This window comes from Medicago sativa, chromosome 5, assembly GCF_051527215.1.
Source record: "Medicago sativa cultivar Bolivia chromosome 5, Bolivia_mono, whole genome shotgun sequence".
Lineage (NCBI taxonomy): Eukaryota > Viridiplantae > Streptophyta > Magnoliopsida > Fabales > Fabaceae > Medicago > Medicago sativa.
Window position 1 is genome coordinate 16361073 of NC_140753.1, and position 71062 is coordinate 16432134.

General features: G+C 30.9%; 3 protein-coding genes, 1 long non-coding RNA gene and 1 pseudogene across 13 annotated transcripts; 3 read left to right on the top strand and 2 right to left on the bottom strand.

The window, feature by feature from the left end:
* The first annotated feature begins 25311 nt into the window (after window positions 1-25311).
* LOC146920543 (putative methyltransferase PMT21) lies at window positions 25312-30454 on the top strand. 4 transcript variants are annotated; one of them, XM_085713967.1, is made up of 8 exons: window positions 25312-26602; window positions 26906-27200; window positions 27311-27459; window positions 27636-27831; window positions 27982-28192; window positions 28413-29085; window positions 29203-29280; window positions 29829-30454. In XM_085713967.1, exons 2-8 carry the CDS (start codon window positions 26934-26936, stop codon window positions 30049-30051), a joined length of 1797 nt encoding a protein of 598 aa, XP_085570093.1. In that variant the 5' UTR covers window positions 25312-26602; window positions 26906-26933; the 3' UTR covers window positions 30052-30454. The 4 variants fall into 4 exon arrangements, with proteins under 4 accessions (XP_085570093.1, XP_085570092.1, XP_085570095.1 ...); XM_085713966.1 differs by having other exon boundaries at window positions 25312-25438; XM_085713969.1 differs by having other exon boundaries at window positions 26159-26193.
* Window positions 30455-34714: 4260 nt separating this feature from the next.
* Window positions 34715-36799, top strand: LOC146920544 (uncharacterized). 2 transcript variants are annotated; one of them, XR_015011821.1, is made up of 4 exons: window positions 34715-35349; window positions 35748-35932; window positions 36347-36446; window positions 36581-36799. It is a non-coding gene; the product is annotated as an uncharacterized LOC146920544 (long non-coding RNA). The 2 variants fall into 2 exon arrangements; XR_015011822.1 differs by having other exon boundaries at window positions 36347-36440.
* A 2071-nt stretch (window positions 36800-38870) lies between these two features.
* On the bottom strand, window positions 38871-39562 carry LOC146920545 (small ribosomal subunit protein eS25y pseudogene; annotated as a pseudogene).
* A 10590-nt stretch (window positions 39563-50152) lies between these two features.
* LOC146920546 (Protein kinase superfamily protein) lies at window positions 50153-58834 on the top strand. 6 transcript variants are annotated; one of them, XM_085713973.1, is made up of 20 exons: window positions 50153-50295; window positions 51096-51141; window positions 51367-51623; window positions 51701-51752; window positions 51844-52511; window positions 52591-52669; window positions 52750-52818; window positions 52919-53008; window positions 53098-53236; window positions 53367-53469; window positions 54236-54288; window positions 54426-54492; window positions 54884-54992; window positions 55132-55197; window positions 55294-55362; window positions 55467-55527; window positions 55623-55733; window positions 57435-57466; window positions 57679-57754; window positions 58236-58834. In XM_085713973.1, the coding sequence occupies exons 5-20, from the start codon at window positions 52504-52506 to the stop codon at window positions 58451-58453; spliced, it is 1350 nt and encodes a 449-aa protein (XP_085570099.1). In that variant the 5' UTR covers window positions 50153-50295; window positions 51096-51141; window positions 51367-51623; window positions 51701-51752; window positions 51844-52503; the 3' UTR covers window positions 58454-58834. The 6 variants fall into 6 exon arrangements, with proteins under 6 accessions (XP_085570099.1, XP_085570101.1, XP_085570098.1 ...); XM_085713975.1 differs by having other exon boundaries at window positions 51367-51599; XM_085713972.1 differs by having other exon boundaries at window positions 51367-51570.
* A 3786-nt stretch (window positions 58835-62620) lies between these two features.
* On the bottom strand, window positions 62621-69287 carry LOC146920547 (protein Brevis radix-like 1). Its single transcript, XM_085713976.1, has 6 exons — window positions 68889-69287; window positions 67349-67474; window positions 63843-64219; window positions 63439-63568; window positions 63017-63336; window positions 62621-62863 (listed from the first exon to the last, which is right to left on the bottom strand). The coding sequence occupies exons 2-6, from the start codon at window positions 67457-67459 to the stop codon at window positions 62782-62784; spliced, it is 1020 nt and encodes a 339-aa protein (XP_085570102.1). The 5' UTR covers window positions 67460-67474; window positions 68889-69287; the 3' UTR covers window positions 62621-62781.
* Between the last annotated feature and the right edge of the window lie 1775 nt (window positions 69288-71062).

Consider the following 71062-nt stretch of genomic DNA (forward strand, 5'->3'; position numbering starts at 1 on the left):
TTATAAATATTTTCTTGTGTTTTTTAATATTTGTCTAGTGTTTTCTTAATATTTATCAATTAATTCATATAGAAAGTAACTCATGCGCATAGAGGTTAGCTAACATTTGTTTAGTCCTTTATTTTTTTGTTTGTTCACTTCTCTTCCTAATATCATTAACCTAGATTACATAAGAAAGTAAGTTAGGCTTGCATAACTTTGGATTATGTCTTTTTGAAAATGTGTTGATCTAGTTTCCCTTTTCTTTCTTCGTATTTCTATTTTTTTCCTTAATGAATTTGGGTAATGCTTCTAGCATCACTTTTTTTTTGGGAACATCTAGCATCACCTTTGTTTCATAAAAATAATAATATTTACCAATAACAAATATTTTTCCCATGTTATTTTTTTTAGGATTCAGTGATTAATAGTTGTGCCGTATTTTTTTAGGATTCCCATGTTATTTTGTTTATATTTGTAATAAAAAAATATGTTATTTTTTTTTAGGATTCAGTGATTAATAGTTGTGCCGTATTTTTTTAGGATTCCCATGTTATTTTATTTATATTTGTAATAAAATAATTATTTGTATGGTTTGTACAACATAATGACATGTGTCATTGATTTAAATAGATGAAAGAGGAATGTCATGTTGATTATTTATTTAAACTATGCTTGAATGTATATGTAGGAGATAGGAGATTTGAATTCATGAAATAGCGTCATATATGCCTAAATACACTAATCAACACTCTTTCTCTCCACAATTATAAGAGTAGCATAATTTTTAATATTTTTTTAATAACTCATATATCGACTCAAGATTATATTATTAAATAACATATGCATATCTCCGTGAACTTAGCTCAGTTGGTAAGGACAATGCATAATATATGCAAGGTCTGGGGTTCAAACCTCGGACACAACCAAAAAATAACATATGTATTAGTGTACATCCTACTAAAAACAGATGTAGTGTACTATTGAATTGTCTTGTAATAAATTATTTACGTTTGAAATTTGTTTTTTTTAACGGTAAGATGAAGAAAAAAAAAATCTACACTCATTTATAATATCGCGATGAAGGTAAATAAAGTCTGATAGCTTGTTCTTTTGTTCCAACCAGTAAATAATTTTACACTCGAGTCAAATACATTTTTTTTAAAGATTTGTCAACTAATTTGTTATATAAATAAAAGATATGTTCCGTGATTTTATAATATTTATTAGTAATAAGTTATTAACTTGTCCAACGTTTTTTATTGACAAAACTTGTCCAAAGTTTTTTGGCGAGGGATAATTATTTTTTCTGTATTTTTAATATATTAAGAACTATGCTGTTTTTTTAAATATTTATCAACGAAAAATATTCATCTCTTGTTTTGTTACATTTCTTTTCAATTCAAATGGATACATGTGTAAAATAATTTTATACCGTCAATGTAAAGTGATTAAACTCGTTTTCATATTTATTTTTTTATGTAATTGCTAAATCAAAGAAAGGTAATTAGTTTATCTTTATATTTAACTGTTAGTAAAATATTAACATATTTTGTTTTTGACTTTTTGGATGCCATAAATGATAATTAATATTGAGCAAATGCTATAAATAAAATTGTTTATGTTTATATTCCTTGTAGTGCCACTTGGACATTTTCTATATGTATTTGAGCTTAGCATGCCATGTGTAATTCTCATTTCAACCATCCTCAAATGTATGTTAGAGAGATTTAACACGCTCTCTTACAAATAAGTAGTTAATGTCGACATGCTTTGATTTCCACTTTTATTATTCTTAGCTATAAAAACTACATTGAATTGTCACAATACATCTTCAATGATCTAGAAATTGAACCCACAATTTTCATCCACATTCAATGTGATATAGCATCAAAACAAGATATTAACTTAGCTTTCATAGTGGAAGTGACGATCAAGACTTGCTTTGCGCTTTTTCAAGAAACAACCCGGTCGGCTAACATGAAAATAACCTGATATCGATTTCCTTGAATCAATATAACCAACAAAGTCTGAATTAGAGTACTTTTCGACCTCTAATTTTTCGGTTCGCCTATACATAAACATATAATCTTTTGTTCCTTGAAGGTACATCATCATTTTTATTTTAGCTTGTCAATGTTTCATACTTGGATTATTGTGATATCTTCCCAAATCTCAGTTGCAAATGTAATGTCAAGCCGTGTGCAAACATAAGCATACAACAAGCTTCCAACGGCTGAAGCATATGAAAATTATGCATTTGTTCTCTTTCAAAATCGTTCTTCAGGCATTGGTCCAAATGAAATCTATCATCCTTCAGAATAGGTACTACATTTGGTGAATAATATTTCATCTGAAACCTCTTATAGGGTGCCAACATAATTAGCCTTCAATAAAAAAATTGTAGTATCATAGTATGTAGATTATGTATTAATGAACAATTTAACTCCCAACATATGTGCTCTATTCCTATCACTAAGATTCAAATCACAAGGACCCGTTTGGCGATCATGATAAGAGAAACAGAATATGGTAAAAATCATAAACCGACTATAATCATTATCTTTGGCAAAACCAACAAGATATGATAAGTCAATCTATCATATCTTATTTGTATAGTATAAATCTTATTCTAGTGTGAAAGCTGAAATTTTTAGTTACCGATTATTTTTAAATCTCAATTTTTTTATTTTGCACTGTAGTCAACGTCTTTTTACTTAATTTATAAAATTTAAAAAATATTAAAACTGTACACTTGGTTAAATCTGAAATTTTTTATTTTGCAGTGTAGTACTAGTGAGTAGTCAACGTCTTTTTACTTATTTAATAATTTAGTCTTTTCTTAATTTATAAAATTTAATATAATAAATTAAAACTATAAAATTTAAAATATTAAAAATTTAATATAATAAATTAAAACACACAAAAAATACAAAAATATAAATTAAAAACTATACACTTGGTTAATGGTATTTTTTTTCCTTGACCCGGAAATGGTATGTTAACTAACTCAAGCACACAATCCCAGCAGAGTTCCACTCCTTTTAGTCACTTTTTAATTATTGCTCTTGTGATGTTCCAAGACTAGACACAATTCGTTGCTTTTGGTAGATTTGGACCATTCTTTTCCATAGACAAATCAAGCTTTTAAGACCATAGTCTCTATAAATATACTTCCTCCAATTAAAAATTTGTTTGGCATATCACACATTAATTTGGTAATTTTCCGGTAAAGGAATCAACTTCTAAATTTTTTTTTACAAATATATTATTATGTCTAAGAAAGAATTATATAGCAAGTGTGGCAAATTAGGTGTAATAGTCAAAACATAGAATCAAAAAAGAACAAACCTTAGTTGGATTTGAGTAGAAAAAGCTATACCCTAAATAATGTTATACCAAGGAAAAATTTGATCCACTCATCTAAATATCTATAATCGATTGGCCTATAAGAAGAAGGAAAAAAAGGTAAAAGCTAAAAGGAAAAAAAAATAGAACTAGTAATAGTATATCATATTAATTATTAGCGTTACACTTTGATGATAGTTTGATGTTAGATTCTCGTTCTTTAATTAATTAAATCGGTCCATATGCATACTTTTTTTTAGGGATGGTCCATATGCATACTATATTGTTTATATTATTACATAAATGCATGTCAAACAACTCAGAATTTATTTCCCTAGATCTGGCACAAGCCATTTGATTCTTAAATGTACAAGAAAAGGACATGAAGCAAATATGTATATAACTGAAAGCAAGGAATAAAGTAATCAAGAACCAGAATATTGATAAGAGGCGGTGATGGATTCTTTTGCTATGTAGCTTTTAACGTTTTCTTGTCCTGATTGGAAAAAACTTTCCTAGTTGCAACACAAAATGGTTTAACACAAAACCCGAAAGGGTCTTTTCTAATAACCCGAAAGGGTCTGGTTACTAACGTATTGGATTCATCCCACGATCTGAGTTCTTACGCGTCTTTTTTATACCGCTTGTGTTTGGTGGCTTGACTTCTTCGACTCTCTGATGTTTTCAGATCTGTTGAGATCTGCAGGTTTCAAGTCGGTCTTGTCTGCTCACACGCAGGTGGTTTGTGCTCGAAAGAGCTATATGCTTGCTGCATTGTTCAGGGAGCTTTTGGCACTTGGATTTTGATACCATGTTGACGGTTGATCCATTCGCCGAAATTGAACCTTGTTCGTTCCTCACATAGGTTCACTTCTCATATTTTTTGTAACTTGGTTTCGTTCCCGTACGCGGCTTCGCTGGGTTGCGCCCGTGATTAGTGAACTTTTTGTTAGGATAGATTATGGCTGATCACTAGAAATGGAACTGATTTTTAATGATGTATCCCCTTTGGGTTGTTCTTGGGTCAGGTTTAATGTCCCCCAGTCTCTGTATCTTTTTTTAATTTTTATTTATTGTTCCTTTTGATTAAAAAAAAAAAAAAGTTTAACAAACAAAGGAAAATTGTTTCTTATGGTAAAAATGTCCTATTTATTTTTGTTTAATTAACTAAACTATATAGTACTTTGAGTTGATAATTGAGCTAGCTTTTCAAGTGTAGGTTTCTCTCCATTTGGCATAGGAAGAATTTGCCACTAGCTAGCATAGATGTATCTTTCACGCGGTATTATTGTTAGGTTTTCTACATTTTTTAGTGTGTGAGAAAGAGACCTCTAATTTCAAAGTTTGGTATTAGATCTAAAATTTGATCAAGGAGACCGTGGTTATATATTATATGTAAAAAGTCCACATACATTAATAAAATGGACCCAATTTGTTTTAACTCTATAGACTTAGGTCGTCCCATAAAAGGAATCCTAAAGAATAGGAGTTTTTTTTTTTTTTTAATAAGTTAAATAAGTCTATTGAAATTGATATTGAAGAGGATCAAAGATGAAACTTTAAGAGGAGCATGTTTTAAAGATTTAAATCAAGATCACCAGATTAGCTCAAGTGGGTTAATATTTTGAAAAATAAGAGAATTGAAATGTGAAAGTCAATTTTTTTTAAAAAAAAAGCATATAAAATTTAAGATTTTAAAAATTGGTTTTCTATTTGATTAGATTGACTTTTTAACTTTTTTTTGGTTAAAGATTTGGTAAAATTCATTCAAAATTAAGTGGGAAATACATAGTTTCTTATGATAAAAATCAATGCTAAAACGTATTCTCCACCATTTGATAACTGCCTAACAAAATTAACAACATAGATTGTAAAAAGAATTTAGAAGGAACTTGCAAGAATTAAAAGTAACACCTAATTCACATATATGACCAAGAGGCTCATGAAGACAATTAACTATCCCTTGCTAATTTAACTCGAAAAAGACATTGTGGAAGATCAATTTTATCACCCATTTGAGAGCCTTAAGAAGACCCGTTGCTTCATCTTCAAGGGAGGATAAACAATAAAGGGTCTAAATTATTCTTGTTTGAACATAACTTTTATAATGAGCACATACTAAAATTAGTTTTTTCCAACTACTGAAATAATCATTTGGAACTCTAACTTCCACCATATTTACATAGAAAGAGTTAGAGCAAATTTATTTAAAAGAATCACATGTATAAATTAAATAAGAGGATGAATATTGTCTCAGAAACCTTAGATCCTCCAACACTCTTCACCAAGTAAACATGTAATACAGATGTGCCACATTTTTCCTTTCACTATCACAATGGACAGAAGTAATGAAACAAACAATACCTTTGTATTGTAACTATTGTAACTAGAGCCTTAAAGGCAAGCAGTCTCTGCAATCTCTCTAGAAAAGGAAAAAAAAAACCTTTTTTTCGTGATGGAATCTTCAATTTCTAAATGATATTTTGTACTTCGGTCTTGTTTATAAGAAACAATTGACTTTTTAGATTTATTGAATAATTGATGTATTTAGTTTAGAAATAGAGTGGATACATCAATTATTCAATGAATCAAAAAAGTGAATTGCTTCTTATAAATATGACTGGAGTGAGTATTAACTAAATAATTTTCTAAAGTTTTTATTTTCCAAACTCTATGATCACGAATAACTTCTTCGAAAAAAGGGGAAAATATAAATTTTGAGGTTGTTGATAAGTGTTAAATTACTATTATTTTTCATAGCATTTATCGACTTGTTTTGCAAGCAATTCATTATAAAATCCCTCAATTTGATAATATCGTTTATATTAGTAAAATGTACCAGAAAGCTATTACGTCTATTTTCTATAGGTTTTTGAGAATGACTACATCAATGTGAAGCAAAGAAAGGCAATCACATGCACCAAAAGCCAAGCCAAGCATCATAAAGACAATTTGGGAAATGCCTGATTCGCCAAGTGAACTTAGCATAATGAAAGCGAGTTAAAACTGAGAGATCTAAAAGGAAAATCAAAAGTGGTTCGCTAGGCGAAATGCGGTTTGCTAAACGAGTTAAGGCGGTTTAAGAAAAATATCCAGAGACAATTGATTTTTCCCTTCTTTGAAGAAATCTCGACTCGCAAGGCAAGCTTGACTACGTCTTGCGAATTTAAGATTCCAGAGCCTCTATAAATTGAGGTGTAGGTCGTTTGTAGAAAGTAATCCATTGTAAATTCTGAAACACTATAGCGAGAGAACGAGGGCAGAGAGAAGAGGAAGCTATTAGAGAGCTAAGAAGCTTAGAGACAAGCTTGTTGATGCTTCTCCAACACTCATCAACTCTCTTGTGTTAGTTACGCATCAAATGGATAACTAAACTCTCTTTTGTGTTAGGGTTGAACGTAAAATTAGGAACCTATATAGCAATATTAATCTAGATGGTTGTATATGATTTGTGTATTCAATATAATTTTAGTTTAAATTTGTTCTTAATGTTTTGTCGACGATGTAGTGTTCTGCAATTGATCTTTTGATTTAGTCATAGCCTAGTAATCCCAACTATCCAAGGGTCGTGGTTTAAATTATGTATAGGTGTTATCTCCTGAGAGATCACATATACATCTATATTCATGTATAACTTTTTGAGCTTATGTCATAGAAATAGTTGCCTATATTTTGCCACTGATGCGTCATAAGTTAGTTGTTTCTATGGATCTCGCGTCGTTAACCTTAGCAGGAGACGTACACTGAGTGAAGGGTGGAGTTACTCTAAAATATAAAAGGTATACAATCGATTAAGAGGAAACATACGAAGAATAGTTATTGAAATTCAATCCCATCACAACTTTATCTATATTTGTTCAGTTTTACTTTGATTCACGTCAGGAAAACACTTGTATAAGACTTTGTTCAGAAAATTTGTCGTTACGAATTTAAAACAACTAAACACGGTCTCTGTAGATTCGATATTTTATTTTTTGACAAAAACTAGCATACTGTTTGAAATCTAGTGTGAGTGATTATGTCCCACATCGACTAGAAATGGAGGAAACGTTAGATATATAAGAGAGGGGACACATATAGCTTATGCCTTAAGGTTTTGGGTGGAGATGTGGTGTCTAAGTCTCTTAGTGGTTCTGGACATTTAACTCATTGCCGCTCACGAACGACGCTCCCCGAACTCCCCAACAAGTGGTATCAGAGCCCTGGTTAGGCTCGGGGGGGGGGGGGGGGGGAGCGGGTGTGGGATCCTAGTGAGGATCATGCTACTGATGTGGATGACTCACACTTTTGAGGAGGAGATTGTTGGAAATCAAGTGTGAGTGATTATGTCTCACATCGACTAGAAATGGAGGAAATGTTGGATATAAAAGAAAGAGGATACATATACCTAATGTCTTATGGAGGAAATGTTGGATATAAAGGAAAGAGGATACATATACCTAATGTCTTAAGATTTTGAGTGGAATTATACATATACCTAATGTCTTAAGATTTTGAGTGGAATTATGGTGTCTAAGTTTCTTAATGGTCCTGAACGTTTATCAAGTTTTCAATAAAATACAGAACTAAAAATGCATTTCAACAACATTTTATAACACCAAACAATTTTGTATTACAAGAATAATATATAAAAATGTGATGACAATGTCGGTATTAACCGTAAACAAAGGGGAAGAACATGAAAAAAGAAACATGCAATAATAATTCAGCAAAGTCAATATCAACAATCTTTGAAAAATAAATGTAATAAGCTACTATTGCTCTTTGAAAAATCATGTACAAAGTGACCGACTGACTGAGGGCGATATAATATGTATCAAAACAATTCCATAAAATAATGTACAAAGCTAAAATACAAACTGCAATGTCTGGAAACCTGAAATACATTAGAAAACATCATGTCCTTAGGAACATAACAAAAAGTACAAGGTGTAAAGATTTTTTTTTGAGGGAAATAAGGTGTAAAGATGAAAATGCTAATTTATCCACATTTATGCGTGCCTCGAGAAGACAGGTGAATTGTTTTATCCTTAAAAGTACATTATTCACTTAAAATGGAATTGAATTTTACTGTAACCACAATGATTAAAGAATGCATAAATATAAATTATTGTGTAGCATTAACATGAGCATCACAATTCTTAACAACTTCTTTCTTCGAAAAAATTCTTAACAACTTCAACAAGTACTAGTAGCACACCACTAAACAAGTAGCACCGTCGGGGGCAGGGATAAATAAAAGTATACTATATTATATACACCATACAGTAAGTACATTATACCTTACATAATATTTTTTAAGGGGCATTATACGTTAACATGGCAAATTCTTTTTCGATCACATTAAATTAACAAATGCAGCATAACTTGGTAGGTACAATGCATTGTTATGTATAGGAGATTAAAGTTTAAACTCCAAACACCCCATTTATTCACTTGAAAAGAGAATTATAGACACTATATTACTTGATAAAAAATGTAGCTTATTAAAAAAAAAAGTAAGAATGCGACGGTGTTCTGAAGGTCGACACCTGCTCTATTTTGTCCTCGTTCATGCCATTATTCGCAAATATTGGTATTGTTAGCAAGGTGTTTAAGATGCCGTCTGAATTGATTTTGAAGTACAAAAGCTATCATATTCAAATTAAAAATAACTTGCAATTTGATTTAGTTTGGATGACTTTTTTAAAAAAAAAAAAAATCGATCAGATCCAATTAAATACGGTTTTATTAGGATCAATTTTTTAATATTTAAAAAACAATTGTAATTTTTTATATAAATATTACATAAATACGGTAAAATAATAAGTTCAATAAAAAATATAATATAAAATATATTAGAAATTAATATTACTGAACGAAAAATGATTTATTATGCTTTTTTGGTAAAAAAAAGGAAATAAAAAAATAAAGAAAAGAAAATGAAGAAGAGACCCTAACTAGAGTCGAACAAACTCAACGTCCATGACACCGCTAAGAGAATAGATGACATGTCAGAGGGGCTTCACGGAAGACAACAAAATCACTGCCAATCAGAGCACACTTCTTAGCTAGAAAGTCAACTGCAACATTACTCTTACGCAAAGCGTGTTGCAAATTTACCACTCAATCTCTAAACATAAGCTATTAATTGATAATCCATATCAAATTTCCATATACTTTTGTGAATATGGTCAACCAATATTTTACACTCAAAAATAACATTTTACACTCCCATCTCCACACTCCATTTCAAAGCTAAGAGAAGACTCCAAACTTCAATTTCCCTTGCAAGCAGAGTGAAATTTACAACTTGTGTCATTGCATTTACCAAATGGCCCTGAGAATCTCTAATAACCCAATTATCAACACCAATCTTTGCATTTGAGAATTGAGACAAATAACGAAGCGTCTAAATCACATTTGAAAAATCTAGCTCGAGCCACTAGAACATTAGAATTAGTCACTATAATATTGATTCAAAACTCTCTTCCACTCTCAAAGGCTCATTGACTTGAAGATCAAACTATTTAAGATACTCCCTGCCATCTTGAATATAAGAAAAAAAATGTTCATATTTTTTTCTCTCAAATATAAGCCGAATATGGCTTACTTTCAGTCAATTTATTGATGTCTGTCCTAAAGTATCCATCAATCAATATAAGCTTTGTATTTCAATAATTTTATTATGTCAAATAATTTGAAGAAAAAAAATAACTGAAATTTTTAAATTTATAAAAATTACTCATAAAAGTAATTATCTAAAAATACATTTCTATATTAAATATATGAATAATAATATTGATGATATAAATTACTCATGCAAGCTTAGAGCTATAAATTATAAGCCCTAAAATGTGTCTTGTATCAAGTGTTCACCAACTTTTAATTATGCAACTAGTTACAAACCCGTGCTTCGCACGGGTTTAATAACGTATTTTATAAATAAAAAAAATGTTTCAAAGGAAAAATGAGCAAATTAATGAATATTGCACAAATATTATAAATCTTTATCAAAATATCTATGTAACCTTTACCAAGTCTTGAATAGAGATTAATATTTGTGAAATTGTGATGATTGATAAAAGAATTAAAAAGGGTAAAGGGTGTAGAAATAAATTTATTAAAGAATTAAAAACTTGTTTAAACTTATTTTTGTTACAATTTTGGCCTAAAAAAAATATTGGACTTCATTGAGTTTCTCTCTAATTTTTTTATCAGGCTTGAAGCTATGAGTCTGAGTTTGAAAACTGCAAAATTCACGAAAATTATTGAAAAAACACTATAAACAAATAAATGACATCGTGAAAAATGAAATCATATTTGACTATAGTGATCAAGCAAACAAAAAAAGGAAGCATATTAAATACCTATAATCAATGGATTCTAATTGCATAGAAGCGACACTTATACTTTCTCTGTGTTGGTCATCAATGAGAGTGATTGTTTTGCGCTTTCCTTTCAGAATTGTTCTTGACACCTCGTTTGGGAAATGCAAAACAGGGAAATAACTGCAATATTAGTCTAATGCATATTAACATGTATAAAATGTATGCGAATATAGTTACATATAATTTATAAAATGAAGGTAGTTAGCATAACTGATTTTAAGCTAAAGAAAATGTACCATGACTTCTAATTTATCTTCCTATTATCTTCCTATAAAGTCTAGATAAATGCATGCATGTGCATTATATGTACCCCGTTGACCAATTAACATTGTTGAAACAAATGGAAATTAAGCATCACTCCCGCATGTGCATCTATAGCTAGCACCATTTGACATTGATGTCTTCGAACATTTTGTGCAACTGTCATAATACCATCCAAACTGGTTAGGATTGAATTTAGTTGTTTTCCAAATAGTGATGCAGTATGTATCCTAACACAAATTATGCACATGAAATAAAGAATAATGCAATATGTATTTTTAATTTGTGCGTAGAAACACTCAAAGCATGTTTGTGCATAAGAAAAGCAGACCTTGACTAAGTTTATAAATTCAGCAATTAGCCTAACTTGAAACAGATTGGAAAAAATCGTTGTACGAAGTACGTTGAGAAGAAGCTGAACTCTAACTTAAGTTCTGACTAAATCTTTGACTCTGAGCTTGAGAAGTGTTAAGGTCACGACAACAATTCAAGAAACATGGTCAAAAAACAATCAAATCAGTTTGTGAAATAATAAGTTACGTTAACACTGTATTGTGAAATCATAATGCAAACTTATTAAGTCTTAAACTTCTCAACAACCGGATGATGTAGGTTGATGAGCAGTCTCAAACCTGACCAATTGTTACATCTAATTGGGTTGCCATTGACTACAAAATGGAAGCAAAGAACTAAAGGCAAATAGATGCTAAATGATAAAGCTACAGAGTATTTTTCCCATAGTGTTACATCAACTATATTCCCACTGCATAAGGAAAGTCATCTTTCAGGATATTATCAAACTATCATCTGATGCTGACAAATTAGAAAATAATACATTTTATCTTTCAAAACAATGTTCGTACATGGTTTCTTTCCAGTCCCAATTGGCGTTGCCTTGACAATATCATGAAGAACCCCGATGATTTCTTAAAAAAAATTACATCTATAAGAATATTATAATCGGAGAAAACACAGAAATAAATTAAAGCACATAACTATACCATATAAAACGTCAGTTTTGAATTTTTCATCTTGAATTTCCTTAAATGACTTAAAGCGAAATTCACGAGTAAGAACATTAGTTAACTTGTCATACTTTTGCACCTTTGTACCAGAACCAAAAACAACATTAAAGGGATTAAATGCAATGTCATTATCAAACACATGACAATTATACAAAGTATAAGTCGTCTTTTCCTCAATCAAAGCCTTCCAATGCTCCAGTTCTCTATATCGAGTTATTACATGAACTCGATCACCCTAAATCCGAGAAAGAAACCAAAAAATATAAATAAATCAAAATGTACACTAATAAGTAACATTGATAAATCATAAAGGAAATTACAACAAATCTTTACTAACTCGTCTAACCTTTGCATCACAAATAATGACCTTCATATGTTGATTCGCATTACTATCAGTCACAATCCAAGAATCCAGCACTCCAAATCCTACTTTCCAAATGTCCAAATCATTTTTGAGATCCTTATTGTAGTCATAATCCCTTGACATTAAATGTCCTATATAGAAATACAATAATTAAATCATTTAATTTTATTCCTTTGTTCATTCTGATATCGAAAGAAGCTAACATATTTCTATGTGATCAATTTTTATATCATCAAATCAACCTGATCTTAAATGCACAAATTTCCGTATCATCAACTTTCTGGACCTCAATGATATGACCAAAACAAATTTACACCAATCAACTTTCTTACGGCTCAGTGATATAGGAAAGAATAAACCAAATATGAAAACTGTTACAGCTTTAGGATTACTCACAAAAACTAAAATAACCCACATGCATCAAAAAAAATTTCAACTACAGTACCAGAAGCTAAAATAACAATTGTGTCAAAATCTGACCATGAGCTAAAATTCAATCACCATGACCTCTACTATACTCCACATAACAAAGGAAGATTTTTCTGAAGGCTAAAAATGTTCAAAAATAAAAGATAATTTTTTTTTACAAAAACTATATTTACTCAATAACGTTTATTTTGTGTAACATGAACACAAATTTGTATCATCATATAAATGAACTGTTAAATATTTGAATAGAATAAACAATTTAAGGAGCCTGAAATAATAACATAAATAATATCAAAATAGTTGGTTTTTTCAATTTCAATTATACTCTATAACAGATTTCGTTATAAGAATACCATATTTTTGGTATCTTTCAAAAAGATAAGAATTTATAATATATGATATTATGTTTGTTACATTGTTGGTGTCATGGAAACAAATATGTTTAGTTTTTTTTGAATAAGAAAAAGGTATGCATAGTTTTTTAGGCATCTATACCATTTTTGAAGAAAAGACATCTACAATTTTACTTTTAATTAAAATAAAAATTTTATAAAAAAAATCATACGCATTATGCAGCGCAAAAAAAATTATACACATTAGCATAACAAAAAAACATACACACATAAAGTATTACTCTAAACGCTAATGTGTGTGTATATATATTTGCGAGGTTAAAATAAAAATATTTGGTATCATTAAATGACAGCGTGAATAAAAATATCTGTGAGGTTGTGATGATTAAACGATATTTAAATTAAATATATAAGTGATAAAAAGATAATAAAATTCCTTTGAAAAAAAGGTAATAAAATTAAATGGAACCTCCTTAAAAAAAATAAATGGAACGGTTAAAAAAATTAAATGGAAGAAAAAAAATATTGAAATGAAATATTAAAAAATAAAAGAAAAGGTTCCCAACGTGAATTGAAGAGAGATGCTTGTGAAATAAATTGTCGAAAAGTAGTTTTTTGAAGTAGCATTCAACAACTTTTGGTCAAAGCTCATTCCATTCAATTTTATGCATTAAAAAAAGTACCTTATTTAGTAAGTACTTAATTGATATTGTATTTGGCCTAACTTCTCCTTAAAAATGTAAAGAAGTTGAAAAAAAAAAACTGGGTCAAACGATATCTTAATCTCCCACAACGGCAGTGTAGAAGCAACTGAATTTGGGAGAAAAAATTGGAAAATAGTTAAAAATAAAAAATTGGAAAATATTTAAAAAATTTAAAAATATAAAAATTGGAAAATAGTTAAAAAAAATCGGTGAGGTAGCACTCAACCAAGCATCACTAAAAAAAATTACATGCATTAGCGTAACAAAATAACAGACAGACGGGCATAAAATATTACTCTAAATGTTAATGTGTGTGTGTATATTCGCGAGGTTGAAGAAATGTAATAAAAATATTTGGTATCATTAAATGATAGCGTGAATAAAAATATTTGTGAGGTTGTGATGACTAAACAATATTAAAATTAAATATATAAGTGATAAAAAGATAATAAAATTCCTTTGAAAAAAAAGATAATAAAATTAAATGGAACCTCCTTAAAAAATTAAATGGAACGGTTCAAAAAAATAAAATAAAGTTAAATGGAAGAAAAAAACATATTGAAATATAATATTAAAAAATAAAAGAAAAGGTTCCCGACGTGAGTTGAAAAGAGGTACTTGTGAAATAAATTGTCGAGAAGTAGTTTTTAAAGTAACGTTAAAAAACTTTTGGCCCAAGCTCATTCCATTCAATTTTATGCATTCAAAAAAAATTACTTTTTTTAGTAAGTACTTAATTGATATTTTGTTTGGCCTAACTTCTCCTTAAAAATGTAGATAAGTTGGAAAAAAGCCGGATCAAACGATACATTAATCTCCCACAATGGCAATGTAGAAGCAACTGAATTTGAGAGAAAAAAAATTGAAAAATAGTTAAAAACATAAAAATTGGAAAATAATTAAAATTTATTAAAAATATAAAAATTAGAAAATAATTAAAAAAATAGTGAGGGGCAAAATGGGGAATATGGCATAAAATTGGTGAGGTGGCAACAACCAAATTTCACCAATTAGAAAATTACCTAAATGCCCCTCCTAGGGGCAAAATGGGAAATTCATAGGGCATCAACTTTAATGGTAGTAACTAGTTACAAACCCGTGCTTCGCACGGGTTGAATAACGTATCTTGTAAAAAAAAAAAATCAAAGGAAAAATGAGCAAATTAATGAATATTGCACAAACTCGGATATTCTAAATAAATCACTTTTACTATATTTTTAAAAAACTTTGTTAATTATATAGGAGAAATGAGAAAATTAAGGGAAATAGTTGTATCTTCTAAGAAACTGTTGTCGTTCATAAATGTAAAAATCAAGCAAGCATATTGCACAAATCTCATTTTGTTCAAGAGATTAGGAAAACAACATTATACTCCCTCCAGTCCTTGATTTTAGAAAATTTTCAAAAAAAGTTTTGGTCCTAATTATAAAAAAAAGTCACAACATTTAAGGTGTAGTTATTGTTTAAAAGACTTTTTTATCCCTCATTTAATGATTGTTTTTTTAATATTAGTGCATGCATTTAATGCTTCACAACATTCTATAAGGGTATATTTGTAAAAATGTTTAAAATGTTACAACAATTAATGATAACATTGGTATTGATGTTTTTTGGTTTTTCTTCTTATAATAAGGACAGGATGGAGTAATTAACATGATACTAATTGGAACCAATGAAGAAACCAACAATATGCATATTAACGTTACATAATAGTTAGGTTTACAAAAGAGACTGCAAGTGTCATAGACTAACCAAAAAGGGATTTTTGCCAATATTTACATTAGACAAAATGAAATGAACAAATGGCATCCCAAATTCAAGATAGTTTATGATTACAGTCCAAAGGGATACGCCAAAATAGTAGAAGTTCAAATAGTTCAGCAGCAAAGATCTACTTTGGAACAACTCGAACATGCAAGTTCTTCGGTGACTTTTCGAGGTCAAAGATGAGCTTACCACCTTCTTCCATCACACGTTCTCTGCAGAAATTGACCACTGCCCACTCAAGTATTTTTCATAGCTTGCTCTTTCGACGGTAATGAGGCGACACTTATACTTTCTCTATGTCTGGTTATCAATGAGAGTGATTGTTTTGCGCTTTTATTTCAGAATTATGCTTGACACCTCGTTTGGGAAATGCTAAACAGGGAAATAACTGCAATATTAGTCTAATGCATATTAACATGGATAAGATGTATGCGAATATAGTTACATATAATTTATAAAATGAAGGTAGCATAACTGATTTTAAGCTAAAGAAAATGTATCATGACTTCAAATTTATCTTCCTATTATCTTCCTATAAAGTCTAGATAAATGCATGCATGTGGTATATATGTACCCCGTTGGCCAATTAACATTGTTGAAACAAATGGAAATTAAGCATCACTCCTGCATGTGCATTTATAGCTAGCACCATTTGACATTGATGTCTTCCAACATTTGGTGCAACTCTCATAATACCATCCAAACTGGTTATGATTGAATTTAGTTGTTTTCCAAATAGTGATGCAATATGTTTCCTAACACAAATTATGCACATGAAATAAAGAATAATGCAATATGTATTTTTAATTTGTGCGTAAAAAATTCAAAGCATGTTTGTGCATAAAAAAAAAGCAGGCCTTGACTAAGTTTATAAATTCAACAATTGAGAAGAAGCCGAACTCTGACTTAAGTTCTGACTGAAGAGTTTGAGAAGTGTTAAGGTCACGACAACAATTCAAGAAACATGGTAAAAAAACAATCAAATTAGATTGTGAAATAATAAGTTACTCTAACACTGTATTGTGAAATCATAATGCAAACTTACTAAGTCTTAAACTTCTCAACAACCGGATGACGTAGGTTGATGAGCAGCATCGAACCTGATCAATTGTTACATATATTTGGGTTGCCATTGACTACAAAATGGAAGCAAATAACTCAAGGTAAATAGATGACAAATGATAAAGCTACAAAATATTTTTCCCATAGTGTTACATCAACCATATTCCCACTGCATAAGGAAATACATCTTTCAGGTCATTATCAAACTTATACAAAATCCTATCATCTGATGCTGACAAATTAGAAAATAATACCTTTTATCTTTCAACACAATGTTTGTACGCGGTTTCTTTCCAGTCCTAATTCGTGTTTTCTTGACAATCTTATGAAGAAGCCCGATGATTTCTTAAAAGAAAAAATTACATCTATAAGAACATTATAATCAGAGAAAACACATAAATAAATTAAAGCACATAACTATACCATATAAAACGTCAGTTTTGAATTTTTCATCTTCAATTTTCTTAAATGACTTAAAGCGAAATTCACGAGTAAGAACAATAGTTAACTTGTCATACTTCTGCACCTTTGTACCAGAACCAAAAACAACCTTAAAGGGATTAAATGCAATGTCATTATCAAACACATGACAATCATACAAAGTATAAGTCTTGTTTTCCTCGATCAAAGCCTTCCAATGCTCCAATTCTCTATATCGAGTTATTACATGAACTCGATCACCCTAGATCCGAGAAAGAAACCAAAAAATATAAACAAATCAAAATGTACACTAATAAGTAACATTGATAAATTATAAAGAAAATTACAACAAATCTTAACTAACTCATCTAACATTTGCATCATAAATAATGAACTTCAGATGTTGATTCTCATTACTACCAGTCACAATCCAAGAATCCAGCACTCCAAATCCTATTTTCCAAATGTCCAAATCATTTTTGAGACCCTTAATGTAGTCATAATTCCTTTACATTGAAAGTCCTACATAGAAATACAATAATACATCATTTACTTTTATTCCCTTTGTTGATTCTGATATCGAAAGAAGCTAACATAGATAAAGGCCTAAAAGTTTGACAAAGGTTTTTTACGGTCTAAAAGTTACTTCACAACAAAGTTAAAATAAAGGCCTTTAACAAAGAAGCTAAAGTTGTTTGGTTTCTTTAGTTTTAAAGTTATTTTTAAGTTAAATGTTGTTTGGCAAAATATTGTACAAACTTTTAATTTATTATTTTTTTTTATGGTGTCCGGGGTTCGAACCCCGGACTTGGCATATATTTATGTATTGTTTCTATCAACTAAGCTAAGCTCACGAGGACAAAACTTTGAATTTATTATGAATTAATATAATAAATAAAAAAATGTTTAAAATATTTTCTGAAGGCCAAAAATGTTAAAAAATAAAAGATATTTTTTTTTACAAATACTATATTTACTCAATAACGTTTATTTTGTGTAACATGAATACAAAGTTATTTACTCATAAATATTTAAATAGGAGAAACAATTTAAGGAGTCTGACTTAATAACATAAATAATATCAAAATAGTTGGTTTTTTCTATTTCAATTATACTCAATAAAAAATAAGGAGTCTGACTTATTTTGTGTAACATGAATAAAAGTTATTTACTCATAAATATTTGAATAGGAGAAACAATTTAAGGAGTCTGACTTAATAACATAAATAATATCAAAATAGTTGGTTTTTTCTATTTCAATTATACTCAATAAAAAATTTCGTTATAAGAATACTATATTTTTGGTGTCTTTCAAAAATATAAGAATTTATATTATATGATATTATATTTGTTACATTGTTGGTGTCATGGAAACAAATATGTTTAGTTTTTTTGCATAAGAAAAATATATGCATAGTTTTGTTAATGCGTATAATTTTTTTTGGCGTTAAATAATGCGTATGATTATTTTTACAAAATTTTTATTTTAATTAAAATTAAAATTGTAGATGTCTTTTCTTCAAAAAAGGTATAAATGCCTAAAAAAATTATACTTATATATATAAACACCTAAGATGAAAGGGTTGAATTACACGTACTTTTTAAAAAATTTGCTCTAAAGGAGAGATGTTCAAATTACAGAATATTGTCATTCTTCGTAAATTTGAGAACGAAGGTCGCATAATCCAAATATCTATGATGCATGGTCTAAGGCATGGCATAAAAGAAAACATAACAATCATTGTTATTACATACATAATGTACTGTAGCTTAAATATAGATGTTGTCATGCAGTGTAAAACCAATTTAAGGTTGAAATATTTTGTCATACACGATAAATGAGTAAATCCGAGATTAATTTTTCAGTTTCGCCGATGTTTTGCGTATTTCAGCAGGTGTTCCGGCTATTGTACCACAACCTGTAAGAAATTTGACTTGCAAAATGAGTGACTTAGAAGTACTTAGAAAACAATATTGTGTTGCATAGACACAACCTCAGGCAATGCAAACAAAACAACATATATAAGTTGAGGATAGCTTTTCCTAATAAAACATGACACAATAGTAATGACTTGTAACATTTCGAAATTGGAGAAAAGAAAGCTAAGTGAGGGTCCTAGATCGGTCATTATTTGATTGTTTTCATTTGAATCTTGTAAGGTATATAAAATAACTTTGAATTGCTCTCAGAAATGCAACTCTAAGAAATGATATACTCCTGTCCATGAACAACTCAAAAATGCAGACTATAATATATTAACTCAGAGATTAATATATTAGAAAGCTAATTTTTTTTTTTTTATATTTCTGTAATTAAAAGAATTTTATTTTTATTATTTTAAAAAATATATTAAAAAAATTTAATTAATTTTTTTATTATTTAAAAAATATATTTTTTATTTTTTGTAATATTTTTTTATTAAAAAATATTTTATTTTTTTTAATTAAAAAAAATTAAAAAATAAATAAATACACACGTGGCGTCCACGTGTGCGTTGACCAAGTCAAAATTGGCCTAGGGGGTCAAAACTGCTACATGATTGAAACTTAAGGGGCTAAAACTGCTATTAAGCCTAAAATTTACATATCAGTTTGCCTATTCATTTACTAATGTTGATACCAGGGTTTTAAATACTTTGTTGATATCAGTTTGCATATTTGTTTTGATCGAGGAAAGCAAGACTTATACTTTGTATAACAGACACACATAAAGCTTTGCTCTAAACGCTAAGGTGTGTGTGTGCATATATTAGCGAGGTTGAAGAAAGAAAATAAAAATATTTGTTATCATTAAATGACAGCGTGAATAAAAATATTTGTGAGGTTGTGATGATTAAACGATATTGAAATTAAATATATAAGTGATAAAAGGATAATAGAATTCCTTTGAAAAAAATGTAATAAAATTAAATGGAACATCCTTAAAAAAAATTAAATGGAACGGTTCAAAAAAAATTAAATGGAAGAAAAAAACATATTGAAATATAATATTAAAAAATAAAAGAAAAGGTTCCCAACGTGAATTGAAGAGAGATGCTTGTGAAATAAATTATCGAGAAGTAATTTTTTGAAGTAGCATTCAACAACTTTTGGCCAAAGCTCATTCCATTCAATTTTATGCATTAAAAAAAAAAGTGTCTTCTTTAGTAAGTACTTAATTGATATTTTATTTGGCCTAACTTCTCCTTAAAAAAGTAGAGAAGTTGAAAAAACCCGGGTCAATCGATATCTTAATCTCCCACAACGGCAGTGTAGAAGCAACTAAAAAAATTGGAAAATAGTTAAAAGTTTTTAAAAATATAAAAATTGGAAAGTAGTTAAAAAAATCGGTGAGGTAGCACTCAACCAAGCAACACTTAAAAAAATTATATGCATTAGCGTAACAAAAAAACAGACAGACGAACATAAAATATTACTTTAAACGTTAATGTGATAAAATATTACTCTAAACAAAGAGGAAATAAAAATATTTGGTATCATTAAATGACAGCGTGAATAAAAATATTTGTGAGGTTGTGATGATTAAACGATATTGAAATTAAATATATAAGTGATAAAAAGATAATAAAATTCCTTTGCAAAAAAGATAATAAAATTAAATGGAACCTCCTTGAAAAATTAAATGGAACGGTTCAAAAAATAAAATAAAATAAAGTTAAATGGAAGGAAAAAATATATTGAAATATAATATTAAAAAATAAAAGATAAGGTTCCCAGCCTGAGTTGAAAAGAAGTGTTTGTGAAATAAATTGTCGAGAAGTAGTTTTATAAAGTAACATTCAACAACTTTTGGCCAAAGCTCATTCCATTCAATTATATTCATTCAAAAGAAGTATTTTTTTTAGTAAGTACTTAATTGATATTGTGTTTGACCTAACTTCTCCTTAAAAATGTAGAGAAGCTGAAAAAAAAGCCGAGTCAAACGATACCTTTATCTCCCACAACGGCAATGTAGAAGCAACTGAATTTAAGATTATTTTTATTCTTATAAAATAAATATAAAATAAAAAATAAAATTATATAAAATAAAATAAAAAATATAACATTTGGATAATGAGGTGGCACTCTCCAAGGATATGTGATTATGGAATTACCAAATTGCCCCTCATAGGGACAAAATTGGAATTTCATATGGCATCAACTTTAATAAATAGTATATAGATACAACCGAATCAAATAATAATGGAAATAGTTTTAGATGGTTGTTATCATGACAAGCATGAAGGCATCACTTAGCTTTCTTGAATATGATTAATATATTGACACATCTATGAAATTTTATGTAAAGTCTATACATGTTTCTTGTTGTCGCCGTTACTTATTAATTATTCAGATATTAATCATGATTTAGATCTCAATAGCATAATAACTCTTCTATATATCATCAATCTTTCAGAAAAAAACTCTTTTATCAACAACTTATTTTTGGTGAACATGCCATCATTAACATATTCAATCAAAAAGAACATATTTAATTCATAGCTTACAAAATGAGCAATACTTTGCTTTGACAAAGAAGAAAATAAAAATGATTCCCATAGTGATTCCAAATATTGATGTAAATGATAATTTTATTACAAATGTAAAACATATCACAAATATAAATAATGTGTATCAATAAAAATAGTCCGTTAAAATTTTAAAAAATAGATTATATTTTTCAAATAATCATTTCATTCAAAGTTTTCCAAGTCTTTTTTTTAAGCCAGTTTTATAAGTTTTTATAATTTAATAAAACGCAGACGTCAATATTTTTTGATGAAATGCTCGTAAAATTTAAGAGAAAACAATGTACAACAAAAGTGATAAATGAACTTCACTAAGAATGAATTGATTGAAACCCCAAGTTTAATTTATGAGTGATAAATGTGTACAACAAATTATTCAGAGAAGGTAATTTTCAACATTTATGTTACACTTTAAGAAGTAGAAACAAGCATCACTTGAAATAATTTTTCTTTTCAACAAGTTTCAAACCCAACAAAGTAGTAATATTTTCTTCCATCTCCATTTTGAGTCTCATACATTTACTTCTAGCAATCACAATCTCTTTTGTCCTTGGGACTCTTGGATATCCACATCAACAATTAGAGTTAATTTTTTAGTTTAAGAAAAAAAAGTCATACTAACTTGTGTCTTTAGATCACATGTTAAGGATTCCATAAATGATAAATATTTATTACAAAACGTTAATTTTCTGTCTATTGAAGAATAAATTGGCACAATTTCCTAGATAATATTTACACTTTAGGTTTCTTAACATGTGCTCTAAAGACACATGTTAACATTTTCCTAAAACAAAATTAGGAGTTGCTTCTTTCAAATAATGAATTTTCATATAGAAGACCGAAATAAAATAAGGCTTAAACCTCAATTGTGAACTTTTTTTTAACAAGCCAAAATTAAATATATATTAAAACACCAAAGGTAACCCACCCCATACAAGGTGTGCTAATAAAGTAGGGCACAAAGAGTTAATACACAGAACCGACTAGTAACAACCAACAACATGAAAGACGCACCAACAATAAGAATTACAAAATGAATCTCATGCAAGCTAAGGGATTTTACCACTAATCTTGATAATTGAAAGCGAAATTAATCATCTTTGTCTTTAACCACAAAAAATGATTGCAACTTAACTTTGTCGAGCATGTGATGCAAGTCAACATCTTTGTTGTTGAAAATGTTGTTATTCCTTGCTTTTCATATTGTTCAAACACACGAGAACCAAATCACCTTCAGGAATGAATGAGTGAACCTCTGATGTGAACTTATTTTTTAGCTTGAACTAAATATTTTTTAAAATCCGATATAATTATTAGTTTACTTGAAAGTCTATTTCATATTAGGCTCTTTAAATAAGTAAGTTGAAATATTTATAAATTGACTAACAAGCTAATAAAAGTGAGAAAAACACAAGAAGGTGAGGTTAAATTGTGTTGACTTTTTCTGGTTTTCTTTTTCTAAGTGTTATAAGTTGTTCAGAATCTGATGAGTACATATTTTGATACAGAGTCTGAGTGTAGTGGAATACAAAACACAAAGATAAAAGATATATATATATATATATATATATATATATATATATATATATATATATGGGGGGAGAGAGAGAGAGAGAGAGAGAGAGAGAGAGAGAGAGCAGACACAAACAATTTTATACTGGTTCCTCCCACAACACAGGAGTAGTCAGTCCCCTTGCACTTCCAAGTGATTTCACCCTAACCACTTTGATTAGAATTTCTCAAGGACTCTTCCAAGAGACTTCACAATGCTTAAGCACCCATGCAAGAGACTTCTTTGCTCAAGGTCACTGCCAAGAGACTTCCACTACTCAAGGACAACTCCAAGAGACTTCTAATGCTCAAGCACGCAGGCAAGAGACTTCAAATGCTCAAAAGGCTTCCCTAAGAGACTTTATTGCTCAATCATAACTGACTGAGACTTTGATGCTCAAGGTTTCACCAAGAGACTTATGTTGCTTAAGCTTTGCAAACAAGAGACTTCTTGTTTGTTTACAACAAATATAAACAAATTTGTTTTTACACCGAATATAACAATTGTTGGGGTAAACTGAACCTCTTTTAAAACTTCTAGGATTTCTAAGATTACAAAAGTTGAAACAAGAATCCTAAGTGTTTATGTGCTATTTGATTTGAGAGAGTAATGACATAGTTAAAATAACAAAGTCTTGTTAATCTTCTTCATGGTCTTCAGCTCCTTATATAGGCAGGGATTTAGGAGACGTTGAAGAGGAGTGTCAGTGCATAAAGAGTCGTAGAGAAGCTTCAAATCAAGGACGTTGAGCCATTGCCGAATATGGATAATTTTGTTGGACAGTCATTCGAAAATCCTTTGCTGAAACTGGAAGTATCTGTTCATTCTTATTTCCTTTGAAGTTATTTGTCTGTTTCTACACTTGGTTAGAAGATGGCAAAACTGCGCTCAGATCCTTTGATGTGGACAACTACAGAAGACGACAAAACTGACGTTGATTCTGGGTCCCTCAGGTGCTTATAAAGTCGGAAGGTCTTCCATGTTTAATTTGATGGGGTCTTCTGAGTCTAATGATCTCCACAGAATCTGGTTATCTCTTCAGATTCTAAGAAGCGTACTTTTCTTCTGATCCAAAGTGTTGACGTCTGATTGACCTCTCTTCACATCTTCTACCAAAATCTTTAAGCTTCTCTTGTGCTTCTGATGCTTTAATACTTCTTCAATACTTTTTTTTTTTTTGAGAAAATACATGTTCAATACTTGATGGATATATTTTATGATCTGCACACTTGAACAAATATTAGTATGTCTATTTGTTCTTTAATACTTTGTCATCATCGAAACCTTAGGGGAATTGTACAAGAGTCTTCTTGTTCCAACAACTAATATGTCAATGATATTAATTTCTCTCTTTAGATTTAACATACTATTTTAAATATTTTTAAACCAAACTATTGGAGTTATCTATAACAAGGTTAAATATGTTTTTGGTCACTATAAATATACAAAATTTTCGTTTTAGTCTCTCAAAAAAAAATTCTTCAATTTTAGTCTCCTAAAAGTTTTCCATCTTCACTTTTAGTCTCTCATTTTAAGTAAACTCATACATAAAGTTCATATTTTTGAATAAAATTTTGCAAAAAAATTTATAATATTATAATAATCTCTCCAAATAAATTAAATATGAATTTTTTTTTCACGGTTATTGATTTATATTTAATTCATGTTTTGTTGAAAAACTCTATTTTTCGAGAGATTTTACAATATTCTACACAATTTCATTATAAAATACAAATGATACACATGAGGCATAAATAGAAACCAAAAGTGATGATTGCAAATTTTATAGGAATTAAAAACCGAAAGAAATTTTCTGAGGAACTAAAATAAAAAATTCGTATATTTATGGAAATAAAAAACATATTTAAGTTCAATTTGAGGGTGTTAGTTTAACTTCTTCAACAAAAAAAAAACATATTTAACTCTAATATTAATTTAGAAGTTAAATGTTGCTGGCTCCTTTTTTTTTTTTTTTGGTACAAACCTTTTATTATTTAGTAGTTTTACATTTGCTTGTATGTGTAAATATTTGAAGATAATGTGAAATTTGAAGAGATGGAAATGAAAGTGGAAGGAAGTTGAAGATTGAACAAAAAGAGGGGACAGCAAGGCACATGGCAGAGCAAAAATAGTTTATATAAATGGTTTAGCTTCCTTTAGTTTAGCCTCACACCCAAACAAATCTCACTTATTTCTTTCATTGGTTCCTTTCACTTCTTCTTCTTCTCACTTTCCACCATTCCCCTGTTTTTTCCACATTCCACCATTGATAAACACACAACAGAACAAAACAAGGGTTTGTACCATTTTCATTCATTCTTTTTTATCTTTCTTTCATTGCTATTTTATCTTAATTATTATCTTGAGTCATTTCTATGTACTTTCTCTTCTTCTAACAGATCCATTTGGATTTAGAAAGCTATTCTCTCTGTTTTCCCCTGTTTCCTCTGTTTTTTGTGTTTCTGTTTAGTACTTTTGGATCTCATAAACATTTATTTTGATGAGTTCATCATGTTTTTCTGACACCCTTTTAACCTTTTTACAATTATTCAATCAAAACTCAAAGTGGGGTTCCAAGATTATTGAAAAAGATCCTTTCTTTTTTCTCTGATTTCTCTGTTTCCTCTGTTTTCTAAATCATAACCAATTAGAATGGAAAAGCCAGAACAAAAAGCATTCCCACTGTTTCTTCATTAGTTTTAATTTGTTTAGTCTTTTTCAGTTAGTAACCATTTGTATCATAGTTCTGAATTCTGAACAGAAAACAGTAGATCAGAAACCACTGACAAAACAAAACTCATGATAGAAACTTTTCGTACGTGTCAAGAAATGTTGACAATAACATAATACCCTTTACCTTTTTTGTGTATAGGAATATTGTACAACATAGTGTGAGATCCAGCTTCACATTATGCTTTTTTTTTTTTTTTTGTTGAGTCAGTGATGGAGGCTATGTCCTAAATGGGTCCCAATGTCATGTGAACATAATAAAAGCAATTATGTGACATCAAATGTCAAGTAGCTGGTTTTGAATTTTTGAATTTTGATTATGTCGGTGGTTGTTATTTATAGAATCAGATTTCATCCATTTATTTACCTTACTTTCTCACTTGCTCCCATGTTGTTTTAATGGTCGGTGTGGTTTTATTCATTAGCTGGAATTAATCATTGATTACCTTTTTTTTTTGTTTCTCTTTCCTTAAATTGGATCTGTCATTGGTATTTGTGTTATGTCTGTCACATTGATCTGGTTGGGGAACAGTGCTAGTTGTTTTCAGTATTGTTGTGTGTGTTCTTCTTGTTGTTGCAATTAATTCACCTCCTTTGTTGCTGTTCTTTAGTACTATTTCCTTGGTTCTTGTTCCTTTTCACATTGGTCTGAGCTGAATAGTTATTATAGTCTTACTCTCGTGGTTGCGCTGCGATCTTCGATATTGTGTCGAATTGCGATTAATCGCGGGTAATTGCAGTTTTAATTACGGTCGCGCGTTACATAGATACATAATTCTTGATGTTGTAGCACAGATCTCTTTTTAAAACCTTAGTGTTAATTCAGATCAAGTTGTTTTCTCAAAGTTGAATGAGACCATAATTCTAGATATTTGTTCTTTGTTTGTTAAGAGTGATTTTTTCATTAGTGTTACTGATTACTATGTTTACTATGGTTGAGGAATGATATGAATATGATTCATGGTATGTTTGTGGAGGAAGTGGCATTAGTATAGTTGAATTATACTGAAGTTTAGTTGTTCTTTTTGTGCAGATAGTTAGTGGAATAAAAAACAAGGATCATGAAGCATAAGGATGGAAAACTGATCCACCAGCCGAACAAGAACCGATCTCTGACTGCGGCGATCACTATCATTGTTCTGTGTGGTTTTTCATTCTACCTTGGTGGAGTCTTTAAATCTGGAAACAATGGTGTTGATGTCATCAACACCATTCAGAAATCACTTGATTCACCTAAGCAATCCTCAGGCTCTTTGCAAATTAAGCCCTTTAGTTTTCCCGAATGCAGCAATGATTATCAAGACTATACTCCATGCACAGATCCAAAGGTATTAATTAATACTAATAGTTTTCTACGAAAATTTTGATGTTTGGAATTTTTTTAGAAGAAAATTTCATTATTTTGTTGATTGAGTTTTGAGCATGGATGATTTTACAGAGATGGAGAAAGTATGGTACCTATAGACTTACTTTGTTGGAACGCCATTGCCCTCCGATTTTTGAGAGGAAAGAATGCTTAGTTCCTCCTCCACCTGGTTACAAGCCTCCAATCAGATGGCCAAAGAGTAGAGATGAATGTTGGTACAGGTATGTAATAGATGATTTATAAGTTGAAATAATTATAGTTTGAATTGATTTTATGTTGCTTGCTACATCGATATATATATATATATATATATATATATATATATATATATATATATATATATATATATATATATATTGTTCAAGTTTTTAATTTGTGTTACATGAATAAATGACAGGAATGTGCCATATGATTGGATTAACAAACAGAAGTCTAATCAGCATTGGTTGATAAAGGAAGGAGAGAAATTTCAATTTCCTGGTGGAGGTACTATGTTTCCTAATGGTGTTGGTGAATATGTTGATTTAATGCAAGATCTGATCCCAGGAATCAAAGATGGGTCAGTTAGAACTGCAATTGATACTGGTTGTGGGGTGAGTTTTATCCTTCTTTTTACTTTTACTTCTTTTTACAATTGGCCGCTTTCTTTGTATTTTTACTTATTACCGGTGTCTATGTGTTAGTTCGTTGTTGCGTATGGTGTATGTGTTAATTGATATCCACATAACTCCGATTTATGTTAGGTTGCTAGCTGGGGCGGTGACTTGTTGGATCGAGGCGTTCTAACAATTTCTCTCGCGCCAAGAGATAACCATGAAGCTCAGGTTCAGTTTGCTCTCGAGCGCGGTATCCCAGCAATTCTTGGTGTCATCTCTACACAAAGACTTCCTTTCCCTTCAAACTCCTTTGATATGGCTCATTGCTCTAGATGCCTTATCCCATGGACAGAATTTGGTAATTCTTCAATGCATTTTAAAATTTTCAGTTCTTAAAAACAGTTTTTTTTCCTTTCTGTTTATGCTATGTTTTCATGAACTTTACCAGCATAATGAAACAGTTTCATTCATCTAAGTTATACATTATTTTCATGAACTGTCTTGTTTAGAGCTGATATTAGTTCAGTCGAAATTTTCATCCATTAACTGATGGGAATATTCATATCTTATGCTTTTAGGTGGAATTTATCTCCAAGAAATTCACCGAATTCTTCGTCCCGGAGGATTTTGGGTTTTGTCCGGTCCACCAGTCAACTATGAGCGTAGATGGCGCGGATGGAACACAACGGTGGAAGAACAAAGATCAGATTATGAAAAGCTACAAGATTTGCTCACATCAATGTGCTTCAAATTATACAACAAAAAGGATGACATATATGTATGGCAAAAGGCCAAAGACAACGCTTGCTATGATAAGCTTCCTAGAGACACCTATCCTCCAAAATGTGATGACAGTCTTGAACCAGATTCAGCATGGTACACTCCGCTTCGCGCTTGTTTTGTTGTTCCAATGGAAAAGTACAAGAAATCAGGCCTCACGTACATGCCGAAATGGCCTCAAAGGTTGAATGTTGCACCTGAAAGGATTTCACTTGTTCAAGGTTCTAGTTCTAGTACTTTCAGTCATGATAACAGTAAGTGGAAAAAGCGCATTCAGCACTACAAGAAGTTGTTGCCTGATCTTGGCACAAACAAGATAAGAAATGTGATGGATATGAATACAGCTTATGGAGGTTTTGCTGCTTCCTTGATCAATGATCCTTTGTGGGTTATGAATGTTGTTTCATCTTATGGTCCTAATACACTCCCTGTAGTTTTCGATCGAGGCCTTATCGGTACCTTCCATGACTGGTATGTTTGAAACTCTAAATATGAACCATAAGGTTATGTGTTTATGGATGTTTTTGTGTTATATCATATGGTTTTCATTAGTAATGATTTGAATTTCATGATGTCTTGTGCTATTAGGTGTGAAGCTTTTTCAACATATCCTAGAACCTATGACCTCCTTCATGCTGATGGATTCTTCACTGCTGAAAGCCACAGGTGAATATGCACTCAATCAATACTTCAATTTTGACAGCTTAATTAATCACTTCTTAATATAAGCACTTATAATAATATGGTCAAACTGTTTCCATCTATATGTTATAAGTTGTTTTCTGAAACTATCACGAGGAGCATACTGAAAACAGCTTTATCAAGTCACGAGTTATTTTTATAAGTTCTGTTGAACACTTTCACAGTTGCTTTTGTTATAAGATAAGTCTAAGGGGCTGTTTGGATTCGCTTGTTTGAGCTTATCTACTGGCATAAACAATTGCTTGACTGTTTGAGAGTGCTTTTGGAAACAACTTATGACATGCCAATAAGTTGTTTTTAGTTTATTTCTATAAGCTCTCTATTATAGCTTATGAAAACAAGTTGACTTTATTTTATCTTTTATAATAGGAAAGTTTATACATAAGCACTTATATGATAAAATCTTATGCTATAAACGCTTAGTTAGGCTGTTTATCCAAACTTTGGCCTAAACAAGATTTTCAAAATGCACTCATTGTGAGATCGCTCTAACAGTGGCTGTTACATTGCAGATGTGAAATGAAGTATGTAATGTTGGAAATGGACCGGATTTTGCGACCAGGCGGGCACGCTATAATCCGAGAGTCAAGTTATTTTGCGGATGCCATTGCAACTATTGCGAAGGGCATGAGATGGATATGTCATAAAGAAAACACTGAGTTTGATGTTGAAAAAGAGAAGATATTGGTATGCCAGAAAAAGCTGTGGCAGCCATCCAACTCAGGATCAAGATGACAAACTCATGAAACTGTGCAGCGGTAAGAAAGAGCGGCTTATCTAGAAATCGTAATTCCAGAAGTAGAGAAACAAAGGGAAACGAATTCGGAGCCACTCTTAACAAAAAGATTGATTCATTCTTATTATATAATACACACACGCCAAGAATCAGTCAAGTTTCAAATTTTTATCAAGTCAAGAAAGTAGTAACTCAATAATTCTGATTTTGTCAAGTTATATATAGAAAATTTTCTTATAGATAATTTATTCTTTGCATGGGATTAAATGTATAAGGTGTACCACTCTTGTTTATCTATTTTTTGTTGTTGTGTAATATTCAACTTCCAAGTGATTCATGTGAAGAATTGAAAGTTTCAAATCCCACAGAAAGCATAGAATATGATATGCAATTTATACATTACTCTATAATCTTATGATCATTTATAATTCAAGGTTGCATTATGCTTAAGTTTGTGACTGGAATTGTCATAGGTGGATGTGAGACTGAATCTGAAACGGTTAACATTGTTATTTTATTGGTAAAGTTAGTTTGTTACATAGTACACGCAACATGGAAATTCAATCTTTTCGTTTAATCAAGTCCTTGCAATCTTTTACAGTAACACAGAAATATTTGAAAAACCTTTTACCTTTGGATAATAATAGTGGTTTTGAAATTCACTAATGTTGATGATGTGCACTTTGAGGTACTAGATGCAAGATGCCAAATAGTGAGCACAACTTGATGTACCATATAGATTACAACACTTGATGCCAAATAACTATGAGATGATCTTGTAAAATTCTGTGAATTGTTTTTTATGACATCATTAATGCAGTATGTTATGGTGGCATTTAACCTGCACAAGCAAAAGAGTTGTGCATCCTTGATATAAGAGCTGAAAGCAATTCTGAGCCATTGATATATTAATATTATATTCGAATGGTCCAGATTTGTTGCAAAAGTTGGAAAGGTAACCTGCTGGTTGTTGTTGGCGAGGGTCCCACAGAAAGAATAAAGTTGAGTATTTTAATGATTTTTTTTGGCAAGTGATGTATTGGGCTTATATTACAAACCAGGCCCAAGCTTAAAACAAAACAACCTATAATATAAATTTACCAATTAGTTTTGGTAGAAGGAAATTTAGTTATTTTCCTTAAATCATAATATAAATTAAATAAACAATAAATTATATTTATAACAATAAATCATATTTGTAAATTAAAGATACATTTAATCGAAAAAGGATATGATTTGTTAGAAGTTTTTTTTTCTTTTCGATAAATTTAGAATATTGGATTTTTAGATAATTGGATTTTATTTTCGATAAACCATATTTAAAATTTAGATAATCAAATTTTTTTTCTTTTCAAAAATTTAGAAAATTTAATAATTGGATAAAAATTTAGTAATTAAATTATTTTTTATTTTTCGAAAAATAAGATAATTGTATAAAAAGACAGTTTAGTCACTATTATAAACAAAATATAACATGTTAGGTTTATTTAATAAATAGTGTGTGTGATGTATATTAAGGACCACATAGATTAATTATTGAATAAATAAAAAAATGTCAAGTTTTGGTTATTTTGTTGACCAGAGTGTGTACATTATTGTTGAATGGGTCAAGGTAAATGGACATAAAAATAAGCAAAACATATACTCATTAGTAAGTTTGAGTTTTTGTTTTTTTAAGAATTTTTTTATATTTTTATTCTTGAGTTTATTTAATTAAAGTAGTATTATGTTATTTTCATTTCAATGTGTTTAAAAAATAGTTGTAATTTGTTATCTATATTGAGTTTATAAATTAGTTTTTTAATAATAACGATAAAATAAATAAAATACAAATCACATAGTGAATATCTTGATTAATCAATTAACATTTATCCAAGTACTTTCCGTATAAGATTTTTGTTGTTAGGGTAAGAGTTGTGGGTTTGATTATTCGTTGTGATCAATTGATCTAACTATTAGTAGTCTTCCAAGTAGTTTAATTCGAACACTATTGTCGTTAGGGTTAGAGTTGTAGGCAAGATAAGTTGGTGAATAGTTTGATTAGGTATTAAACATTCATCGAAATACTTATCGTATATTATTCTACTTGTTAGGGTAAGTGTGACACCCTAAATCCCAAGAATAATTATTGCTATTATTTAATTAAAAATAGAGTTTAATTCGCAGCGGAAAGTGTCAAATAAAAACTTCTCTAATGATATAGGAATTCTTCCACAAAATTTAGGATATCACATTGACTCATAACAAACATAATTCATATTTCACTTCATTAAAAATTATAGTAATAATAACGTCGAATCTTTTTCTTTTGAAAATATTTCATTTTACATCATAGACAATGGTTTTCTTGCACAAAATTAAATAAGTAAGCATATCCCTTTTCCCGTGTCACTATCAGAGCGGTGCTTTTCCCCAAAATAACCGACGACACAAGACAAGTCCTCACGAAAGGCATGCACTTGACTCCAAGACTCATAACCTATATAACTACGGTTTCGCAACCGCAGGGCCAAGCCAGCAAACACAAACAACGAAGGGGTGACTTCCGAGAACATGTAATAGTATAAAAAAAATGAGAAGAACACGTAAGTAATTAAGTCAAAGTCGTTTCACATCACAAACATAATATTCAAAACCTTGAAGAATATACTATATCATCTCAATCTATATTAGTAGAAAATATCATTACAACTTAAGAACCAAAAAAAACTTCACAAACACAATGTCACAATTCAATTCCAACTAGTCACAACACATGTAGTCACCAATAACCATCTTCATAAGAACATCAACAAATAATCACCTTCATCGTCTCATACAATTACATTAATAGACATCACAAAGTAATTCGTTAAAACATCACAACTTAACAACTTGACTCGACAACACGACTCAACTTGACAATGCACTCTTAACAACTTAACAACTTAAATCATCGTGAAACTTCTTGATATGCAAATGCATGTGGTACCATTCAACAACATATATGAGCGTAATTAGGCTCTTCAACAAGTGAGCATAAAGCTGCCGGGCTTAAAGCCCCCAACGTATTTGAGCATAAAGCTGCCGGGCCTAAAGCCCCCAACATAGTTTGAGCATAAAGTTGCCTGGCCTAAAGCCCCCATCTTTAATGAGTATGCAATGGACTCAATCTTCCTACAACTTAGACAACAACGTGAACACCTTATACAATTCCATAATCATGGACAACTTCTTAATTCTTGCAACTTAGACCGACTCATGCAATTTCAACTGTATACACCCACCCGTTTATTTTCCCTACCCACTAATAATGTAAATTAATTTTATTTTACTCACTCATAACTAATATCCTCCTAAAAATACTCATAGAAACGTTCATCCAAGTACTTTGACTCCAAGATTCCTGCAGTTAAGGTAAGAGTTGTGAGTTTCATCAGTCGTTCTTAAATCTTAGAAGTAGTTTAGTTGAAAGAATCTTGTCATTAGGGTTATAGTTGTCGTCAGGGTTAGAGTTATAAGCATGGTTAGTCGATAACATGGGTTTCGTTAGTCAATGAACATTTTGACCCCGAGATTCTTTCAGTTAGGGTAAGAGTTGTGAGTTTCATCAGTTGTTCTGTATAAGATTATTTTTAAAAGAGATTTTTTATTACAAAATTAGTGCAATCTTTTGACCATTATATTATCTCTCCTCTGACAAAAATCTATTTTTTTAGAAGCTGCTCTTAACAACTTTTCATTTGAAGGTGTTTTTAGATTTTTGTTGGATTCTAATTTTTTTAAAAAAGCTGTAACAAACGGATGCACAATTTTTAAAATTGAATATTTTTTTTTAAAAAAGTAATTTTTTTCTTAGAAAAACTATAACAAACAAACTCTGTATCATAGAACAATTTAAGTTTTTATTTTTTTGTCAAAGACTAAATTAACATGCAAGAATATCATAAGGAAATGAATTAAGATTTTGCTAAAAGATAAAAAACTTAATTTCATTTGAACCACATTTTTTTGGGGAAAGTATTTCACTTTTCCTCTTCTTCTAAAATAATCAAATTTTATCTCCCTCCTTGTTTATCCTCCTCGCTATTTTGTCTCTAACATATCAAATTTATTTAATTTTTAAATTAATTTAAAATTTATTAACAGAGGAGGCTCCAAAATACTCCCTTCGTCCTGAAATATAAGCAAAAAAAACTCATTTTTTATTCTATTTAATCTTGTTTTTTTAATCTTTTCCAATAAAAACTTTTGCTTATTCTCATGAAATTAAATGCAAATTACATTTAATTTTTTCTCTCTTCCATTTTTTCCATAACCAATAGCCAATAAAAATTGTTTTTACATCTTCCAATGAAACTTATTCCAAAGAAAACACAAAAAGTTATGCTACAAATTCTTATGCTTTAGTTTTCTTAATAAGTGTGATTTTTGTTTTTTTATTTATAATTTGAGACGGAGGGAGTAAGTTTTATTAAGAGAGAAGGATCCAAAAATCTAATTTCACCACTTTGAGAAATAATAATTAAGAGAATGATTTTTTTTCTTCGAATAAAGGTAATAAATTGAATACTAACTAAAAAAAAACTTTATTTCATTTTAGCTATTTTTTTGGCAGAATTATATCACTAATTTCACTTTCACTCTTGTGCCAAAATAATCAAATTTCATATTTCTCCTTATTCTATCCCTCTATTTCACCACTTTCACATGACTCCAAAATTTCCCTCCATTTAATTTTCAGGATTTCATTCTCCCTCTTCTACCAAAATAATCAAATTTCACTTCCCTCTTTCACAAAAATTCCCTTTCCCCAAATATTTGGTTACTCCCGCTCTCACAATACCAGTCTCCTTCCCTCAATCTTTTCCCCAAATAAATGGGTATTTTCCCCAAATATTTTCGTTACTCACCCTCAATATCACTTTCCTTCAATATCACTGTGGCTCATCCTCAATCTTACATCCATCCTCAATCTCACTCTCAGTCGCTGAAGCCTCGCCGTCAATCTCATTCTCTCATTTCCATCCTCGCCTATCACTCTCAATTGCAGAACTTCAATCACAAACCCACTGTTCATTTCACCCTCGTCTATCACTCTCAATCGCATAACTTCATTCAACTTCCATCGATCCAAAGATCAAACGCTTCGATCTCTCAATCTCAATCAAACCCTTCAAACTCCTAAATCAAACCCATCGAGGAACTTGTGTTATGGGTTTTGTAGGAACGTGAATCGGAGGAACTTGAACGGAGTGTGGAAACTTCGTAGCCTAAATTGGTAAAGCTGTTGGAGAAGACCGTGAATAGCAGAATAGGTAAATCATCTCAAATATGTCACATATGTTAAAATAGTTCTGAGCTTCCTTTTTTTTTTGTTAAGGATGGTCCTGATTTTCTGTTTTTTTATTTCTTCAAATATGTCACATGATGTTTATGTATTTTTATTTTTTTTACTTTTTTTATTTTGGGATTTTTGAATGTGTTGTGGAATTGAAGTATCCTTACAATAGGATGGTAAAATGATATATTTTGAATCTTAAAACGGGTTGCATCTTATATCGCCTCTTACATTGTTGTATCTTCTTTGTTGAATCTTAAAACGGGTTATTAACTAAAGTGATTTTTATTCCTTATATCCTTTCTTTGTTGTATCTTCTTTGCCTCTTACATTGTTTTTCTATGTTCATAATAATACTTCCATTCTATGTGCTAGTTTGGAAGGTCTACTTCAGCTGTTGGAGTCACCAAGAGCTGCACATCTGAGGCATCATTGTAAGTCTCAACCTATGTAGCACCAACATTTCAAATAAAAGGAGCATTCTGTATCTGACATGTGTCAGTCTTTGATATCAACGCGAACACACGAATTGAAACTTTCCTGCTGATTGAAATCAATTGGTAAGTGGTAACCCTTCATTTATCTTTTGTTCCATATCCCAATTAAAACTTTTTTCCTTTCAATTTCTTTTTATTGCTTTCTAGATCCAACGATGTGTTGCATGATAATCTTTATTATGTTTTTCATTTGTTGTTATTTTGAAGTTTCAATTATAACGGCTTCAAAGCGCATCGTGAAGGAGCTAAATGTTTTTTCGAAGGACCCTTCATTATCATGTAGTACAAGTTATCTTCTAGAACGATTAAAGTTTAATTTTTATTATTAAAGTTTGAAGGGTAACAAGCCACTCTTATATTGGTTGTTGATTATTAAACAGGGAACATAATAAGACATGATTCTAGTGAAATTGGTCCTGCAATGTGTGACTTTAATCAATCTCGTTTTAAAAAGAACATTGTATTATTATCATGCAGGACTGAAAAACAAGCAGCAATGGTGAATCTAGAACGATTGAAAAAATAGGAAGCAAAAACAAACCAAAGAATAAGTGACAAGGAGCAGAAAGTGGTAAGGGTAAGTTATTGGCTGTGAATTCAAATAAGCGATGAAAGGGTCTGTCATGTGTGGTGAAATTAAGCAAAGCTTCTGGATAGCAGATTGAAGAAGCAGATTGAATACTAATTGTTTGCTCTGCTTCTGGATAGCAGATTGAAGAAGCAAAGCTTTTTCGTGCTCAAGGTCAAAATGAGATGGCTATCAACCTTGGAATGTACATATCACAAAATTATCAAAGTAATGAAGAGGTTTCAGATGTATATCGCTTGATTGGGAAGTGGCTGGCAGAGACCAGATCTAGCAAGTTATTGGACAAACTTAATTCTGTTTAATGTTTAAATAATGGATGCTCCCTTGTGATGCCTGACTCATTTGAGTTCATGTCTTGTAATGTTTTTATCTTAACTTGTAGCTCAAGAACAATTTTGGAGAAGTATTTGAAACCTGCAGTCTCTATTGCTGAGGATGTGAAAAGTACAGATAAGAAGGCCATGGAAAAGAAATGTCAAACCCATTTTCATCTTGCACACTATACTGATGCTCTATTTAGGAGTCATGAAGAAAGACTTGATTCTAATGGTGGAAGGATCAAAGAGCAAAATGTAGCTAAGTTTATATCAACACTAGCTGTGAGAACTTCATTTGAATTTGAATACATAATTGAGCACATATTTGTATCTTAGTAATGTATTCAACATAGCACCTGAATGTAATAGGGGCAGCCGAATAGCAGGCTAAGAGAATCATCAAAGGAGACTAGTTATTCAAAAAATAATAATCAAGGGAGATTACATGCTAACTTTTGTTTTGACCGGTTTTTTTTTTTTTTTTGAAACAACATATATTAAAAGTGCCCAGCATTTGAATTGCAAATAGTCTAACAATTACAAACAAAAGCCACTAACACACTGCCATAACAGCACACGGTCCTGGGCCAAGCAAATCAGCAGCAGAAAATGAAATGGAAGCATAACAAAACTACCCAACAGAAGTACACCCAAAACAAAGCAGCCATCCTGCTCACAGACCTGCCAACAGAAGGCATTCACAGTAGCGCACCAGTGCCCAAAAAACAAAACCAAATCAGTTCCATACGCAGCACCTTTCAAAGGCAAGAAGAAGCACATACTTAATTTCGCAAACCCACAAGCCACTCACATATAATTTATTTTATGGTTCTTGCACAAAAAACACCATTAAAATCTTGATTTTTATGGTTCTCGCACAATCGCAGATTTTTATGGTTCTTGCCCCTCTTCCTAGCCTTCGCCTAATAATAATAATCAACCGTCGTTTCATCACCAAAGTTGCACCCATACAACGAAGTGTAGATGTCTTCGATCTTCATCCGAGGAACATAGAACACTCTCCGAACAAGGGCTATTGCCCAAGTCCTGTACAATATAAAATGCAAAATAACTTAGTAATTGGCAAACCTCGGAGCAGAATTACCCCATGGTTTTCGATAATATCTTCAACTTCAAAAATAATTTACACAATAATGTAATGACTTCAACATACCTCTGAACTTTCCCCAGTAATGTTGCTTTCCCCAGCTATGTTGCTTAAATTTGAAATTACGAAAATTTCTAGGATTTCATGAATATCCATTTTCCTGTTCATAATACATACATATATTGAATTAATCACAAGCACTCACAAAACAAACTCAGAAAACAAAACAAGGCAGTAACACAGACAACACAAACTTGGATATTTTTTCTTTCTTTCTTTCAATATGCTATAATCTTTCTATACCCCACCTCTATATTGAATTAAACCCCACCTCTTTCTATACATGTCAATCAAATTATAACATCTAACTTCATTTCTTTCCTCTTTTCAAAATTTCACTAAGGGATGCAGGAAATTGGACAATACATATTCACCGAAACCCACACTTCATTTTTATCAACAAAATTGCAGGAACCAAAGACATACATAATTACATAACAAAACTAGTAGAAACCAAACACAATCACTTCCAGGATTTCACGCACGACCGTGCCATTTAAGAGCACGACCGTGTGCATGAAAATAAACAAAAATAAATTCTCTTCCAGTGAGTTTACGCACGGTCGTTCCAACATTACGCACGACCGTGCGCGACTGCAGACCAACATTTCTGACTGTCGTGCAACCAGTGTTGGTTTCTTAGCCTCTTTTATTGACCAAAATTTATCTATAAAAAAAAAAGTTTCTTTCAGTCATGGTTTCTCAGCCTCTTTTATTGGCCAACAACACTAGTATTCAACAACCATATAGCATAATAAAACCTTTAAGTTGAAAGATTTCAGAAATCAACCAAGAGATTTAATGAATCCAGATCTATAAACCACACTAAGCTGCAATCTCCAAACTTCAAAAGAAAATGAAATAATATTGAACAATTTTGTTGATGAAGAATTGAAGTTAATGGGTAGGTTTTTTTTTTCCTTCATAAAAGCAAAAATTAAACTTGTCATCATTAATTTAAAACAAAATTTCAACAACTGTCTTCAACAAAATGACAAAAACATGAAAACCAAACACATCCTCATAATAATGTTGTCTCTAAACAAAATCAGGAAAATAAAAAACACCTCAAAACCGCCTATGTATTAGTGGCTCTAGTGTAAATCTGCTGACTAGAATGAGCAGACACCAACCTAACCAAACCTCTTGCCATCAAATCTTTGATTGCACGACGTCTCAAAGATCCATTAATCCTGAGACTTGTATTTAGGAGCTTCAGTGAGAAGCTTATCATAGGTACCTTGATCAAACAAAACCATGATGTTAACCTTTTCCTTTTGTTTACCTTTGCTCCATTTCTTCTTCTTTTGCTTTCCTCCTCCTGATTTCAATGGCTTTGATGACGGTGGTGACTGGTGGTGCCTTATCCTTCTTCGGTGCCATTAGGGTTTGGAGTTGATAGTTAATGGGTAGGTTGATGGTGAGAAAACATTTTTGGAAATCTGAAGAACATGGGTAGTGATGAAGATGAAGAAAAGTGTTAAGCATGAAGGAAAAAGGGAAAGATAGCTCAAGTGAGATTCAAACCGTAACTCAGGTGTTAGTGAAGTGTGAATTACTACTCTCCATGTTTCAATTTTAGTAGGGGGTATACAATTAATTGCTGATAACTGGTGATTTTTTAGGGGGTGTGAGCAGCAGAAACAATAAAAGGAATATCTTACAATATAATATGAAACATTAAAATATTTCAGCAGGTAAAAAGTGTTTTTTTTACCTCCAGCTGTCCTTAATTTCCTCCCTTGTGCATGTGCACAAGTCTTTTGCTTGTGCAGGTTAAATCCCACCGTATGTTATCACATGCATATACACAATGTATGCATCTATGGTCATTTATAAGTCAATGTCAGATATATGTATTTTGTGTACATCTTAAGTTTGTGGTTGAAGTTGTTATAGATAGATTGTGTTTGATTGAATGTGAAACGGTTTATATTGTTTATTTTCACATTGGTTTTGTACTTTTGTTAGTACACAGAAGTCAACTGACACAACGTTGAAATGACATTCGAGCCAAAGTATGTTACTGAGCCAAAGTATTTTATACAGAACCTGTTACTGAACTAAGAAACATCAGATTCAATGCCGACATGAAATTTGCTATAAATTCAACCTTAATGGGCTTTGTTTAAGTGTCCATACTACGAGCAATTTACTCCATATTAAAAGAAAAATACATATAAAAATAGTTTATTAATGAACCAAATATAAAAATAGTTTATTAAAATGTGTGCATTATATTTAATGATTAACTTTTTAATGAATTGAATTCACAAAATTTTAGATCATTTCTTCTTTTGGATTTCTTAACATGTATTCTAAGGGCACAAGTTATCACTACTCTTATATTAAAGGTAAATATGTTTTTTATCTCTATAAAATTGGGATTTTATAAGTTTAGTCCTTACTTCTTTAAAAAAAGTTTAGTCCTTACTTAATTTTAGTTTTTTTAGTTTCTATTAATCTCTACTAAATTCAAATTTGTTTAATTATGCTTAAACTCTTAAGTTTTCTAACAATTTTTTGTAGAAGAGTTAAAACCATTGTTAAAAGTTACTCCGCAAAAATGATCGCAAAATTTGATTTCTACATCCAATTTTTTGTTACTTTTATCTTGATTTTTTTCGTTAAAAAATTCATATTTAATTCATTTCATGTTAAAAACGTCTAAATTTTAGTAAATGAATCTTTCGTAATGTTCTAAACTTGTCTCAAAAAATCGTTCAAAAATTTAAAAGTTTAAAGATAATTAAATAAACTTTGTTTGAATAGGCACAAACATTACATATAAATGTTTTTTGTAGGACTAAAAATACTATTAAAATTAAGTAATTACTAAACTTAAAAGTTTTCAATTTTATAGGGAACAAAAATATATTTTTGATGAAAAAGTGATTTTTTTTCTTTCGGAAACAAATATCCAGGCCCGTCATTGAGGGAGGTGCAAACAGCTCAATCGAACTGGACCTCCAAAAGTGACGGGCCTAAAAAAATGTAGCCAATACCCCCCCCCCCCCCCCCCCCCACCAAGGAAAAAAAATGTTCTTGTTTCTTGTTTCTTCCAACAGCAACACTACCTCTTTCTTCTTCTTCTTCTTAATCTCTCTCGCGTTCCCTCTCGACCAACATCTCTCAGCCGCACGCCGCCACACATATCAGTAACCACAACCAATCCAACCTCCATCTATCCTCTAGACTCTAGTTCTCCTTTTTGGACAAGAATTCGACGTTATCAAACCATCTAATTTGTATAATCGCGTAATCATTCAATTTGAAAAGTTATTTAAAAGAATCGCTACAATTGTTTCTTTTTTGCAAAATTTTGGTTTTTATTTTATTAGGAGTCTATTTTTATTATCAGAGACGAGCCTCCAATTTCGCAGACGAGTAGACGAAAACGAATTTGGAAGGAAGATGAACATATCTGGAGTTATTCTTGTGTTCCTCAATTCGAGAATTTGGGAATAAAAGAACAAATTAGGGTTTTTAATTAGGGTTCCTCAATTTGAGAATTTGGGAATAAAATGAGGTGTCAAATGATGTACCACGTAGACAATGACATGTATGATCCACATCATCAATGAGCATGCCACATCATCCTGAGAGGATGGGGACCAATTTTTTTTGTTAACTTTGAAACTAAGGGGGTCAAAATGTTGGTTTTAAAAAGTGGTGCATCAAAAGTTAACATTTTTTAAAATTGGATGATCAAAATTGCATTTAAACCTTTCTTTTTTTCATCAAGTTTTTGAATGTTAATATTCATTTGTATGCATTATCTGCATAAATTATTTGTTAGAGGTGAAAATAAGATGTTCGGGGTTCAAACCCGACAAAAAAATAATAATTTGAAAATAAGATGTTTAAAGTTTAAACTTGGTTTCTTTTTACAAAATGTTTAAACTTTTTGGCCTAAGTTTGATATAATCTTAAAGTTCAAGACAATTATTTGTCATAGATTTATTTTTGGGTCCAAAACTCGCCTTTTTGAAACTTTACTATGACATTTTTTTTTTTTTAGGGAAAAACTTTACTATGACATGTAAGTTTGTTTAAAGATCTATTTTATATTAACACCTTCAAATAAATAATCTAACACATATTTAATTAGACTAATGTACTAATAAGTAATAACTCAATGAGATTAAGTTATGTTTCGAACGTAAGCTATATCGGTCCCTCCGTAGCTTATGGGATACATACTATAAGTTTATAAGATCTGTATCTTCAATATGCTATTTTTAATTGGGGTTTTTAACTTTTTTTAATTCAGATGTTTGGCCCAACTTTTTTTGGACTTATCATCTCCTTATAAGAAGAAGTAGGGCCAAACATAATTTAGACTAAGCTCTTTAACTAAAAAGTTGCTTTTTTATAAAGAAGAAATATAAGAAAAAAGTACTTTTAAAAGAAGGTGATGAGAGCTACTTTTACAAAACACGCTCAACTTATTTTTAGAGTTCTCCGCTTCAAATCCCATTGAGGACACAATGTATGTTTTATTTTAATTTTTTTGACGTTGTTTCTCCAATTGCTAACGTCATATGCTCCCCTATTTTTTTCTTTTTTAGGGGGCAATTGTGTATCATTTTTTGGTTTTTTATTTACAATATATTTTGGTTAATACTAAACTGATACTTTTTTTATTGACAAATGATATACTGGTTCGTAAATATTATTTCTCTAACTATATCACACTTGATTATGTGCTCTTTCAAAGAAAAAATATGAATCAAATTTAAAGGTTCATATTTATATATTTAAACAAAAAAAAATTATTCAGGCCTCTCAATTTCATTAAATATATAGTTTTAAAAGAATTTTTCTCTCATTATTAATAATTTAGCTGTTAACTGTTAAATATTTATCCAAAACATAAAAAAATCATCAAAAAAGTTATCATTTATTGAATATCATAAAAATTTATTTAATATGATAATGGATGAATTTTCATAAATCTTAATCATTTTTTAAATATTTATAATGATTCATAATAAAATATGAGCTTGTTAAAATAAATTGACTTTATTTGAAAATATTATCAAACACTTTAACATAAAAAAATTGAAATAAAAAACAATGTTTACCAAACAACTTTAACTTTATCTTTTAAGTTGTTATTTTTAACTTTAAGTTTAAAGTAGCTTGTATGCCTAAAAAAAGATGGGCCAAACGCAACTTATTCGCCCTTAAAAAAAAAAGACTTATAACTTATTCTAAGTAATTGGTCTAGCTGCGCATAACCTTTTTTTTTAACTAATAGTAGACATCTTAAAAAAAAAACTTGACTTTATTTGTTTTAAAAAATAGTCTGACCTAACTTGAAAATGATTTATGTTGGGTCATATACTCGTATCTTCACTACCAAAAATAAAATAAAAAATATACTCGTATCATGTAGCCTCTTTGATTTAATCCTACTTTTTTTAATTGGGGTTTTCCACATTTACGGATCTCACTCTTACAAATGTCAAGTAACATTTTGGTATCTGATGGAATTTTCCACGTTGCTTTTACTAAATTTTCAGTTTTACAAGGAAGAATTTCTTTAGTAGCCATAGCTGCAAAGCGTTTTGAAAATTATAAATGATTAAACGTAGACTAATATTTTCATTGCGTAAGCAAACTGACTATCATTCTAAACGAAAGAAAAACAGATCCAACAAAACGAATAGGTAAGCAAACTGAATGTATCCACCACGATAAAGATCCATATGATCATATGTAATCAAACGTAATGATAAACAAAGAGAAAGCCGATACTTATAAGATAAATGATATATGGAACTAAAAGGCATAAGGAATTCTAAGTCCATATAAGATAAATGATATACGTAATATTAAATCGATCTGAAATTTAATATGGACTTTTAACAAATTCAATATAAAAGGCATACTCATAACAAAATGCATACTGATAAACAAGATTATCACTATCACTAACATAATCTGAATCTCAACATGGTAGGACAAAGAAACTAAAGTATAAAAACTCCAAGTACAGTACATATATTATCATATAAAAGACATAAGAAAAGGATAGCAACAAAAGGACAAAAAATAAGAAAGATCTATTAAAATCAAAAGAATAAAATATAAAAATTACGTACCTGCACCAATGGACAGGCAGACAGCGGCGGCAGCAATAGGTGTGACAGAAAGCATGAAATGGAACACGTATATATTAGGTCAGTTTTGGCGGTTTCCTGAAAAGGGAAAAAATGTTTGGCGGGATTTTACCAAAAAATAATAAAAAAGAGGAATATAATGGCATGTGCGGGAATCGAATGTGTACAAGCCAAATTCACCTCCGAAAAGTTGCCCCAAAGTTCACTTTCACAACTTATTTTCTAATTGACTTCTATTGGATTTCCTTCTTTATAAAAAAGACACTTATTTTATTAACAGCTTTTTTAAAATTGTGTTTGGCCCCACTTCTTCTTAGAAGTAGAAGAGAAGTGGAAAATAAGTAGGGCCAAACATGCTCTTACTATATGTGTCATCCCCATTGAGTTACACCTAAGAGCACACGTTGGAGAGTCGTGGCAATCAGGGCCGTCTTAACAAATTCATAGGCCCGGTTTTAATTTTATAAGGGATGCAAAAAAAATTAAATTCCGGGCCCCAAAAAAAATAAATAAGCCATTTTAAAAAAAAAAATTATAAAACACACTTTGGTGGGTCTTGAACACATGACCTCACACTCAACAAAAAATGGCCACGCCACTAAAGCAAGCTGTACAAACTAAAATAATTTGCTTTTAATAGGTATATAACCATTATTTTCGTGTCTTACATATAAAAAAAATATATTTTGGGCCCCAAAAAATTGGAGGCCCGGTGTCGTCGCCCAGCCTCGACGGGCTATGGGCCGGCCCTGGTGGCAATGTGACATGGCTGCAATTGTCACCTGAAACATAATAAATATCTTCACAGCCACCCATGAATATCTCCAATTTCTTTTAGCTTCGTAACCACAAAGCAATCCATTCTTATATATTAATATAATTAAAGTAATAATGTTATCAATTATTTGATAAATAAAAAATTGCAGAAAATATGATTATCATTTATCAATTTGTGTTAAGAGATAATAAATATATAAATTAGTGAGAACCAAATTAATAAGATAAGATAGAATATATGATGAAAATGAATTGTCATACGACCTAACCAAAACAGCCAATCACCTAATAGCCAGTGAGTGGCCACTGACCTGACCGAATTTTATCTGTTCAGTTTCTGGTCCCAAATTCCAGAAGACATTCTACATGTACTGTTCTTTCTTCCAAGCAAAATGCTTTTTCTTCTTTTTTACGTACATATTTGCCATCAACACTTCAGCTACACAAATGTTACTTCCATTTCCAATATATTTAGACTTAATACGAAAGCGATGAAATAAACAATTTTTTTTAACAAATCAAAATGAGATATATTACGAAACCAACGATGTTACCACCCGCACAATGTGTGCAAAAGGAGGAACATCGAAAAATATTTACAGAGTTATGGTGCACACATCAAGATAAAGCAGCAATCAAACAACACAAAAAATTACATAATAACACCCATACACGGGATGGGGTGCTTCCACCAGTCGTGGTAAGCGTTATAAAAAACAGTCTCTTTAGATTTCAGCCAAAGGAAAGATTGAAGCTTTACTTTGTCAATGAGAACAAAAGAAGTGGAACCCGTATTTTGAGATATTCGATTGTTCCTTTCCTTCCTAAGCACCCAAATAGTGGCAAACCAAATAACCCTGAAGAATAAATGCGAATAGATTGGCATTCCCGCCATCCTAGTAAACTGAGTAAAATGATGTCGAAGCTCACCAAAATTTACAAAAGAGATGCCTAACCAATTCCAAACAAGAACCCAAAGATCAGCCGAAAGAGAACAATGAAGAAACAGATGTGTTACCGATTCATTGGAGTCACAACCAAGCGGACACGCCATATCCGTTGCAGGGATAACACCGCGCACCACCAGGTTGTCTTTAGTTGGTATACGGTTACGACAGATGCGCCACACCAACAGAGACACACAATTTTACTAACCGAAGTTTGAGAAAAGAGTCATGCTAACGGGTGTCTTAAGTGGATTGTTTAAGAAACCCACAAAAAAAAAAAATTGTCTTAAAAATATAAGTTAAACAAATATAAAAATCATAACTATACATTTTCAAAGTCAAAAATTATTATTTTTAGATGCTTAAACATTGTTCTAAGGACACTTGTTAGCATTTTTCTTAAGAAATAATGTGATATTTTGTTGGGTCATGATAAAGTTAATTTGGGGATCATCGCATTTAACTTTAAACAACTACACAAATGATACTATTTATACCATTCACGACCTTAAAACTTTAAATACATAGTTCATTCACTTATAAATACCGTTCAACAACTTATTTTTCATCGAATAGGAAACTCTTATTTATACTCCATCCGTTTCAAAATGAGTGTCGCTTTAGCCAAAAAAAATTGTTTCAAAATGAATGTCGTTTTCAGTTTCCAATGCAATAATAACTTTTTCTTTTCAATTGTACCCTCCAATTAATACTCTGCACACTACTTTCAAAGTATTACTTTTAAAACTAACCAATAGTTAATAAGGATAATTTGGTAAAATAAACATTCTCTTTCTTTTAATCATTGCATTTTTTAATATGTTTGTAAACATCTAAAACGACACTCATTTTGAAACGGAGTGAGTACTTAACATACTAATGATCTCTCCTTCGAGTAAAAATCCAACAATTCATTCAGGCATGTTTTTCCAACAACAAGAATTTTTCATCTACACACTTGCACCGCCGCTGACGCTGCATAAGTACAACACGACGATTTACCACCATTGTCAGAAAGACTTTCGATGCGAAGAGTTTATCGAACTACCGACTCTGATATGACTTAAAACAACCACACAAGTTAAATTGGACAGCACAATTCAACCAAAAATCTTTATGCATTAAACATACGGGTACTCACACTTCTATATTCTTCAACATTTACGCTTTTATTTAAAGTGAAATTCTTACTCACATTTATCATACCAATCTATTTTAATTTTAATCATAGTTTCTTTTTATGAATTAAAATGGTAGAAGCAGCCCAAACAAGCAAGAGTCTTCTGGAATATAAAATACCGGCTAAGGGTGTGTTTGGTAAAAAGAAGCTATAAGCTAGCTGATAGCTGATAAGCTAGCTGGTAGCTGAAAAGCTAGCTGGTAGCTGATGACTGGTAGCTGATAGCTTATAGCTGAAAAGTTAGCTTATTAAAATAAAAAGTGTTTGGTAAAATTAGCTGTTCAAGTGATTGATAAATATAAAATGACGTAAAAGGACAATTTTTTTTTTTTTTTATAAATCATATATACAATTTTATTTAATTAATGTATTTCTTTTTAAATGTTTTAATTTATTTCAAAATATTTTCATCTCCCAAATGATAAATGTATTTATGAATTCAATTGACATTTTTTATTTAACAATTTTTTTTTACAAATTTTAGTTAACTACAGTTTCGTCACTATTGATTATATATGTTATGTAAAATTATATATTATATGAATCATGAAAAAAAGAAAAAAGGGCAGTGGCCAATCTACAAATTAAGAGCAAGTCACAAAAAATATGGAGCACGAAAAAGTATAAATAATGTGAGCAGTACTGAATAACGTGTTAAGAAAATATAAAACGTGGGTAGTTATTAATTATGAATATGGGTAGTTGTTCTATTAAAAAATAATTAATTTAAATTAATAAGGTTAAAATTGGAAGAAAATATAAAAAGCTACAAGCTAAAAGCTCAAAAGCTACTTGAAATAGCTTTTCAAAAAACGATATAAGCTAATGGAAAAAGCTTTTTACCAAACACGTCTTATTCTATCAAAACAAGCTTATAAGCTAGTCCAACAAGCTATAAGCTAGCTTATTTGTGTTACCAAACACAGCCAATCATCCCATGGATAAATAATGCCGTTTCATTTTTAATGCTTATCTCCTTTTAAATAACATTATTACCTTCTTCTCTAAATAATGTAGTTGGAAATAGCAAAATGAGTGTCGTTTTAGGTGTTTACACACATATTAAGAAATGCAATGATTAAAAGAAAGAGAATGATTGTTTTACCAAACTACTCCCTCCGTTTCAAAATATAAGCAAAATTCACTTTTTAGGTTCATTCATTTAATGATGTATGTGGTTCATAATATGGACCACATACATCATTAAATGAATGAATCTAAAAAGTAAATTTTGCTTATATTTTGAAACGGAGGGAGTATCCTTATTAACTATAAGTTAGTTTTAAAAGTAATACTTTGGAAGTAGTGTGTAGAGTATAAATTTGATGGTACAATTGAAAAGAAAAAGTTATTATTGCATTGGAAACTGAAAGTGACATTCATTTTGAAACAATTTTTTTTGGCTAAAGCGACACTCATTTTGAAACGGAGGGAGTATATCTTATAAAAAGGGACAAAAAAGTTCTTAAATGTCTTATAATTAAAGAAAGACGCAGTATTTTATTTAGAACATACTTTTGGAGTGTGATGTGTTTCATTTGAAATAATTTTTAATTTTATTTTATTTTTTATGGATTATAGAATGACTTTTCTTGTTCCTATGTACTCCTATGTATAAGAACAATTATTCTATGATCACAACCACATTTGAAAAGTATTTAGACACACTTATATCAAATGAATTTTTTTTAAAACAAAGACCGTGTACCCAAATGTCTTTCATTTGGGGTTGTATAAATAGAGAAACCTTGCAACAAAAATGACGAGAATGTTGAATAACAAATTTACGAACTTGACAGGGAAAGACATAAAATCAAGAGAAGAGATGACGAGGATTAGCGGTAGATCAACACACCGAGAAGCCAATAAATATAGATAAATACTTTATTTGTCAAAATAAAGAAATAAATAGTTTTTTGGTTGAAGTGAATGAAGTCGAATAAATAAACATATACTTTAATTTGGTCGAAAAATACTTTGAAGAATCCAATAAATATAAATGAATAGTTTATTTGTAAAATTAAAATTAAATAAATACTTCAAGTTTGTAAATTTTTTACTTAAAAAGACTACCGATACTAGAGTTTAATTATTTTACATTGGATAATTGTGCTTTTTGCTAGACTTTTTTTTATGGAAAAACATTTTCATTAATTTAAGTATATTATCTTAAATGTTTGTCATATGTCCTCGTGAGCTTAGCTCAGTTTGTATGGACAATGCATAAAATATGCAAAGTCCGAGGTTCGAATTCCGGCCACCACAAAAAAAAAAATGTTTGTCATATTACTTATTAAATTTGGTCAAAAAAACATTTTGAAGAATCCAATAAATATATCCATAAATACTTTATATATAAAAAGGTAAATAAACAGTTTAATTTGATAAAAAAATACTCTCAAAAGACCAGAGGATTGAGCAACTCAGTTTATTTGAATTAAGAGTTAAAAAAGTTAACGAGTTAAAAAAAACCAAAGTTTGATTATCGCCTAAAATAAGCTAACATGGAATAGGCTTAAAGTAGATTCCGATATCATAACATTTTTTTTTTGGTTAAGTTACTTAATGATTGAACTCACACACATTAAGTATGAAGAAGTGGAGAATCGGGGTTTGAACTCCAATCTCTGTATAGTATTGTCCTTACAACTATCAACTAAACTAAACAAGATGATTATCCGAAGTTTGGTTAGGAGGTATATAAAGTTTAAAAATGCTGATTATCCGAAGTTTGGTTAGGAGGTATATAAAGTTTAACCAAAAATTGTTTTATCCATGAATAAAACCGAGCTTCTTCTCAACAAATGTCCTATGATAGAATTGACTAACTACTTAAACTCAATTATTATGCATGATTTTCAAAAGTAAGTCTATGATTATTAATATACTCTCTCAATTTACATTTATAAATAAAAAACAACTTTTACATTTATATTTTTATTTATAAATGTGATCAGACAAATTAATAACGTAAACTATATCGTGACATCAGTCTTAAGTCTTGCGAAACTTAACTCCCAAAAACTCATTTTGACCTTAATGAGTTTGGAATTAGCATTATATATATATAGGCTGCACGCATATACTAGTGGCATATAAATTAGGTTATTTTCTCTCAAAAAAAAAAAAATATAAATTAGGTTATATATACCTCAATCAAAATTAAAATTCATTCTTATTCTATTCCTTGGTCGGTACGAAGCTTACGAAACAGAGAAAATAGAAAGAGAGAAGAATTAGGTTTTCGTTTTCGAAGAAGAAGCTCTGGATTCCACCTCTTCCCGTCCTTCGAGGCGGTGGTTATACTGCTTATTCTTCAGGTTTCTCTCTCCTCTTTCTCTCTCTCTCTACATCGCACTTTTTTTTTTAATTTTTTTTCAGATCCGATTCGTTTTCGTTTTGATTCTTCCAATTGTTTTCATATTCGATTCTGATTCAATTGAATTTGGTTTTGCCGATGTGTTTTAAGCAATTCAATTGAGGTTTTTGTGATTTTGTTTTTTGGATTTGGTGTTAATGGTTAAATTAGTTGAATACTTGTTAGATTCTATAGGATTTGGGTGTTAGTTAGGGTTTGTATATTGGATTCTATGTGTTTTCAATTCGTTATGCAACAATGAATTAAATTTTAACTATTTCTCGATATCTTATGATCCTGCCTTGATTGGTGAGAGACTTCTTATGTGTTTACCGTGTATGAAAATTTTGTGCTTATGGAATTTGATGCATTGGGGTTATTACTTCTAGGGGATTGCCTTATTTTTTAGCTAATGATAAACACCTTATACAAATAAATAAGCTTTTATGTTAATTCATAAGTTCGCACTAACGAAAATTGTATCTTTGCTGTTTTTTCATAAACTACCTCGACAAGCTTATGAATCAAACATAAAAGCTTATTGATTTACATAAGCTGTTTTGCATAAGCTAAAAAATAAGTCAATCCAAATAGGACCTTATATATTCCATGTTTACTTTTTTGGCGTTTTAAAATCTTATCTAACACCATCTAAAGTAAATCCTAGAGCTACTTCTTCAATTTTAGAATTTAGTTTCTAGTTGTTACACAAGATTCTCATGCTGATTATTTGTTTTTTTTTTTGTTTCCTTAAAATTTCAGATTTCGCACAAGATTTTTTGAAATTTAACTGTTATTGACATGTGATGTAAGTGTAAATGCAATCAATCTTAATTGGCACACTCTTGATTGCTTTTTTTTTTTAATAGCTTCATCATTTATAATAAGAACTCTGTTTTATTCCATGTTTTGTAGAGTTATTTTTTTCTTGGTCATATTTCATATTTCTTACGAGAGGTTGGACACCATTTGAAAGTATGTATTTTGGGACTATTAATCTAACTGTCTGTGCTTTGGCCATCTATTATCGCAGGGTTGACTGGATTTGAATATAAAAGCTCGTGACTTATATTCTGAAACATGGAGGGAGTTTATTTCTCGACAAATTGCTACCAGCATCGGTTTTTTGCGTTCCAAGAAGTGCTTGATTGGCGAGTTTTTATCCTTGGCAATTTTATTCTTGTTTCCTTTGTCAATTGCACCTAGTGTTCTGTTCCCCTTCAATGATCAGCAAAGGGTACGTGATGCTATCTTATTATGATACAGGTGCTGCATCTTGCACTTGTACAAGTAAGCATTTATTCTTATACTTCTATGCAAAACACCAATCTGAAAAGTTTGTTTATTGACAAATGTTCCTTTGACAGTGCATTGCTGACCCGGCATTTAGTTAAAACTTCTGTGGAATCTTCTTCCAGGGTAAGAAGTCTATCTTGAGGAACCTCTATACAACATCATAATAACCTGTTTCAATGTGATTAAATTTAACTCCCCCATGTTTTCTTTACAGGTCTTAAGCATAGTCTGGTCACTGAATATTGGATTCAGCCTGCATCTTTGAGTGAAACATTTGCATCGAATCAGTACAGACTGTTGTCATTGGCAATTGTCTCCGTTTTGCTCTTGATCTGTATTTTTGGTGACAACATCATTTACCCAAAAGTTCTGAAATGAATCCTATAATAGATTAGATGAAGTAGATGTTATTTCAGTCCTGAAGTCTTTGGTCACTGTGGTTTTACCTAGTGATTAATGCTATTGCATTGATCAAATAGTTTGATGGGACCTGAGAAGTGGCAGTATGATCTGTGGTACTTGTTCATTTCTACCACCTTTGTCTTGCAACCATAACAAAAGTGGGTCTACTACTAAATAAGCCAGTGCAGTGCTTCCATCAGAAGGTTTCTGTTTCTGTGACCTTTGTCTTGCAACCATAACAAAGCCTGGGTCTATTACTAAATAAGGCTGTGTCGCCCTTCCATCAGAAAGTTTCTGTTTCTATGCCCTCTTCTGACATGACAGAATATTGATGGTGGATTTTTCTGGACCAGCAGGAACTTGTTAATATTTTTATACATAGAGCATCATCTACAAGAGATAAATGCTTTTTATCTTATTATTGCTTACATCTGTTGAATAAAGGAAGCGTTGCTTTGAGTTTTGCGGGAAAATGGAGAGGTGATTCATTTTCTGAAGAAATTACTAATTTTCTCATTTACTGTGTGGACTATTTTAACATTTTTCCTTGACACTACAGGTACAAAATAATCAAGGAAGTTGGTGATGGAACATTTGGGAGTGTCTGGAGAGCTATTAGTAAGCAAACCGGTGAAGTTGTAAGTATGATTTACTGGTATGTTGAAGTTTTCTCTATTTGAAGTGACATTTTTCTCCTAATCAGTTACAAAATTTGCAGGTTGCGATCAAGAAAATGAAGAAGAAATATTACTCCTGGGAGGAGTGCGTAAACCTAAGAGAAGTCAAGGTATTACTTCATACTTATCTTTCTGGAGCCTTTGTTGTTGTTATGTGTTATTATATTCTTTTGTATTTAGTCTCTGATCTCTTGTTTCCCTTGTTGGCAGTCTTTACGAAAAATGAACCACCCAAATATTGTGAAACTGAAGGAAGTTATTCGAGAAAGTGACATTTTGTACTTTGTTTTTGAGTACATGGTGAGTGACTAAACTTTTTTGTCGAGAGCTGAATTGGCCTATACAAAAGATCTAATATGTTAATTGCTGTCAATTTTTGTTTGATGCAGGAGTGCAACCTATACCAACTTATGAAAGACAGGGAAAAACTGTTCTCTGAAGGTGAAATTAGAAACTGGTGTTTTCAAGTTTTCCAAGGTCTTGCTTACATGCATCAGCGTGGCTACTTCCATCGTGACCTTAAACCTGGTACTTATTCATGATTTTGCTTTTGTCCTATTATATGCTTATTGGTCATGCTATCAAAGATATTTTGTATTTATCTAGCTTTGTTAAAAATGTTTTGCTGTTTTGACTTGAGCATGGTGTTCTTTTGCAGAAAACTTGCTGGTTACTAAAGATGTTATCAAAATTGCTGATTTTGGCCTTGCACGAGAGATCAATTCACAACCACCCTACACTGAATATGTCTCCACACGATGGTATGTACCTTAGTCCCTATTAGGAATAATAATGACCCGTCGGAATCAAGAATGATCTTAACGGTATATAAATATTATAACAATATTTTTCTACTAAAACAATGAAGTGCTTGTTGTTATAAAAATAACACTAAGAAATTCACATACACAAGTGAATAAGAACTCCAACAGTACCTGATTATCATTGATAATGATAAAACTGACAAGTTTGTTACGGAAAAAAAGTGTTGGATCGAAAAGGAAAATAATAAACTGATGATTGCTTGCAATGGATTCGGTTATTACTTTAAGTGGAAACGGCAAATCCTGTGATCAAGTATTGAAAATCTTTGTACAGTGCGTTGGCAAAAGAAAAAGATGCTAGCTTCTAAATTTAAAGGTTGAGTGTACACGTTAGAAATATGTTGTGCCTACTTTACCAAAACCAACTCCAATTCTAGCACATGAACTCATTTTCTTTGGTAAATTAAAGCATCAACATATCTTTACGATTTTAACTATAAACCTGAGCACTCACTTATTTTAGGATTTTGATCCTATAAGAACAGGTCTATTGACTTGTATTCATATTCTTATTAGGAAAGACTACCTTTTTGATGATATGTTCAAAATTAAATTCTCCTTCTATTTTATTAGTTGTGTGATTTTAATATTTGATTTATCAAAATTTATAATGTGAATTAGCGTTTAATTTTAAACTTGCAATAGATGCATCATCTTGTGTTGAATATTGAATAACATATAACACGTATGATTGTTTTACTAGGTATCGTGCTCCTGAAGTGCTGCTTCAGTCTTATATCTATAGCTCCAAAGTTGGTAAGTGTCTGATGTTAAATATTATGCCATCTATGATCTTTGATAATTTGTTTCTTGCAACAATGATGATGAGTATCATGCTACTGTTTCACTCATCGATTAATTTAATCTAATTTAATTTAATTTTTCGCTTGTAGACATGTGGGCAATGGGTGCTATAATCGCTGAGCTGTTCTCTCTCCGACCTCTTTTTCCAGGAGCCAGGTACTGGCCTCACTTCCACACCACCCCGATAACTTCCCAAAGGATGGGTTTTTATTTTTTCGAGTTTGTTTTTGATGTTTTAAAAATACACTTTGGAAAAGCAAGTAAAAAACATTTGTTAGAATTGTAACCAAACAAAAAGCTGCAAGGGTGGCTTTTCAAAATATTCTCATGTAATAGATGAGAAAGTAAAAAGGTACTTTTTATAGTTGTAAATAACAAGTACGAAATAGTTTCTGCTCTAAATTAATAACTTACGATGCATGATGCATTAATCACTCCAGCTAAAAAATGTGGTTGCAAATTATGTTTTTTTTTTGTGCTCTAATGCAATGATGTTACACCTGGATGTTGGATATATGAACTTGTCACTTCACTATGGCTGATGCAGTGAGGCAGATGAAATCTACAAAATATGTGGTGTGATAGGCAATCCCACCACTGAATCATGGGCCGATGGACTCAAACTTGCAAGGGATATTAATTATCAGTTTCCACAGGTTAAAATTCTCTACATGTTATTTGCTATTTTTGGTAGGTAGCTTCTGCAATGGTAATTGTTAAGTTTAATCTGGTGAGACACTATTAACATCTATTTGGCACTTCATATTAAATGCCTTTTGTGAATGCCATCTACAGCTTGCTGGCGTAAATCTTTCTGCTTTGATCCCATCCGCAAGTGATCATGCAATCAGCCTTATCCAAGTAAGTAGTTTTTTGTGTGGATTAGCTATTTAAACCACTTATCAACCAATACTGTGTCTGACATTTTCCTGTTCGCTTGTTTTCTATTTATGTCAGTCACTTTGCTCCTGGGATCCCTGCAATAGGCCAACAGCTTCAGAGGCCCTTCAACATCCTTTCTTCCAGGTAGTCTATTAGCTGTTCATGATTTGTTGTCTATCTTTTCTGAATTCTATTTTTTTTAAAATTTTGTAAGCTGTTTTACTCATACGCTTCTTTATCTGTTGTAGAGCTGCTTTTATATCCCCCCATCTCTTCGCTCCAGTGCAGTAGCGAGAACTCCTCCACCTGGTTAGAATCATTTATTATTGTTGGTTGTGTGCACAGTTATTGTTCAGTTGTGTGGAATTTGTGATTGTCTTTTTGTTTTCTTCCCTTTCTTCCAGCTGGAACCAGGGGAGCACTGGATCAGCAAGGGGTCAAGAGGTATCCCGGTGCTTTACCCAGTTCAAAGCCAACCAACTATTTTTCATCTCCGAAAGTTCAGCCTTCTTCAGGTTATCCCATTGATCTTTTATATTTATTGATTAGTTCTATAAATGTATGCATCATAAATTGATTCCCTTGGGTCTGTTTGAGAGTTTAAGAGGAGATGGGTGAGAACGGTTTGTGAAAGAAGGAAGTAGAAGGATTGGAGGGCTTTAAGGAGTTTATTTTTCTTTTATTATAAAGGGTTTTTCTATCATGTGCAAATTTGCACATGTTAAGAAGTTTAAAATAGTAACTTTGCATTGGAACTTGTACATTTTGTATTAAATATATAATTTTCTAATAAATAATTGTTGTTTTTCAATAAAACTTGCTATATGTTAGACAAACCCTATTATAAAATACCCCTGATTTGGATGATTTTGGGAGGGCTTAGATAAATTCTTCAAATCAAGTCTATGATATTATAATACTCATAAAATTAAAAAGGGTTAAATATGTTTTTGGTCCCTATAAATATGTCAACTTTTTGTTTTAGTCTCTCTAAAATTTTTCTTCAACTTTTTAGTCCCCAAAAAATTTTCCATTTTCACTTTTGGTCCCTCCTTTAAAGTAAACTCATATGTAAAATTCATATTTTTGAATAAAATTTTGCAGGAAAATTCATAATATTATAAGTATCTTTTCCAAAAAAATTAGAATTTTTTAACAAAACATGAATTTAATATGAATTTTTATACTTTTTACGGTTAAAAATTCATATTTAATTTGTGTTTTATTAAAAAATTCTAATTTTTTTTTGGATTTTTTTTAGAATATTCTACACATTTCTGCACAATGTCATTAAAAAATACAAAAATTAAATTAAAAATAGGGACCATATGTAGTGATTGAAAATTTTATAGGGACTAAAAGTTGAAGGAAAATTTTAGAGGGACTAAAACGAAAAGTCAATATATGTTTATAGGGACCAAAAATATATTTAACCCAATTAAAAATATACTGATCATAAACATTCATTTATCATTTTCTAAAAAATACGCTTTCAAATGAAGTGCAAGATTTCTCAATATTTCCATCCCTTCCTCTCCCCCAATGCCTTTTCCTCCCCTCCAAACTCCCAAACAAAGCCTTAAGGGAGTATGTAGGTAAGGTGGTTTGATGGGTTGGGGTAAGTACATAATTGTTGGAGAGATGAGGGGTTTCCAGAATTTTAATTAATCACAAAATTTGCCATTTCAAATCAAGTGTTGAGTTAAGCAGAATGGATTCAGAAGAGTAATATAACAAAAGCTTACTTTCCAAAATTAAGTTGATTGATTGTTCATTTTAAACATTTTGACTGAAGTTAATAAGTTGACAATACACTGTGTGTGTTGGTAGTGTTGACCCCCTTCCTACGCCTGGCCTCTGCCGTGTATGACCCTGTACAAGGGCTTCGAAACATAATAACTGAATTAATATGTTCAATTCTAATCCTGAACTTAATTCAAAATTCCAAACAAGGGAATCAAAGTTTGAAACATAAAAACTAGAATTAATATGCTCAATTCTAATCCCGAACTTCTATTTCACACTTAATCAAGATTCCGAACAAGGGAATCATAGTTAAGCAGGAAATTATCCATTATTTTGAATGATAAAACTTTGACCGATGACCCTTTTCTATTTGGCTTTGTGTATATCATAAATTAGCTGTTTTTTTTATTCGTGGCATCCTATTTCACACTTCAAATGTAGGATTTCTCACCCAATTATGAATGATACAGGTGTGCAACGGAAGCTGGATATGGTAAATCAGGTCAGTTATTCTTGCTGCATCTTTATAAACAAGCACTTCTACCTGCACACATTCTTTTACCCCATGATCTCAAAAAAAATCAATTTTGTTTTTAATTTGAGAATGGTTTTTTTTTTTTTTCCCTTTCTTGGGATAGTGACGTATATTGTATTTTTGTTTCTTAATTTTATCATCTATTTCACACCAATAATTTATCTCTGATTCTTTTAAAGGATGGAATTAAGAATGAAAAGTCAACGAAGACTACTACACAATCGAAATATCGACACCCAGGAAAGCAAAGTCCAAGTAAGTTTTACAGTCCGTTTTTTTGTTTAATTATTGTTCCGGATAGTCTTTTGGGCAAAATGATTGATCGGGATTGGAGGGTTTTGGGTGAAAGATGGGCCAGCTACATGACAATGCACATCACCTTCTGTTTTTTCCCTTCTTTTGGGGATGTTCCCTCTCCTATTTTTTTAGGGCTGTTTGAAGAGAATGCACTCCTCATGTCGTTGAGAAATTTTAGCGATCTCATTATATTCCCATTTTTCAAGAAGGTTCATTCTTTTTTAAATTGCCATTCCTAACCACATACATATACATCGAGTAAATATGAGTCCACAGTGTTACCTGGTCCATCAGCCCAGCCCTCTCATCTGGTGTAAATCTTAACATGATGATGGGCTGTGTAATTCCTTGAGCGAAGTATGAATAGTTACTCTGAAATTTACTGGATATTAGAGAAGTGTTGTTTTTATTTACGGAAATTTGGGTTGGTTTTTGGCAGCTTCTGTGATTAAAGGAAGAACTACACATGAGATTTCAGAAACAGCTGAGAGGTTGGCCAATATGTCTATTGGTAATCGAAGACAATCCATGTGGCAAACCCGGCCTCCTCCCATGAAAGCTGGAGTCAATTGGAGTTCTGAATCTCCTAACTTCATGCTCAGGCCTGCACCACAGATTCCGACCGGAAGAACATACAGTAGAAAAGTTGCTGGATGAGAAGTACAAGTTCAATATCGCCAATGCTCTGGTTTAAATAATATATTTGGTTTTTGGTTGTATTATGTTTTACTGCAAATCAAGTATTGCCTGTGTGGGACAAACGCATGAGCTGATGCCTATTAATAAGTATACATATCATAGCTTATGAACTTCTATGATGTGTTGGAGACGTTCATAAATCATGTCCTGGTTCATGTAGAAATGGCGGTCTTAAGTCTTAATAACAACACCTCATGTTCAGTGTTTGGGTTCTGTATGTCTTTATTTTTAATTTTTAATAATGTGAATTCTGTTTACTAGTAATACTTTGAAGGCTGGCATGTTATTGTGATTTGATGATTTTTTTGGTCCAATTATAATATTAAGCTCTTCATTTAATTTTTTTTATCCACTTATTATTCTCCATTATCAAGTATCTCAACTCTTAATGGATTATCACAAGTGATTGATTTTTTTAGTTTCTTCTTGTTTCGAGGGTCATTCAAGGGAAAAGATGAAATTATTTATCTATACATTATTTATGCAAAGTCCTTTGAATATGAAACTAGTGATGGAGACCCACGCTGTAAAATAGCTAAATCGTAAATTGTTCAAAAACAATGAATCGCCCTTTAAAAAGTTAAGACAGTTTGTTATGGAAATATTAGAATTCTTATTTATATAAATGTTGGTATTCTAAATTTAGTTTTTAACAATGAATAAGTCATTACCTCAAAAAAAATAAATGAATAAGTCATTTTATTTGAAAAATGTTCCAACCTCAATGTAGTTGTAAACATACTCATTTACAAATGAACATAAGATCCAGGAATCACTTTACACTCGAGTTCACTTTGAATTAAGTTGCCTTAATGTTAAGTTTGTGTTGAAACCTTCAATTTTGGATTGAGCCTACAGTGCACGTGCAGAGGATGGTGTCTTACTCATAAACTCAAGGGTGAAAATATATAAATAAGAGTCAAATATATCATTGTTATGTTATGTTTCGAAAAATTAATTAGGAAGGACATTAAAAAATGTAGACCTTTTTTTTTTTTGACACAAAAAGAAACGACATTCATTAATTCAAATTGATAGAGTACATCGATGCAATACAAATTCGCTAAAAACAAAAAGGATGAATCCGTGAACAAACTCACGACATCCATGTTAATAGCATAAAACGGCAAAGTACATAAGCCTACAAATATGACTATATTAAAATCTCCGGAATAGTCATGTCTCCGGATCTGCAACGTTGATGACGCCAAAGTCATTGGTTGGATCTGCACTGGATCGAAGCTAATCTGACAATCTAAATCGAACAAATACCTGAACAAGGGAAAAGACAAACAACGTCGCACAAAGACGACAAACAAAACAGTGTCGCACTAAGACGACAAAATCACAAGGAAAACTTAATTCGGTGTGAAAATCACTTATTTAAATAGAAGGGAAGGAGAAAAACGATTTAGAGGGGTGATTTGGGGTCAAAAGTTGACCCTAAACCACCCCTCTTTGGTGGATGAAGGAGAAGAAATTAGGGTTTCAGCCGACGGCTCACAAAAGAGAGAGGGGAGAGAGGGGAAGGGTAAAAAAAAAATGTAGACCTTTATATGTACTACCTCCGTCCCTAATTATAGGGCCCTTTTGAAAAAATAACGGGAATTAAGATAGTGGATATTTGTATTAAATATGTTTGTAATTACTATTGTTTTTACAATTTTATCCTTTAAGAGAGAGGGTTGGTTTATGTTTTCAACATGTTATTTATTGCTGATTGAAGAAAAAGATGTATAATAAATAGGGGCATGTATGTAAAGAAATAATTAATGCAGTTGGAAATAGCAAAGAGGTCTTATAAAAAGGGACAAAAAAAATTCTCAAAAGGGTCTTATAATTAGGGACGGAGGTAGTATTAGTTTCTAAATGTGTGTGCATCAAATGATGCAAGTGGACGAGATAAAGTCACATGAGCTGAGCTACTATCGATGAATGATCTACCGTGTTTGGATGAATCCAATCTTTGTGGAAGAGAAGTTCATAGCATTGCATAACTTATTTGTAGAAATTGGAAGAAAAAATATGTAAAAGGATTCTATTGATAGAGATGTAATGTTCAACGAACGTATTTTTAATTGAAGAAACTGGAGAAAAAAAAATGTATCAATTGATGAAGGGTCTATGATGATTGGATGAAGCCAATCTTAGAGAAAGAGAAGTTCATAGATCTTATTTGACGAAAATGGAGAAAAAAATAGTAACATGATTCAATCGAATAAGAGGCATGACTCAACATATGATATTTAATATGCTTTTTATAAAAAATAAATAATATATATCTAATAATGATAAGATTAATGTGTAGTTGAATGATATTGATAGTTACGAAATAGCCTTAAACTAAAAAAAACTGAAATAATTGAATTTAATGAGATATAATAGAGAATGCAATATACAGTAGTGGGTATTTCGGATAAAGAAGTCATCATAGAGAAAAATAAGAATTAGAATGAGAGTAGTGATAATGCAATATGAAGAGTGACACATCAACATATTAATGACATGACAAAACAATGATAAGATGTCAACAAAATGGTTTGGGGGTCTGAATTATTAAATATAATAGATCGATTGGGAGTTATGAGACTTGGTAACTTGAAGAGGTATAACTTACAAGCAGCATCAAAGAAATGAATTTTTTTTTTTAAGGACGCGGTGCAAAGGTTATGACTTACTACCTCCGTCCCTAATTATAAGACCCTTTTGAGAAATTTTTTTGTCCCTTTTTATAAGACCCCTTTGCTATTTCCAACTACATTAATTATTTCTTTACATACATGCCCCTATTTATTATACATCTTTTTCTTCAATCAGCAATAAATAACATGTTGAAAACATAAACTAACCCTCTATCTTAAAGGATAAAATTGTAAAAACAATAGTAATTACAAACATATTTAATACAAATATCCACTATCTTAATTCCCGTTATTTTTTCAAAAGGGCCCTATAATTAGGGACGGAGGTAGTACGAGATATCACCCAACGCTACTAGTCTAGTCGTTGATAATTGTAGTATGTGAATGTTGTAAGATTTCAAGGGTAAAAAAGTAAGCTTCAAAATCCCTTATCGCTCTTGTGAACCAAATGTAAGAGTTAAAATTCCTTCCCTCCCCTCTTATCTTTTGAACCATACATTCCCTTTTCCTCCCCTCCCCTCCCCTCCTCTTACCTCCATTTAAATCCTTAACCGTACATCCGTTGAACCAAACCGACCCTAAGTTCGATAAAGAACTAATCAACTCAAATTTTGGTTATGTATTGTTGTATAAACTGTGGCATGATTCTTTTGTTGTTGGATTATCCCTATTTCAGCTCTCAAGTTGTTAATTGCCGAAGGAAGGACAGTAACCAACTCATATACTTACAATAAACATCAACAGATACCTACCTCCATATAACATTGAGATGCATTTGAATTTATTGATTTGTTTTTATGCAGATTTTAAATGTTACAAATTTCTTTTCAAAAAAAAAAAATGTTACTAATTTATTCTTACTCTTATTGATGTAAAATATATTTAATTTTGAATGTATGAATATACTTTAATTTGGGAGACTACCTTTAGATTACTTTCACACCATTGTATCTCCCAATCTCTCTCATTCTAGTGTATATGGTTCATATTAATGTACTCTTCACTCAAAACATTCCATTAATATACTCTTCACTCAAATCTTATAACCAATAGTTTTTGAAAGGCCAACTTAACTATGAGCAACATAATTTAAACAAATCACACACAAAATTAGCAAATGATAGATTGATTTATAGCAACAATGACCATAATATATAATAATCCCAGGTGAAATTACTCAAGTACATATATATATATATATATATATAGGGTTTTGTTACAAGCCACCCTTTGGTGGTGTCTTTTATCAAGCAACACCTTAAGGTGTGATTTTCACTTTTTAGTTATAACTTTGCTAAAAGACACCTTCCTAAAAGTAAGTTGGTGTCTTTTCGCAAAAGCTCATAGAGTAACTTGATAAAAGACACCTTCACAAAAGGTGTCTTTTATCATAACCCATATATATATATATATATATATATATATATATATATATATATATATATATATAATACGGAAAACATTATACCCCCCAATAAACAAATTTAACTGAAGAATCCGACTCAACCGAATAACTTATTAAGCTATGAATCCATATTCACCAATGATGAGAAAACAAGTTTTCTATATGACACATACATTTCAAATTTGAAGTTTCCAATCAACTTAAGACATAACTTCTTTCTTCAGCATGGCACAAAGGCTTCACTGCAGGTATTGTTCTCGAAGTCTATCTCTGTTCTCGTCCCACCATTTCCTAGCCTCTGCATCTCCAAACCTCTGTCGGCTGCGAATAGAGTTCAAAAAATCATCAGTACAGACCCTACCAATCTTCTAAATAGAAATTTTCTTAATTCTCGAGTTGAAAAGGTCGGTCTAGTAGAAATTTTCGTATACTATCTTTTATTATATAGAAATAGCTTAAACATAAGTATGTTACCTGAATTTGATACGTCGAAGCTCGTTGTTCCCATCAGGATACTGCCTGACTGTGACAAATATTCCAGGCTCAACTTGCTCAATCCATTCTGAGTCAGGGTCACTAGAATTGCTGAAGGAAATTTCATTCATAGAAGAAGACCTTAATGCTTGCATGGATGACCCAGCTGCATGCATGTTTTGGTTGCTACTGCTTCCCTGACCCACAGTGAATCCTGAAGGATTAAAGTACTGATTCTCCGGCATTGGATCATTGTTTACCCAAGCAGACACATTGCTTCCACTTCCAGTCTCATGCATTGAGTAAGAAGCTTCTCTTTGCTGTTCAAAGGAAACAATGTAATAATTAGAGATTAAAATCAAAATGCACTACATTTAAGAGAGTCTTGAAATCATATATGAATGTTAAAAATTAAAGTTTACCTCATCCTCAGATGGTAGAGCAGTGCTAAGAGCTTGACTATTGAAACTCCGGACATTATAAAGCTCCCGGAGTCTGTCAAAATTCTCACCCCACCATACTCTAGCTTGCCATTTATCAAAGATTTCTCGACTTCACATTTAAATGTTAAGCAATAAGTATTGTTACAACTAAATTATGAGATGTAAACTAAACCTACGTAGCACCGACACTTCAAATTGAAGGCGTTTGGTATCTGATACCAATACGACAATGACACATATGGTTACATCCAGTTACATCTATTTATCAAATCATTACGAGTGTCAACGTGTCAGTGTTGTGTCCCGTGTTTGTGTATGTGTCAGTATCTAATAGAACTAAACAAGTAAAAATAATCAAAGCTTGTAATAACTTTTAAACATACTTGAAGCGAATTCTCTTGAGATCATTTCCACCATCAGGAAGAGAAAAAAAGGTAACATCAACTCCTGGTTCCACCTGAGCCACCCACTCTTTGTTTTCCTCCAGCACAGCCTCAGGTTCTGCTACAACCGGCTCTTGCACCGTAGGAGTTCGGTTACCACTAGTTTCTCCTATAAACCTTTGATCAGATCTTCCACCAGTGAAATTTACAGGCAAGTCCCAAGGAGGAGTTGAACCTAAGCTCACACCTCCCATATAAGGGTATTGAACCTCAGAATTGACTTCAGAGTTAGCAGCAGATGATCTCAGTCCTCTTTTGTAGGAACTGGTGGATCCTTTTGAGCAAACACCTTTGAACTTTAGTACAATATCCTTTATCTGCATGTGCACAAAAATAAAAGACATTCATATTAGCATTTATGCATTAGAAGTTTTAATAATTTAACCATAGATACCAATTGTATGAAGAATCCAAATAGAAAATAAAATTTATGACAAGTAATGTGCAAGCAAATAAGACACTCTATTTAATAGAAAGTTCATTTTAGGTACCTCATATATATCCTATACTATCAACTATGTGCCTTCAATGGAAAGCATTTCCTATTTGTAGAAAATTTTAACAATATCTATCCAAATATGATTGTCAACATATTCACATATAAATCAGAAATATATGGTTTAAAATAGTTGCTATAGGTATCAACAAGCGTCTCAAAGAAGGTATACTCTCTAATAAGATAATCCAACCAAGATTTGCTTATATCTTTAAAAAGTTATGTGCCTAGCTCAAATTTGCATGCAATAGTTGCTGACAAGGAATAGCATGAAAATGAGGTGTAAGTGTAACTAATAAGCAATTATAATGTGAACAAAAATAGACTGTCACTAATTTTTGGGTGAAATCCATGTGTATTTTCCTACTACGGCAAGCCTATTCGACAACATTGGCGGGACAACCTTTCAAGAGATTTATTTCACAAAAAGAAATTGTAATAAAGACTTGATCCTGAAGAATGTGAAATTGGATCTTCTACGGCTACAAAATGGTGCTGCAACTGAAAGAGACGTTAAATTTATAAAAATAAAATTCATATATGTAAATTTAACGACTTCCTACAGTTGCAGCACCATACTTCAGCAACTGTAGAGGATTTTTATTTAATCTAAAAAGTTCCTAATAAATGTCATTCAAAATATAATTTGCATAGGAATATATAATAGAAAACTTTTGATTCCTTCAGAAAAAAGAAAACTTTTGATAAAACAGTGTGACGACAAGAATTCAAGGATGGACCACACCATGATACGAATATGGCACATTCCATTCTTTGCTAGACATCTTTTCTCAAACATTTAACTAAACTGATGAATGTGGAACATGTTGTCCTAGGTTCTCATCATAAATCAGACAGTTCATTAAAACATAGATATTAAATTAAAATGGTAAGGCAATGATACTATAACAATCTAGGTAGATAGAGTAAATGTTGATTAAAATTTGGGGTATATTAGATTGTAAAATTTATTGACAAGAGCATATAAAAGAGTATTTACATTACATATTATCACTAACTATTATAAATTCCGATTTCAAACCACTTTGATTCTCTTCTCATGTGAAATTATATATAATTGGCCAAAGAGAGTACTTGAAAACTACTAGACAAGTTGGTTCCACAAATCCTAACTCAAGAAAGAATAAGGACCAACTTTGATTGTTTGATGATGATGGTGGTCACATCAGGTTAGCAGCACAGCATCACCACATGCATGTAAAATAAACAAATTAATGGACCAAAGTCCAACCTAAGGAAAAAATGTGGACCATCCGTCAACAACATAAAATGTACAAAACACTACAACACATTTACGTCATCCTAAACCAAATCAATCCCTGCCTAGGGAACTAGTGTACCCGTGTGTGTGACACCCATTTTATATTTATATTCATATATAAAACATATGTACTTAAATATAACAAGTACACTAGGTTACCTCGAAAAAAAAGTACACTAGGTAATAGTATTTGCATTTGGTCTATAACATTTACCTTTTTATTTATATTTAGATCGAGATAATATAAAAATAACCCAAGTTAAATTTTATAAAATTATCTCTCAAGAAAACTAATATATTTTTATATTCATATAAAACATGGAATACTTAATTATAAACAAAAAAGATATGCCATGCATTTTCTTTACAAAAAAAGAGAAAGATATACTATGCATTTGGTCAATTACATTTACCTTTTCATTTATATTTAAGTCCATGGATAATGTATATTATTATTTTTTGGTTACAAGATAATATATATTCTTAAATCAAGGTATAGCACACAGTTTTCATAAATTTTTTTTTTTGAGAAAACTAATATCCATTTTCATATTCATATAAAATATCGCATACTTTTTTTTCTTCTTCTAGTCTCATAAGATCAAAACTCAAAATATAATCAAAACTCAAAATATCGCATAGTTAAATATAGGAAAAATAAAATTACATGCGGTTTGATTAGAGAATTCTCTAGAAGTATATGATTTAATCCAACTAAATGTGATTTAGTTTATATCGATTTTTGGTTGACCTAAATTATAATCGTACGAAAAACTTTTAATATATACCTTTATTATATATAAAATCATTGTAAATTAAATTAAGTTATTATTAAAATAAAAAATAATTAACCAACAAATAATAGATTAATTCAATATCTCATTCCGATAAAAAATTAAGGAATTGAAAATCCATGAAAGCAGATTTGTTTGGTTTTAAAGAAGAAATCTTACATTTGACCCAAACTTCACCTACATTCACAAAAAAAAACATTCAATGAAGAAGAAATCTTACATTTGACCCAAACTTCACCGACATTCATAAAAAAAATTCAATAATTCCAATAATATTTGATTTTTAGTGGTTTTCGATTTCTTTAGATCAACTTCCAATCTTAATTTAGATTGATTTGAATTTAAACAATTGAACACAATTGAATTATAATTCAATCATCTAACCAATTTGATATCCGATTCTATTTTTAAAAGGGTTAATTAAGTAAATGGTCCCTATAAATATTCAGAATTTTGTTTTTAGTCCCTACAAAATAAAATCACACTTTTTAGTCCCTATAAAATTTTCCATCAACATTTTTAGTCCCTATAAAATTTTCCAACAACATTTTTAGTCCCTATAAAATTTTTCCATCAACATTTTTAGTCCCTAAAATGCTTAAGGAAAATCTCATGGGGACTAAAAAGTGTGATTTTATTTTGTAGGGATTAAAAACAAAACTGTGAATATTTATAGGGACTAAAAACTTAATTAACCCTCGTTTTAAAAGCAACATACACATAGGTAAAGCACAAAAGATTCGAAGGATGGTCCCCACAATTGGATTACCCTCAAAGGGTTTGATTTAGTTTTGTTTTCATCATCAAGATGGAAAAAGAAGCTGCAAAAGCAAAATTCATAGATAGGTCTAAGAGAGAGAGAGAGTGAGTATACCTGCGCAGACAGATTCTTGGGGGCTTCTCTGGTGGATGGTGTGCCTCTCTGCTGAACTTGTTCATCCCCATCTTCTGATGTTTGCTTGGCACATGTTATGCATTGCAACATTTTTGCTCCTTCACTCTACACAATCAACAACAATAACATTAACAAAAGCATGCAATAATAGCATTTATTATGTATGCTTCAAATTCAATGAATCAAACAAAAACTTTGGGAAAATGTACCATACCAATGTACTACCATTTGGTTTTTAATTGAAACAAACAAATAAAAATTTTGTAGCAGGTAATCATTTTCTTGAATAATAAAGCAGTAAACATTCAAATATTATTAAAATTTTAAGAGAAAAATAAAAGAAGCAGATACCAAGTTCATGAAAAATAATTTTTCATTTTTACTATTTTAAAATGCAAAACTATTCAAAGTAATAATAAATAATCCTAAGTGTGAGTTGATAAAAACATTGCGTTATATAGACGCAAGTCAGGTTCGAACTCTGGAATATCCCTTTATTCATCTTAAAAGATGAATTTCTCGCTATTAAATCACCGACAAAAAAAATGATCCTAAGCTAAAAAAGTAAAAAGAAAAAGTCATGCGGTTTGGGATTGCAGCATCAAGAATAACAGAAAAAGAAGAACAAAACAAAATCTGAAGCAAAACATAAAAAAGTGAACAACTAAAAGCCTTCATTCATTCTCGTTAGAAAAAGAATGAAACAATGATGAAGGATGCTATGCTATGCAATAGCTATGGCTATGGTTTCTACTCTCATGTCATCTTGTATGTATGCAATGTAATGATGATCATATTTATGTTTGTAAGGTAATGCTTTATCGTACAAAAATTGAAATTAAAAGAATAAAAAGAATAGATATGAAATGAAGCGTGTTGGAGGCCAAATTTTCTGATTCTGACACATACTCTTTTGATTCTCTCTTTTTATCTTTTGTGTTAATCACAATCAGTAAATCACAATCACAATCAATCTCCATTCTTCCAAAAGCTAGTATATATAGTGTTCTTAATTATCATAATAAATAAATTGTTTAATAATGGTATATAGTTTAAAATATTCAATAAAAATTTGTCAAAATAAAATACAATAATTTTTTTGACTAAAAGAAAAAAACATTCAAACAAACAAAAACATTAAATAGGAGCAATGAAAAAGATTTTTAAATTAAGAGCAAATTTGAGTAAATTACAATATGTCACCCTGATTTGAACCAAAACTATGCACTGAAATTTCAATAAAATCATAGCATTTTTGGAAAATTTCACCAAACTCGTCGTCAATCCAAATAAAATGATGTTATTTGAGCATCTAAATAAAGTGATTATAACCATTGATTTGATTCGAAGTGAAAAAAAATAACATATGAATAAAAAAGTTGTTGGACAACAAAATCATTGTAAAAATAACATTTTTCATCTATCTAAATGATATATATGAAAGAAGAAAAGAATTATTATTGTAAAAATTGATTGAGTTTGGTATAGTGAAAATAAGAGTATTGAAAAATAACTTTACCAAACTGAAAGAATCTTAATCTTTGTTCTTCAGGTTTGTCTCCTCTTGACGTCTCTTCCGTATCTCAACTTCATTTTGAGAAGTGGTTTATATAGAGAGTTTGAAACCACAATAAAAGTGCCAACAATGTGTTTGGTTGTTTCAAAAATTATTGTCGTTATTTGCATGCTCGCATGAAAATGCTCCAACTAGCATTATGCTTGCTTGCTAGTACAAGTTTACAAATAACAACAACAAAAAAGTTCTTAATACCAGCATAACTTATGGAATCATTTTCCAAACTCTTAAGAAACTTAAGGGTGAGTCACATGGAAATGCTACTAGAGCCCGAGAACAAGGAGAAGAAAGAAAAGAACCAATGAATGAAAGTTGGCGAGATGATATTTGAAACGAGAAATGAATGGGTAAAGAGAGAAACTAAATTGAGGGTGTTGTATTTATATGGAAAAAGGAGGAGGTTGGGGCGTAAAGTGTGAGGGGAAATTGTTTGTGGGGCCCATATTTGAGGTATATGTGGTGAGAATGGATGAGTTTTGATGTGTTATGTATCTTCTCGATTACAACTCATTTACTTGTGTGTTTGTTTTTGGCTTAATCCGAATGATCTTTGAACTTTTTCGTGACGTAAAAGTGATATCAAAGTTTTGATTTGATTTGATTGAGGAGTGAGCGAGATTTTTGATGTTGGATCACGAACACGAAAAAAGTCTCATATTAGAGGGAGAGATGGTGTGAGGTCAAGTGTGAGTTAAAATTCTGCATTGGATAGAAGAGTTGAGCTTGAATAACATATAAGTAAGAGAATCCGTAAATTTAATGTCTTAAGGTTTTGAGTGGATATGTAGTGTTCAATCTCAATTGTGCGGTTGCTATTAGCCAAATATAAAGATTCAGCCGAGTGAGGCTCTCCATGACCTAAAGAGAGTTATGTGAGTGATTTCAAAATTAAAATGTGCATTGAACTAAACTCAATTGAGTTGGTTGAATAGTGTTGGCTTGAGAGCTTGTAATGTGCTCCTCTCAAGGTTTCATGTTTGTTTTTTTTTTCGATGTCAATTTCGATGGACTAGTCCATGTAAAACTTCATTTTGGCTTTAAATAGGACCCCCACAAGTGAACTATGCTATTTGGCCCATCGAACTAGTCGGTCATCAGACCAAATACCAAATTATTTTTAAAAAAGATAATTGCTTTGAACCTTACAACTTAAAAAATATAAGTGGGGTCCAATGTATTTTAATGGTGAAATCAACAACATAATATAAATTCTTACATTTTTTAATGACACCAACAATATAACAAATCTAATATAAATTCTTATATTTTTTAATGACACAAATAATATAACATATTATTATAGGAAAATGTATTTAAGGGTATAATTAAAATAATAAAATGGTCAGCTCAAAATCCCCTTATATATAGTATATAGATTAAAAACATTAGGTTATTATAGGAGCCTTAGCACCATCACATTGACCTAAACACAACCTCTTTTTCAATTAAAAAAAACTTTGGGAAGTGAGAAAATTTTATTAATCAAAGTGATGGTCATGGTAACTTTAGAACCTTCTTCGAGGGGGTTGAACTATGTACCTTAAGATTGCAAGATAAAACCTTTTACCAATATGATAACACTAAACATCCACTTTCTCATGCCTTTTACTGTTTATGGAATCACACGTTCATGTGTTGGTACTTAGGAGTGTGTTCATCTCTCGGTCCCAGGTTTGAATCCTTCGAGTGATAACAAATTTTTATGTTGGGCTAGTCCATATAAAACTTTGCTTTTACTTAAATTGGACACATACTAATAGACAATACAATTGATCTCCTAGGTTATTCTGTCCTTGAGATAAATCTTCAGTTTTCAAACAAAAAAAAAGAAGGTAATGGCACATTTTACACAATAAGTGATCTCAATCATTAAACTGAGGTTGGATGACTAAGACTTCACAACAATAAAATCAAAATAGAACGATCTTGTATGCTAATCGAACAATCAACATTAAAACTGCGTCCCACATTTATAGCATTGAACTTGTTTCTCACTTTCTTATCTGATATGGAACTTTCAAGCTCATACATCAACAAGAATTTCTCAAACCCTTATTGATAGACAGGGAGAAATGAGACAAAAAAATTCTCTAAATTTGATTTCGCAAACCCTTAAT

Bases quoted from the DNA above. Each gene is read 5' to 3' on its own strand.
- LOC146920543 (XM_085713967.1), top strand. From the start codon at position 26,934: ATGAAGCATAAGGATGGAAAACTGATCCACCAGCCGAACAAGAACCGA. The intron at 27,832-27,981 runs GTGAGTTTTATC...GATTTATGTTAG, and splicing joins CAATTGATACTGGTTGTGGG to GTTGCTAGCTGGGGCGGTGA. The intron at 28,193-28,412 runs GTAATTCTTCAA...TTATGCTTTTAG, and splicing joins TATCCCATGGACAGAATTTG to GTGGAATTTATCTCCAAGAA.
- LOC146920547 (XM_085713976.1), bottom strand. From the start codon at position 67,459: ATGTTGCAATGCATAACATGTGCCAAGCAAACATCAGAAGATGGGGAT. The intron at 63,337-63,438 runs GTAAACTTTAAT...TCCTTTGAACAG, and splicing joins CTCTACCATCTGAGGATGAG to CAAAGAGAAGCTTCTTACTC. The intron at 62,864-63,016 runs GTAACATACTTA...CTCTATTCGCAG, and splicing joins CTTCGACGTATCAAATTCAG to CCGACAGAGGTTTGGAGATG.
- LOC146920546 (XM_085713973.1), top strand. The intron at 53,470-54,235 runs GTATGTACCTTA...TTGTTTTACTAG, and splicing joins GAATATGTCTCCACACGATG to GTATCGTGCTCCTGAAGTGC. The intron at 54,993-55,131 runs GTTAAAATTCTC...TGCCATCTACAG, and splicing joins TTAATTATCAGTTTCCACAG to CTTGCTGGCGTAAATCTTTC.